At 39.0% G+C, this 60,948-nt stretch overlaps 1 protein-coding gene across 1 annotated transcript; it reads right to left on the bottom strand.

The window, feature by feature from the left end:
• Positions 1-15,415: 15,415 nt before the first annotated feature.
• Positions 15,416-28,847, bottom strand: GUCY1A1 (guanylate cyclase 1 soluble subunit alpha 1; the record flags this gene model as incomplete). The annotated part of the gene is made up of 8 exons (XM_084263644.1): positions 15,416-15,763; positions 18,121-18,275; positions 20,307-20,450; positions 20,953-21,438; positions 22,612-23,321; positions 24,367-24,425; positions 25,658-25,719; positions 28,599-28,847. The coding sequence occupies 8 exons, from the start codon at positions 28,845-28,847 to the stop codon at positions 15,562-15,564; spliced, it is 2,067 nt and encodes a 688-aa protein (XP_084119770.1). The 3' UTR covers positions 15,416-15,561.
• Between the last annotated feature and the right edge of the window lie 32,101 nt (positions 28,848-60,948).

Raw genomic sequence — 60,948 nt, 5'->3', positions numbered from 1 at the left:
ACTCCTTTCTAATGAGCCTTCCTGGGGAATTTATCCCCATACTATTTGCACGCATAAGCGTTAATTAGCTCTCCAACAACCTGGTGAAGCCAATTATAGCATTTCCATTTTAAATGGATCAAAAAGGTTTCATTATATTTGGGTGCCCAGCTTGAAACAGGTGAACCTGGGTTTTTTTTTTTCAGGTTACTTAGCACTTTTTACACACAAAGCACAATTTTCATGGATTTCACATGGCACCAACATCAGATCTACAACTTACTTAAATTCCACCTGTTAAGATCTTCCTGTACAAGTTGTAACAACAGTCTACAACTCTTCTGTGTATTTTTCTAGGTTTCTAAAGGCATTAGTATAGTATGACTTATTATTACATCTAAACATTATGCTAAGCAACTGGCCAAAATCTTGATTTTTACAGGATTTGTCAACTAATGTAAATTATGTTTTGCCAGATTAGTAATAGAAAAGAAACATCTTTGACAAGGGGACATTCTGAACTCAGTATACGGACACAGTAAGTCAAGCTAGTGCCTTTACTCTGCAGCCACAAAAGGTTTTTTTACTACATGCTTTGTTTCAGAAGCATAAAAATGGACAAGTTTCGCTATGCCAGAAACTCCCAGGAAACAATGCAAGTTTTAAAAAAATCCAATTTTGTCCCCTGGAAAATACCTGTAATACGCATTCTTAAAGGCACAGTTGAGTACATTTTCTATGTTAGTAGCTGAATTTGTATTATTTACTGGTTTTGAACATAACTGCTAATAAAATTAATCAGAATACCACATCCAATGAAAGTCAGTGGAGAACATTTAAAAATTAATAAAAAGCCTCTATCCTTCCTGACTTCACTAGCCAGCAAAGGATAGATGTCTCTCGGGGCACAAAATGCCTATTTTGCTACTGTGCAAGTTTCAACACAGATGTTATTTTCCAGAATCAATGGCTTGACCTCTAGGTAGTTACTTTTTGCAAACACAGTTTTCAAGTCTTTTCTAATCTCTCCCTGCTCATCAGGCTACATGTGGTTTTGTAGGGACTTCTACCATAAAAACAGAAGGGAGATGAAGACTGCAGTTGACTGGTTGTGCCTTTTCACTTCCCATGGGAAAGATACCTCTATGTGGGAAAAATACTGAAGTACTCTACAGTCTTGTGATGAAACATTTTAATGCATTTCTTAATATATTTGAGTTTTTATTCATTTCCTTGGAAATATATTTGAAAGTGTTACAGTTTGAGTATCTAACCTGGCCTAAATTCAGATTTAGGAGCCTGTGGGAAAACCCTGTATTCATTCAATCAAACACAGAGGGATACTGTTGGGAAACACAGGATAAATGGCTATGTACATATTCCCTACTGACAACATGTCCCTAGCTCCCACATACTGTCCTGGAGCTGTTTCAAGAAGACATCCCGATTAATGCTTGTTTGTTACACAATTCAGCCTTTAGAACTGCTGAATGTAGAGCTCAGAAATTCACATATACTAGCTGCTCAGCACCTACTGCAGAATAGCTCCTATTTTATCATGGCAGATGCCCTTTTTAAAAATGTGTAACCACACACCTATTTAAATATGTCCACCACAAAAATATACCAGAGAACAAAGAAAATCAGAAGCCTTTCATTTTTATTTGCTTGTTTAATGTGAGTAATCTCTCTGTTTTGTTTTGCACAGGTACATACAGCAATTCCACACAAACTACTTCTCATGTTCACACACTACTGTATCACCCAGCAATACAAACTTGGTGTTCATCTGACATGAGCACACAACATCATGTATGTGAGAGCTGTCCAGGCGTGACAACTTTTAGTTTATGTCAGCTAGGGTTTATGTTGGCTGGAGAACAACTGAAGATATCTAATGCCAAAGGAATCTTGAGAACCATCTCTTCAAGCTGCTGCAATTGTGGTCACACAATCCAAAATAGCCCTCTGGATGTAACACTGACAAAATAAGGGATTTGAGGGAGGTTTTCTCTTAAGCAGTAAAGAGACAAAACAGAAGCGTCTTCTCAGCACAAATACAGTTAACAGTTCTAAGAAACAGTCTCTTTACTAAGAAAGTAACTTCAGAACTAGCAAAGTTCTGCAGATCAAAGCACCATGATTCCATTTATTCCAGGTCCTAACCTCTCCTTCCAAGGACTGAAGGAGTGAACTGCAATGAGAAGTGTAAATGAAGCTTATGACTCTCAGCAAGCAAAAGAATTCATTATACTACATCATCTTCAATTTCCACTACAAAATATTTGCTACTGCAGAATTCAGCAACTGCAGAAGGACTCTCCCAAGTGGCTCTTACTCCCCCTCTCTCATTCAGCTTTGTTAAAACCCTCTAATGCTTCTAGGGCTTCTCCAAGAGAAAAAACCCTGTCCACAAACCGAAATTCTCAATTCTGTGAGTGGTAGCCAGAGAAAAACTACAGAGAAACAATTTTTTGAGACTTTGCAGCTGAAAAAATTAAAAGGCTCGATAAATGAAGGTTCCCTTTCATTGATCATATGCCAGCTTTCATCATGTTATTCTGATTTCATCCTATTTGGGATCAGCAATGTTGGTTCAGAAATAGATGGCTTTCAGTTGTTTTGGGGTTTTTGCATTTTACTTCTAGTTTTTTAGCAAAACCAACCCATATTTCCATAAAGCTGACAAAATTAATATTCAGTAAAATTTCAGACTATATACTGTAATTCTTCCATGAGCTTACTACTTCATTGTAAAGGTTATTGATATGTAAAGAAAACCCCCCAAAAAACCCCTCCATTGCTTGATTATGCTGTTTTAAAGGCAGCTAAAAAAAACAAGTGTAACTTTCCCAGGAATTTCACTCTGAGACATTTAAAAACAAAACTGATACGGATCTTTTTTGGAAAGGTTATGCTGCAGATGGAGCATACCCTTCCAAATCAATATTTAACTTTTCTGAATGTACTTTTTTTTTTTGAAGAATGACCTGTTTTGCTTCCTTCAGGTTTTTTTCAGTTCTATGTTTTCTTTTCACCTCTACCAATATGAAGTACAAATTCACCCACTGGCATTTGAGAATCACTCAGCAATCACAACCAGCCAATCTGCAATGCTGATTCACAGCTTCTGCCTCAGAGAGAGCAAAATAGCAATATGTGATCACCTCAACATGTTAAATAGAAAAGCCTAGATATCAAATTTTGTACTGAACTTCACAGAGGTCTTTCTGCTTCACAGAAATGCTTAAGTGGTTGCAAATTCAACCACAATAACAGCGCAAAGTTCCTCTCATGTTTTTTAAACAGCCAGAGGCTGTTGGCTTCAACAATTACTCCTCCAATCCAATCATCAGTGATTCAACTGATTCAACCCAGCATGCAACAACGCTGCTCTATAACTTCCTGTTTCCACAATCATTAACAGTTCTAAAAAAGCCTTTGCAAGAAGTCTGGATTTGCTTACATAAGGTAAAACATCTGACCTCTTCCACAACACATCTCTAAGTGCACCACAGTAACTTAAAAGTACCAAAACCAACAAACATCTAGTGGCTACCACTTGACTACCAAACCACAAACCAGCAAACCCACTATAATCTGTTCTGATGAGATAGACAGGGGTTTGTTTGCTGGTTTCTAAACTCTAGGATAAACTGCTTTTTAAGATAAACCCTGTTGAATAAATACACTGTGGCAAACACATTTTGTTAAGGAGCTATGGCAGCTGCTGCATATATGTTGGCTCCTTCTTGCAGGTCACGTTCCATCATTCTGTTTGGGTAGTGGTGTGGTACATTTTCCTTCCAGAAAGCTGTCTTTTCTGTGAGTTAATAGGAAGTGTCTAGCTTTTGGGCTGCTACAAGACAAACGTTTCTCAGCTGAAAGACAGAAATAGGATGTTGCAACTTCCTGTATTTTCACAGCTGACCTTTAGTAAAATGCTTCCAATCTTTCTATGAAATTCCTCAAAACCTTTAAATGAGTAATCCTCCTCTCAGGCTGTAGTTATCTTCAGTCCTCTATCAGGTGTGTGAAAAACCTTACAGATAGGATGCATCAGGAATTAGGACTGGGTACTGATCTCTGCAGCATGATCGGGTACTAAAAGATGAAACATCCTATCTTCTCAGGTAAATAAGCCTTAAATACCAATTCTGTTCAGTGGCTAGCCTGAACAGTGGAGCATAATACTCAAAAGCATGTTGGAAAGGGATGGCACACCAGTAAAGAGTGAACATTATTATGTTTAATGCATGTTGTATTAGCATTTTCAGGGAAAATTATTCATTTATCACTTCTTTTTCCACTCTCATATGATACATCTTACATGTGCTATATAAACCCAGTATCAAACCATAAGAATTTAAAATAGAACTGTGTGTTTAGATAAGGTATGTAAGAAAAATAAACTTAGCTCATTTAACTTAGAACCCAAAACTGTTTGGCATTCACTGAAGAGTCATATACACAATCTACGGAATTCATCTGCAACTCTACTTCACAGACTAACTGTCAGGGATCCCCGGAATAGTAAACATCTGCTGAATCAGAACTGCGGACTCTTCATTTTTTGGAAATTTTTAAATGCAAAAGTCATAGCTGAGTCCTGATCTAGTGCCATTAATACTCCTGGTTGAAACTAGCTGACCTCCAAAGGTCCCTTCTAACCAGCATTTCTAGGAGTCTCTGATACCATTGCACTGTGGAAGATTAACACATTCTTAATGAATGTATTTTTGAAAGAAAGTGTCATGGTCACAAAAACCTCATAGTCATGAGCAGTCCTTTGACTCCAAAAATTCTACGAGGTTAATGGCAAGACATCTACATTGACATATAAAAATTGGTCCAAAATAAATGGGAGAAAGGAGTAGATAAGAAGTTGTCCAGCAGGAGGAAGGCTACGTTCTCCAAGTTGGCTCATCTGCTTCTCTCTTAAAACATACAATATCAACAGATGACAAATTTCTTGTAGTTTTACCTATGTATCAATACTACCATAATTATGGCAAATAGAATTTCCTTTGCACCAGTCATTTAAAACTAGCCATTTTTGTGTAATCCCACAATTCATCCCAAGTTTGAAGTGAAGTTGGAAAAATGCTACACTGCCAGACAAGCAAGGGCTGGACACAAGAAACCAGGTTCAAAAGAAGAAAGCAAGAAATCATTCTTCTACGTAAAAGAAGTTACATTTCTATATAGCAGGGGCTTTTTAAATTTCAAGCTGAGTACATTACCAATATCTCATACTAGTTTCAGGTAGAGTTCACTGGCTAAAAGCTGAATTTCAATGCCTGCAGGCATGCCAAGAGATGTAACTGTTGTATAGTTCATCTGGTGGTCTGACTCAAGAAAGGCCTTTGGTGGTTTCTGGGTCATTCTGCCCACTTGTTACTAGTGCCATATACTCTGCATAATCGTGTGGGAACCGCAGGGATCAATGTCATCTCCGCTATGACTCCTGGAGATGAGTGAAGATGGAACAAGGTTGGTCGTTGCAGCATTAAGGGCCCCGAGCAAGACAGGAGGCGGCAGAAGCCGTGCTAGTCTTGTCACGGCCGAAAGCCACCTCCCGGGGACTGCTGCCAGCCGCTGCTAGTCAACAGACGTTTATACAGACTTGCCGGTACCGGGGAGCAGCCCGGCCGCGGCTGCCCTGCCCGGTACCCCAGCAGGCGGCCGCCCGGGCCCAGCTTTCCCCCGCGACGGGGCGGAGGGACACGCACACCCACACCCACACCCACACCACACTTACTTGATGTCCTCCCAGACGGCGGGGCCGTAGTTGCGGATGACGAGCAGCTCCAGGGCGTGATTGACGAAGCCGTACTGCGAGGCAGGGCGAGGCGGCGGCACGGTCAGGCAGGCACCGGGCGGGAGAACCCCCTCCACCGCCCCGCAACATACCACCCCACCCGTCCCCTTTTCCACCCCGGTGCTGGTCACCCCGGCGGGAAGCAGCCGCTCCGGACACACCTCTCCCCCATCTCCCACCCAGAACAAAGGGCTAGGGCCCAGCAATCCTCACGGTTCCCTCTTCCCAAGCGGATTCGGCCTCTTCCCTCCCACCACAGGCCCGGGCAGATCAGAGCAGACGTCCTCCGTCAGCCCCGATCTCCCGGCTAGGGAAGGTAGCCCAACGGAGCTCACCATGGTGCCACCGCCTCCCCGCCGCCGCCGCGGAGCAGAAGGTCGAACACGATCGCCTCACCACCTCCCCCAGCCGCCACAGCCCCGAGTGGCATCCGCCGACAGCCAATGGTGAGCGCAGCTGCCGCTATAGCACCCAATGGCAGGCGCGACCGCCGTGCTTTTCCCCAATCAGTAGCAGGGGCGGGACTTACGGTGACTGGGAGCTGCGGCGGGGACTGGGCGTGTGGAAGTGGGAGCGGCGGGGGAGATGGTGGTGGCTAATGAACGGGCGGAGGCAGTCGCTATCAGTGGAGCGGCCCGAGGTCCCGTGCCTTGCCCCCGAGGGGGGTGGGAGGCTCGAGGCCGTGTCGTGCCGTGCCGTGCCGTGCCGGCTGCCTGGGTAGCTAGGTGCGCTCCCTGTGTGCGCTGCCGGGCCTGCGGCTCCTCCTCCTCCTCTTCAGGTGCTGAGGCAACGGCGGTCGGCGGGATAACGGTGTTTGCTGTCTCGCCAGGCCAGCCTGTGTGGGAGAGGGAAGGAGGGACAGGCTTAGGAAATACATATACATAACTCTCGTGGGGTTTTCGCCCTCAGTGTGGAACCCTTCGAAGCTCTTAAGAGCTTCCCTTGAATCAAAAGGATTTTCCAGATGTTTGTCTTCAGCTGGAGCTGCTTGGACTTGTCTGACACCGAGTCAGAAGGTTAATGGCAGGCCATGGCAGGTTCCTAGTGGTCCAGTACATACGTGTAGGGCAGCATGTGCTGAGGTGTCAGTGCCATATGCACTGGTTGCCTTCAGAAATGCTTCCTCAGTTGTTTCGTGTCCCACTGTAAGCACTTAGCTCTTAGGAACGTAAATGGCCCCTTAAATGCCCCTTTAAAAATGAAGACTATGAAGGGCAAAATTATTTCAGACATTTCTGTGCATTCATATTTCAAAGACTAGTGAAATTAAAAGCATAATAATGAGTGCTTTCAATAGTGGGGTGGTTTTTTGTGTTGAGTCCTTGTCAGCAGCCAATGTGAATAAACACTGCATTGTATCAGTAAACTGCTGCATACTGATTCTTAAAGGGCTCTCCAGCTGAGGTTTGACCCTTACAACAGGAAATTTTGTGCAGCAGATGGACATTGACATGACAAGAGCAGTTTGGAAATAGCATACTGTCATCATATGTTAGCATATAAATGGAACAAAAAGATAGAGCAGCACTTGAAAACCCATTTAGTTTAAAGCCCTTTCTACCGTCTAAAGACTTGGTGCCAGTGAAAGAAATAACAACCCTTGAGGAGACTACTGATTTTTCATGCCTGCTTAAAAAGAATCTAAATATATTAAAAAAATAATGAGATTACCTGTGAGGATTATAGGATGAATACTTAATAGGCTACTATTGTTGTAGCTCTTGGGCAGAGACCTTACCACATGAAGTCAGTAGAGCCATAAAGGGTAATCAATCCAGACAGATTCTACATGTCAGTAAAATTGAAAACTTCAGACCATAGTAAGGGCAAGTTACATTTCACATTTGAGCTGTTCACATACTTAATGAAAAAAAACCAAACCCAAACCACAAAGATGGAGTATGTGTTGGGAATTCCATGTAAGTTCAATAACAAAAGACAGCAGTTAAAATCTTTCGAAATCTCATCTATTGCTTGGTGACATTTTGAATCTGTTGTAAGATCTGTTAATATTGCTATTAAGTGAGGAGACAATTTATGGGTTGATAGCCATTAGAAATTTAACGTTATCTCATTAGACATTCCAAGAATAGTAGATGGAAACCCCGCTCTAAGGTCGCATAGGCATAATAATAAATTCTACTTAGTTTAACACATTCCAAATCTCCTGGGGAAACCAATTGTCAGTTTTTTGAGGGATGACCATGTACAGGTTAAGTTTTCAGTTCAAACCATACAGATAAAATGCTAATTTTGAAAGGAAGAAAGAAACATTTATAGGAAAAAAAAAAAACCAAACTACTGATTGAAGATATCTGTGTAGAAAACCAGACAAAAACTGAAGAGATGCAAATCTAAGCATCTTTTCAGTCTCTAGGATACTGGCAACAGAGATGATGTAATAAATCATGCTATTGTAACCAGATAAAAGGCTGTATTTCCCTATAGCTGAGGAGGGGTCAGCTGATCACTGATGAACTAGGATTTCAGTGTCACCATCTACTTTCCCTGTGTAAGAAGGAAGTTTTGTGAAAATAAGAAAACATATCCTACAATACACACTGTGGTTACATGCCCTTTGTAATGTTTGTGTCCCTACTGGTGGTAGTGAATCTACACTACTGAAAGACCTAAGACAACACCTGGGAGTTTTGCCTTCTGATGTTGTGTAGTTTTCTTCTTCACACACCTTTAAAATAGCTTTGAGGATGCAAAATGTCAAGGAGATCCTGACAGCACATCCCAGGCTGGAAACAAGACTCGGTTGAGAATCAGTGTTAACATCCCTGTTCTTCATAAGCTTCCAGGGAATCTACTTGCTCAGTCTGTACATGGAGTAAACCCTCATGCTCATAAAATGACGCTAGAGAGATTACATAAGAATCTTCTTGGATATGGTTTTCAGAAAGTACATTATCCTGGCAATTTTGTGTATGAGTGACACTTTCAAAAGTGCTGATAGGTGTAAAGGTCTGTCGTGGTTTCACCCCAGCTGAGAGCCGAGATCCATGCAGCTGCCTGCTCTTTAAAGGAAAAGAGGAGGGGGAGAAGTGTGTGGTGGGGTTAGGGAAGGGAAGGGAAAAGGAAGAGGCAAATAACAACCCAAAGCCAAGAAACGAAAAGCCTATGGGTTGGGATAAGGATAGTTTACTAGAATAGCAGAAAGATACAATATAACAATGCTAACAGGACTTTAGAGCAAAAAATCTATGCAACTGTTGATACACAATGCAGTTCCTCACCGAACCCACAACTCAGGCCGTGCCACCCAGAGCCATCCTGGAACCTGACCGTCCCCCAAAAACCGCGTGTCCCGGAGCCTCCCGCTCCTCCTCCCATCAGCCCCCCTTTATACTGAGCATGATGTAACTGGCATGGAATACTCTCCTTGGTCAATTTGGGTCACCTGTCCTGGCTTCGTCCCCTCCTTTCTCATTAATAGGGAAATATGAAGAAGTGAAAAAGTCCTTGACTGCTTGACTCAACTAAAAACATCAGGGTGTTATTAGCACTGCTTCCATTTTATCACCCAAACACAGCATTCCATCCGCTGCTACAAAAGAAGTTAACCCCATCCTGACCGAAACCAGGACAAGGCCAGAATTGCTTTAAGCAATTTTGAAATTGCCACTTTCTGATGTGGTTCAGGCTTGGTAGGTTGCATTTGCTGTTCTTGCAATTAAGCCATTCTAATACAAGTGTAATTCTAGCATCAGGGGTGAGATCTGTAAAATGTGAACTGAAAACTGCACAGGCAGTGTTAAAATGGACAGTGATTAATATAGTTTTCTAAATCAGGGATCCTTTTTAAAAGGTTTGGAAGATGCTGAATTAAAGAATTCAACCAAGGGATTTACTGACAGGGACCATTCTCCACTACAGATGCCCGCTGAATCAAGGTTGTCTGGTAGGTCTTAGGCAAGATTTGGTTTAAGCTGAAGGAAAGCCTCTAAGTCGACAAGATAAAGTACAGTAGTACAAAGTTGTTAATACTAGGATGTGTTTTCAATGCCCAACCCTATCAGTACCAGAACTGTTAGTTCATGAGCATTCTGCACATTATGCTCAGTTCTTTTTGGTACTCGGGAGTGAGAGAGTAGCTGTGGCACTAGCCACAGCTGGGCTGTGCATGGGATGGAATGCTGGCATGGAAGGCACCTTTTAGAAAGCGTTTTCGTAGATGAAGTCATACAAGGTAGTCTTTCTACTTGTAGTACTATATGAATGCTCCTCAGGAGGAGTTTCCTGCACTGGCCATCAGAAAGCTGAAAGAGTTGAGTCAGTGATTACAGGACACAAACAGCTGCTGTACTTGTTAAGTGGTGGCATACTGGGGTTTTTTTTGAGATACCAACTTCATCTGGAAATTCTTACTGAGATCTATGAGAACAAAAAGTAGCATAGGATCTATGAACTTTGGGAAAATCACTAACTGGCCAAGAACATCTATATTGAGTTCAATAATGTTTGTGTTAATACACAACCACTATAAAACAAAGTATTTTAATAAGTTGCATTTTTTTACTTTGGACTTTGCTCTTACAGTTTATATTGTTACTGTAATCTTGAATAAAAATGCAGCCTTATATGGTATTGCTGGATTTCAGTTACTGAAGGTAGAGTTACTTTACTGACATCAAGTTGAATTATGAGTATTTTCTAGTTATGTTTCAAATCCTAATGAGATTTTATTTTTGGGATTATTAGAATAATACTTCTCAGGTGCAGAAATACGCTTTTTTTAAGATCACTTCAGCAAGATTTGTTATTTTTATTGTACCAATATACACTGCTTCACTATGTCATTACATTCATTTTCCACTACTGGTATTAACAAGCTATGACTGAAACAGCCCTCAATATGTCAATGCTGTTCGGTAATGCAATAACCTGTGTAGATTTGAGAAATTCTGTGGGCTCTGTTGCATCCTCATTGTAAGAGAAATGTAATCTCACTAATGCAACTGGCCACGTGTCCAAATATTCCCTAACCTTCTGCAATCAGTGGAAAGACACCTGTCAATTTTCATAGGCTTGTAGTTCAGTGCTCCAGGGAATGTTACTGTCCTCAACAGTTCTTTGGCAGGTTTGGTTTCTGCTGAAAAAAATCAGAAGGGTGGCTGTGTATCTTCCCGTTTTTACATCCCTGGGATGTTACTGCATGTATTCCCCTAGGTTGTTCCCCATTATATGCTGTGTGTGCAGGACACTCGTATGAACATGACATTTGTTGCTGCAGTGGCACAAGAATTTGCAACTGTACTGCTCAGAAGGTGGGAAATGATTTCAGCCAAGATCTTCAGGGGAGGCTGTACAACGGGGCTGCAAAGCAACGTGCTCATTTCCATTTATATTAGGAAAATACTCGCTCAACTTGCATTTACTGTCAGCATCAAAAATCTGCTGAAGTAGGCGAGACACACAACTTTATGAGGCTGTTTACTTTGGTTTAGATTCTTTCACAGTTTATTATTTCTTTGATTGGCTCTCCAGCTTCATGTCCCAGCTTAACTGCATATTTAACATTCAGATCCTACTGTTTCTGCTCAGGGGAGTATGTATCTTTAAACTGTTGCATCTGGATGTAGCAGAGGTTCCAGAAGCATTGGTTATCTTCCATATTTATTTGTGCTTCATTATCAGAGCAATGCTTAGTAATATAAAACAGCAAGTTTTACTCTCTCCCTTTGCTCTGCAGAAAAGGACCGCCAGTGGATTGGATTGGGAAATTGGATTGGGAAATTAAAAAAAAAAAGCTTAGACCTAATTATTGATGTGCACAGCCATACTATCTGTGCATACCATCACAGATAGTTTTAGAGCTCTCCAAAGGGTGCTGTGGCACACATCTTGCAGACTTAGCAGGGAGAAAATACAGTCCGAGCTTTCATTTCATAAACAGCCTCAAAGTTAAATTTGGTTTCTGCAAACTAAACATGCTAAACTGGAGCAGGGCTTTGAAAGCAACACAATCCCCTGTATGCTATATGGCAAATAGCCAAAAATAAAATCACTGCTGTTGCAGGAAACAAAACCTCCCCTTTCACTACTTTTGCAGAACAATGAGAAGGCATAAAAATGGCAGCAGCTAGAGTTGACCTACTAGGCTATAGGATGGGTGGGGTTTGAAAAAGGGTCCCCTTGCCAAGACTAAAGACAAATTACCCTTAATTCTGATTACTTTCAGCTGGAAATACTGATTTTGCCTCCTGTACTATCTGTTCCAGCTATTTCTGCAGAGAATTCAAGGGAAAAGGGATGAAATAAACTTAGTTTGGGAGAGGTCTGAATTCCTCCTTTGTAAGATTTTGCAGGAAAAGGTAGATCTGTCCTAGGGCTCAATTATCCCTGCACTTCATTCTTCTGTCAGTTTTTGCAGTTCTGCTTTGTTTTTGTACAGTAGTTTGGAGAAAAACATCAGCTCCACAGTGATTGCACTTCCTCTGACATCAGCAATGAACATTTTTTCCAGCATCTCCCTGAAAGCTTATCAGATCTTTCCTGAATGACATAAAAATAGCTGATTTCTTTTGCTATAGCTTTTAATTTAGCTATGACAGTGTTCAAAGGATCCAATTCATTTATTTCAAGGGCCATTTACACCTCTTTGGCAAAGAAACTCCAGTGTGATAAAAATGCATCTCCCATGGTATAGTCTAAATGTGAACAGGAATCAGCCCCATAGAACCTTCATGAAATAATAAAATTTACATAATAACAAAACGGTTTATACACAGAATACCAAAATATTTGTGTGTGTGTGTGTGTGTGTGTGTATGTACACATAGTCTCTGAAGACTTCACAATATCATACAACATAATACTATACAAGACATCAGCTTAAAAACAACTCGTTTATTTTCTTGCAAAATGTCCTGGTATTTTATCCATTAAATTGCCTTCCTTTTGTTTATCTCAACAATTTCCTTCTTGGCTTCCTGATTCTTTTTTTTCGTTTCCATTGGGTTTAATTTAAGTGAAAAGGCTAGTTAAAAAGTGAAAGGACTATTTAAGATCTAAGAGAAAAGATTAGTTAAAAATAATTGTCCTTTATTAAATACATATTCATTCAGCAAAAGGAAATAAACAGAACAGCTTCAGTGAGACCTAAATTCCTAAATTATACTTTAAGCTAAATAAACATAGACTACGGGCTATTTTGCAGAATAGGTTTGATCACAAGTACATTTTAAAGCACTTTCTTGAATATTTGTCTTAAATACATGCCTAAATCCTATTTACTTCACTGACATTCAAGCACGTTGCTTTATGTGTACACTTAAGCTTATAAGGATTCTTCTCTGAATTAAGGCTGAAGAAGACATGCGAGTATTTTGAATTTTTCAGAAAAAAAGTTAAATAAAAAGTAATCCTACAGCAGTTATATCCTAGCTGGTAATGTAGCCCAGGGTACAATAAAAAAGTTATGAAAAGTAATGTTGGAAGATTTATTTGACCTGTAGTAAGAACTTTGGTCTAGGTCACATTTTATTTTACACAGATACACTTGGGAAGGTGGCAGAAACTACCATGATAAACATCCTACTGACAGGTTTCTGTGAAAATGGCCTTTGAGAATGGCCACCCTCCGCTCCAGCAACAGCTCTTTCCTAGGCACAAAAGGAAATTCACTCCCAAGAGTCCATCCCATTCAGTAGATATGGAGAAAGAAATCCTTTTTATTCAAAAGCCTGTTTGGTTTTTAACATTCAACAGATGATGTGGAGGGATAGATTCCCACTGACTGCAGTCACTACTGGCTTAGTATCATGAGCCTACTGAAAAGTCGGGAGCCAAATACTCCCACATTTTTAAATCCAGGAGCACCCACATGGGATTGCTACTAGCCTCTGGGTATTTATGTCATCAGGAAATCATTTTCTGACCAAAATAATATTGAAAAGATCAGTTGCCAAGATTTGCATAGTTTTTATTTCCTTGAAATACTGCTTTTAAAAATGTTACAAATATTTATGCTTGTATATGTGTATATGTATATATGGCATGAGAAGTATGTATATATAAGATACAGAGACTCTTGGGTTCCATTTTTGTGTCACAGAATCATTTCTAGGCATCTTGGATGGATATAGGAGACCTCAGCAATAGCAGGATTCAGTGGTTCAAGTTTTGTTCAACTGCTGAGTGCAGCAAAGCTGAATTAATTAAATTCATTCATTCATTCATTAAAATGCTTTTAGTAATAGTCCTTACAAAGATCCTTTTTCTCAAGGTTCTGATGGTCCATGTGCTGTATGAGTTACTGCAAAATAGTAGAATAAAGTGTACTGAGCTTCAGAACGAACTAGTCAAGTTCAGAAAATGAACAGAATGGCACCTTAGTCTATTGTAATTGCTCCCTATACACACTGAGGGAGAAAAATCTGATTCAGTGGCAAGAAGCTTTTATGACTTGATATGCCAAAACCAAGGAGTTTAAGAGGTTAGAATAATAACTAATAATATTTGATATTACTGGAAATACTTGCATGGATGTAAGCAGCACAGTTCTCCAGCCTAGAGTTGACATCAATCTGTGGCACAGAGAACCTTCTGTGCAGATGGATCTGCTAGTTGAAAGAGGCAGAATCCTAAACTCAGGACTCGCAACTAACTGTTATGGCAATGCTAGAGGCAGATCCTTAAGACTTCTCCACTCATGTTCCACCATCCACAATCAAAACACTTTTACTGTAGTAATATTAATACTTTGTGTATGTGTTCATATGTTTTAAAGCATTTCTGTTCACCTGAAGATTTCCCTGGCAACTTCAAAGTGAGTAGAACACAGGCATTTCAGTAACATGTCATACCCATATTGCTGTCCTTGAATAAGAATCATAGCTTTCAACAGGTGTGCTTCTGTTCCATTTTATGCAGTTAGACTGTCATTTCTTTTCTAAGCAAACACTCCAAAGCATGTTTTCTTACACTGCCTTTAAAACATTTCAAATTTAACTGACATCAGAAAGAAAACATTTATTGCTCTAATACATAATAACAAGTGGATATTATTATTTTTGTAAAGTATTTCAAAATCCCAAGAACTAAAATATTGTTTGATAATTACAGAGACTTCAGTGTATGATTATACAATGTTTTAATCTACATTCATTTTATACACAAAGTAAAGTTCATGAAACAGTAAGCAGCAAACTCTGCTATGTATATGTGTATTAGCTACAATTAGCAGCCTTATCTAGAGAAGCTGAGCACACTCAACACATTGACTCCAGTCAGTGTTAGAGGATGGTCAGCAGGTTCTAGGATGGAGCCAAAATGATGCACTGGAAGGAATACATGATAGCAATGACAATATTTTAATGGATATTTTCTTACGGAATCACTAAGAAAATGATTTTTAATAGTCATTGGTAAGCACCAGCTCACAACACTGCATGTGGCTGCATCACTTGCACATTACATTTCCTGACATACTGCATGTACAATACATCTAGAATTCTCTGCACTGAGAGAATGGAGAAAGTTGTTACGTAGCACTTACAGATTACCACAGGGAAATACAGTTTTTAGTAGCATTTTCAACAGTGAAGTTGCAATATATTTTAGTGACTATTTTCCTTCTGCAAAGGAAAAATGAAAAGTAGTCAGTGGCATACTTCCTGAAATTTTAATACTGGCTTTCAGATGTTAACAATCTAAAGTGCTTCCATGTTTCATACATTAAAAAAAAATTCAATTTATACAAAAGAAATTCCAAATATTTATAAATCTATTCTATACACTTGTGAATTTACATCTTAGTCTATTCCTGTTTCCTCACCCAAAAAATTTGCATTACCATCTCCCAAATCTCTCTTTTGAAACCAAGTCTGCGAGTTTGTTCCTTGAATATAAGCATCCAAAAAATAGCAGATTCCAGGGATATCACTGGGAAAATTTGGTGGAAGTTCTTCTCTTGAACGAGGTGTGAACACAAAGCCTGGATATTCCTTTAACAACCTAGAACAGAGATGAATCGTCTTGATTAAAAATGCATCACTCACTAATTATTACTACAAGTACAGACATTCAATAATTCTTCATGTAAGACAAGGAAGAAAGTAGCAAGGCAGAATGTGATATAAATTGTATATGTTACTTAATGAAATAAAATAAAATAGCTTGTATGGTAACCTTTATTTGGTCCATCAGCACAAACAGGATTATTGCCTCTCTTTTTGTCTTGTCAATGCTTTCATTTGCATATAGGTGCTGTTGTAAATATTTTCAAAAATTGTTCAGTACTGAAAGCTACCTCAGATTTGCACATGAAAGCAAAACAAATGTATCATCTAAGGAAATACCGAAAGCTTATTAGATATTCAGATCCTCTTACCAGTTCTAATAATTATTTTTCTGTTTCACACATGGGTTCACTAAACCCACTGGTCTCCTGTATCCAAAACACAGGTTGCTGTTCTGTAGGGATAAATACTGATAACTGGTATCTACAATTCAAAACTATTACTGCAATATACAGAGATGTGAAAGGTCCCATAATGTTATCAATATGTGTTTAGAACTGATGTATGGATCAAAAAAAAAAAAAAAAAGCACTAAAAAAAAAGGGTAACACATCATTCACTCAGGGGGAACACAAATTTACCACAACAATTGTTTAACTATATTGCCTATTGTACAGACACTCAGAAAAAGAACTCATTTCAAATACTCTCTTGAGATGAATATATAGCCATGCAGAAGCCTACTTATAGCACAAGTTTTAGGCAAGTCTTGTGTGGATGAACTATCAAATGGATTTAAGAAAAAAGCTGTAGCCAGTATCACTCCAAGTGATTTTTCGTATGGACGTGGATAAAAATTCCCTGTTGGCCAGCACTATTCTTCTGACATACAGAAGCACTGGTGATGCTAATGCTATCTCTGTATTTGGTTAGAGTGCATGATGGGAAAGGTTACTTACTGTGTGCCATAGTACCTGTGCTACTTTTATGCAAATCACCTATGCAAGATAATCTAAAGCTTGGGACCCTGGAAGTCATGTAACACATGCTGGAGGGGATGTCAGGGTCCTGTGCCACACTGGCCACAGAACCTTGCCACGAGTCATTATCACATACATGCCGTGGGCACAACCTAAATAGCTGACTGTCCAGGCTACAGTGAGGGTAGCAAAGCTTCCTTACAGGGGAAAAACAATTTATTTCCATATTTCTGATTATTTTACCCACTCAGCATTAGAACTTTCTACTAGTAGATTCACTCTCTACAATTCATTCTTACAAAATTTTTGGCCACTCTGGAAGAAACAGTAGTCTGTACCCGTAGCATAAAGTTAGAGCTGGACCTGAGGTTCGGATGTAGACTGTTATATCATAGAATCATACAATCATAGAATGGTCTGGGTTGGAAGGGACCCCAAGGATCATAGAGCTCCAACCCCCCTGCCACAGGCAGGGACACCAACCTCCAGGCCTGGATCTACACAATGCTGCCCAGGGCCCCATCCAACCTGGCCTTGAACACCTCCAGGGACGGGGAATCCACTACCTCTCTGGGCAGCCTGTTCCAGCACCTCACCACTCTTTCTGTAAAAAACTTCCCCCTAATATCTAATCTAAACCTTCCCTCCTTTAGCTTTCTTACCAATTCTTCCTTTTAGCTGTTCTTACCACCAGATTCAAAACAGTTTCCTATTATTTTGCCTGGCACCTATAAACCTCTAAGATAGTATTACTTGGCCATGAACATGTTGCAAAGACATTTTTATGTACAATTAAACAGAAAGCATGAAGAGAGTATTAGGTTCAGAAGACAAAGGAATGATGTCATATTTCCCAGGGGAGCCTGCTAGCTGTCTGCATAATTGCATTTACTAAGCACATTAGTAAAAATGTCTGATCTGAGCTGATAAATAGTGTAGCCTAAGTTCCATACTAAAAGGTTTAAGCTGAGTTGGGATCAAGACCTGCATAAACTAAGCAGCAGCATGTTTGATTCACTGTAACCTATTCATTCATCTTCGCTAATGAAAAGAGAATGAAGATCTGTAGGGTGATGTTTAGTAATTCTTCTGTTAGGTGGCAGTTTTCAAGGGCACAAGAGAGGGAGTCCTATTTATTTTAAATGCCCATTTATTTTAAATTAATAACTGAAAAACATCAGCTGTTCAGTTTCACCCTTCTTGCTGCTGCTTCTGGTTGCATTCTGGCTGAAACTAATCATGCTGTATTCACAAAAAGAGAAAAAAGGAAAATAAACAGCAGTACTTCACAGGAGAAAAAAGCAACAGAGAGATAATTAACTAATACAGTTACTACTTCAGGTGGACACTTCACAGATATGAAGCACTATACCTGTAAGTTGTTGGGCTGACATTTATTTTTCTAGGTATACTGCAAGATTCAAACTTATTGGCAAGTGTTACATTATTTCCAAAAAGGCAGTAACGCGGCATTTTAACCCCAACAACTCCAGCAAAGACAGATCCAGAATGAAGGCCGATGCGCATCTTTAAAGGAAAGACAGAAAACAGCATTAGTAAGTAAAATTAAATGAAGTAAAATGGTTAAACTCTTCCTCTACTACAAAAATCATGAGCTAGTAATATAAATTGAGTTAGTAGTCTCCTTAAAATGTCTGTATTCTGGTCATCACTGCTCGTGCAGAGGAAACGAGCTGAAGTTTGCCTTGCATCGCATTCATACTAAGTAATCCCTCGTCTGATGGCAACTGTGGTAATGCTGGTCTTTGTGGCAGCAAATTCACCTAGAAACATCAGAAGGAAGTCCTGGGAGGAATTAGGTGACACCATGTTGTGTGACAGTTAATGAACAGTGGCTGCTTTGCTGTTAAGGTTGGAAGACGAGTCTTTAGGAATAGCAAAGACAGGATCCGTACACTGTAGTGCCAAATGAACTCTATTGACTGCATCCCAATCACAGAGTACAGAATTTTCACAGTTATACAGCAGTGGAAACATTTTTGTAACTCAGACTTTTGAGCTTTGCTTTGTTGGTGCTGTTTTCTGTGGGGTTTTTTGTTTTTTGTTGGGACATTCATTTTCTTACGGGCATTGCGCATACGTGGATATTTTCCTCATGCTAGTGGCACGATGTCACTAAGCTTGCATTATCTGCTACATGTGCTACTCTTTCCCTATCAAGGCAATGTATCATTATAAAGAAGTCAAAAGTTCTCATTTTGAGTGGAAAAGCAGAAAAGTGTGCAACACAAGTAAAATCCACCCACACAGCAAAGATGGCTGAAATAGGAACATCAATATACAGGTCTGATTGTAATTAAGCAGTCTGCAGTCATGTCTTTTTCTTTGACAATTCATATATAAAATGAGAGTAGAGTGTTTGAGGTATTTGTTGCTTTGCAAAACAGTCAGTGTTTTCACACAGCATTTCATTAAAATAGATGCATTCTTTTGTTAAAAATAGATTCAGTTTCCTTCTAAGAAGCTTCTGGTAGGTACTTATACAATATTTTTTTTCTATTTTAAAATTATTTTTTAAAATGTAATACCATTCCTCATTCAAAATTATAGATGTAGCATTTGCATGGAAATTATAAACATGTTATAATACTGTCAAGATGTTTCCAGGTTTTTTAAGCATAATTTAATTTGATACTGTGAAATACAAAAAGAATGACATTTATTTATAATATAATACTGCTGTTCTCTGTGATAAATGTGGAGCATGTAATCCTCTTAATAACTATTTTCTTTGTCTTGGAATACAAATATTCCTTGCTCTAAAATCAAAGAAGTCTGAAGTTTTCTAAAGGAACAAATGAACAGATAAACGTTAAAACAAGCAAATAAAAGATATAGTGAACTGAGACACTTGTATTAAAAATATGAGAACTCTATCCCAGGACACTTGAACTTAGTAGAAAGACCACATCATTTGTCATGCACCTAGGCCTTTATTTTTCTCAGTGAGGGGTAAACCTACATGAAAAGTTCAGTACATAGGTCTTCATTGAAAGGAAGACATAAATATCCCCACTACTGAATCTAACAGTTGCTCTGACAGCATTAACATCATTATCTTATGGTAACAGTTCAGTATCTGACTGTAAAATAAGAAAGCAGTATAATCCTTTAGAGAGATGTGTGGATTACTGCAATCAGAACATGTCTTTGATGATTCATATTTATACCTGTTGCCTCAAAATACTTAGATATTCTCACTGGATCTAATTTTGCGAGAGGATTTGTCTCCTCACTCACTAGAAAACAGTAAGAGAATATTCCATGCAACTGACAAATGTATTGCTGCTGAAACAAATACTATAGCATGTCAGTCAGCACCTATAGATTTCACTGCAGGTTGATTTTCAGATTTACTTCTCCACAGAACTTTCATTCATAGAACCAAGGAGGTCAGCCTCTCCAGCTGTACACACTTGATTCCCCAGCTTGTCTGTGTTAATGCAATGATGTGAAATTTCCTTGAGACAAAAACCCCAAGAGCAATTAAACAACAATACCCACTTTAACCATATAAAATACAATGAAATATATAACCTTGATAGGCTCTCCATGGGGAGACACCACTTCATCTGACAGTTCCATCATCTTCAGGGCCATCAATGCTATTTGAACAGCATGTGTTTCACTTTCTTTGTGTAAACCTCCAGCGACACAGTAGGCATCACCAATAGTCTCAACCTAAAACAGGCATATTTTTTCCTTAGTGTTACACTGTTTGACATATAAAAGAATAGTCTGTGGCTTCAGTAAGAATTGTACCTACTGAGTCTTATTTGTCCTGCTAAATTATTTAAGTTCTGGGAAAATTCTGCAATAACATTCAAAAGGAAAAATTGCAGAACTTGTATTTGTTGCTGAGCACGATGCTAAAAGACTTTCCCTTGCTCTCTGGTTGTCAGACAATCATAGCTACGTGAAACACCTATTTACTCCAGATTCACATCACTGTCATTGAAATTATTTTCTTTAATTAACTCTGAAGTTTTGCTGGGTTTCTGTCTTGGCTGCATGAATGGCTTATTCTGTTCATTTGTTTGCTTTGTAATTTATCTTAATATGTCTTTCTTATAATGAAGGTTTAGGTCAAAATAATTTTTGGACTTCTGTTATCCTCTGTCCCATTCAGTCTCTGCTTCCTTTCCTACCCCAGAACCCCAAGAAAATGGAGTAGATTGAGTACCTTGTAGACATCTAGCTCTCCACACTGGTAATCAAAGCGAGTATAAAGCTCATTAAGCATGGTGATAACCTGCATAGGTGAGCACTGAGAACAGATGGCAGTGAATCCAACAATGTCAGAGAAAAGCATTGTGACATTATTAAATTTCTTGGCTTGTACAACTTGTCCCTGCCACAGCTGCTGAGCAACCTCTCCAGGAAAAATTGAAAACAGAAGATCTACAGTCTTCTTCTTTTCTTCTTCAAGGGCTTGATGGGCCTGTTCAAGGGTTGCTTTTAGCTTTCCTAACCTCTTCTTCAGTCCATCCTGAGCTCTGGCCTGCTCTCCTATCAGAACAACATCTCTCAATGCATTGTGAATTGGAATATCTGAGAGGTACAATCCACGTCCTGTGAAATCTTCTAGTCTATCCACACAGGGAGATCCCAAGAATAGGATGGCACTGGATTCAAGAATATAGATCATTTGGCCTTTAAGATCCATTACCTGAAACAGTTAAAGAAACAAAAATTCATGCAAAACATGCAAAGCAATGATTTAGAAGCAAGAAGATTTAGAGGAAATGAATCTTGCTGAAATGTAGGAAAATCAGACTGGTCCACAGTCCTTACAATTTTATTTAGTTGCTAAAGAGAAAACATGGGATGCTAAATCATGAAGTATCAAAAAAGTTTATTTTGCTTAAGCCTTCTGATGCAAAAAACTAGACCACAGCTTAAGGATAAACTCCTCATTATGTTGAGGTGTCATTATCAGAAAAAAGGTCATTTTGTGCATTTTCATCTATTGATAAAATGTTACTGATTACAGTAGCCTATGAATTTCTGCTAATAAGTCGTGTTTGTTTAATGTGCTGCTTTCTTTGTAAGATAAACTGTTGCTTAAATGCAGAAATGGATCAGAAATTAAATAGTGAACCAGTGCTACATATTTCCCCATCTCAATAATAACTGGGTGAAACCCATATTAGCCTTCTTCACTGAAGTTCTTGCGTGTTGACCCTGTACCCTGGAGTGCCTCAGGTGTGTACATAAACCAGAATTCATCTGGGCCCAGTGACAAATAAAAACAATCAATGAATATTCAGTGTTTTTTACTATCCCAGGTCATGTCCCAGCTTCAGCAAAGACAGCAAGTAATCCCATCAGCTGAAACTAAGTGTGACCTTTGGCAACTGCATCTGAGGAAGGCATCAGAATATCAAATATACCAAAATACCAAAGACACGAAAGGCTGAATAAGCACAGGAAATTTCTACTTCTTTCCCTAGATCATTACCTGGCTGTTGTTTCCAGATGATTGAGGGGCACTTTGATAAAGCTCTCCCTGGCATTGTCTTTGTGTTGGAGATTCTCAGACATTGGCTTTATCTCAGCTGCCTGAGTCTATCCCAATACTTTAATATTTTTTTTATAAAATCAAGTTAGAAGTCAGATTTTACTCATGTCAAAAAGTAGAGTTGTAAATAAAGTCCTAAAGCAGAGTTCTGACTGAATATTGACTTCAGAACCTGAATTACATTAGATCACCCTTAATACACTATTATTCGGTTGTATTATATGTTGAGACTTAGACAATGCAAATGTTTTGTGGCTATTTTAACTCTATTTGAAGAAAACAAATTCCTCACAGAAGCAATGGTTACAAGAAGTCTCTTACCATTGATGATTTCATATCAGTATTATCCCATCTTCTGACTCGTACAGTAAACTGCATATTTAGCATTGTCATTATTCCACTGAAAGTGCAGCTTACTTTGGGGGTAAGAATTTCAAAATACTCTTCAAAATTGGGCTTAGCTTGAAATTCTCTTCTGGTCAAAAGTCTTCTTATCCCATTTCCGACTTGAAGAACTGACATATCTTTGTCAAACATAAAATGAAATGGGAAAGTCTTACAGAACACAGAGGCAGGAATCACAAGTGAAGACTGTGGTTTACATGGAGATAAGGAAGGTTTTGCACTTTTGACCTGTATAGAGTACAGCAAATAAGGCTGATTAGCAAATTCGGTGCAGTCATTATGGAAACAAGGAGGCATGAGCATCACTTCCACCTCAGTTTCATACAAAACATGAGCTGCTGCTTTAATAATACCAGATAGAACAAGACTTGTGATTTTCTTAGGAAAGAAATAATACACATTTAAGAAGTCCTGATCTTTCTCCAGGCATAATATGGAGGCATCTTCAAGTCTGTCCTTTTTTCCTGCTTCTTGGCTGTGGCCACTCTGCTTCAGCAGAGTAGTGAAACTGTTCAAGAAGTCCTTAAGGGTTCCTCCAATAACCCCTAATATGTGTTCATCCTCTTCGTAGCATATCTTGAATAGCTCTTCACCAAGAGATTCCTGTAGAGTCTCCACGGGAACACCTGCACAGAACCACATTTTAGTCAGACCTGCACAAATCACACTAAATCTCAGGCTAACATCCACTTTTTTCCATCCTAGACCAAATCAAATTATCAATATCCTTCCCTGATCCAGCACTGACATGAGAGCCCTCTTATTTAGGAGTCCTGCTCTAACCAAAGATATATATACTCATATGCCTGGATAACAGGGAGACAATAGCCTGTAGTGTGGAAAGGTCTAAGACTCAGTGTTCTTTGTAGAGATGTAGACAGAATGGTTGCCCATTTTGGCACCAGATTTAACCCAATTACCTAAGCTCAACATAAATAAGAATTAAAAAAATAAGAATACAAAGTAAGAATAAAATAGGATCTGTGCACACATGCAGATGCAAGTACTATGCCTGATTCAATAAATTAAATGAGCCTAGGAATATTCCAGGGCACTGAGGCTAATTGGTGCAGAACAGCTCACATCTTTGCTAGTAAATTTGTTTCAACAGGATAGCTGCATGCAGACTTACTGTTGGGAATGTTCCAACTCCCCAACAGTTACTGGGAATCATTTGGAAAAGTGTTATCTGTCACAGGCCAACTGTGTGCCAGGACCAGCTTAACAGTTTAAGTGTAGAGAAGACCATGTTTCAGTTCCTGGAAATGTTAATGTATTATTAAAGATGTAGGCAGAGAGGTCCATATGGCAAATTACAGCAGTTCTTTTTCAACAGGCTAAAGTCCTTCAGAAATTGAAAAGGGTCAAACAGGTTTTCATGGGTGCAAAACTGTAACTTATTGCTGAACGTATGTTACAACTCTCTCTAGATGTTGGATCTTAGGGGTGGATGATTCTATGACAGCTCAGACTTGAGAAACCTGCCTTTTCCCTTCAAATTCTGACACACTAAATTTTCACAGTTTACCCTCTGTGTTGTCAGCATCATTGCAGCTTTACATAGAAGTTGTTATTTCTTGGTAACAAGATTAATGTATATATACATTGTTTTAAATTTCTGAATTACAATCTATATACTTTTATATAAATTATTAAACAAGCTTACATTACCTGCTGTATTAGCATGATCACTGATTATTTTTTCAAAATCTTCTCTATCCCCAGTTTTTCTGTAAAGATCATAAAAATATAAATAAACCCCCTGAAAATTCAGGATAAACATGGTGAAAAGAGTAACAGAAGTTGCCTACCCCATCTTTAATGTGTACAGACCAAGTTTTGCTGATGAAATAGGCAGTTTTTCATAATTCAAAATGGGGTGTTGGTAGGATCTTAGATTATCCTGTGCCTTTGTGATAAATTAAAGTTTTAGTTGTCTAAACTCAGATTATGGATTGAGGCTAATGACTGTTATTGATTAAAAACTCTTAGGATGCAACCATCCTGGTTTGGGGTTTTTTTTTGCTTGAAGCCGTACTGTGTTTCATATAATACAACTGGAATTTATATTCAAGGATTTATTGGAATTACACTGCATTAAATTCAAAATATGTGAGAAGGTATTTCTGTTTTGAGAGGAAATATGAATAATGACTATTAACTTCAAAATTATTTCTTCATTGGTAGTAATCCAGATTATGTGACAGAAATCTGCAGCTGTGTTCTCTGAGGACAATAAACATCAACCTGAATGTCAAACCCAAAATGATGAGGACATGTAGCTTAGATTAACCTTAATATAAGCAATAAGCTTTTCATACAGTTTCCGAATTTCTTCACTTGAAATATATTAGATATATGTATATTGAAAAGAAATAAAAACATGTGTATCTGTTTTACATTTGCAGATATAGCACATTTTTTTTTTATTTCAAACCAATACTCCAGGAAGCAACATATAACTAAAGATAGGGAAAATATTCTTATCAATAAACCAGTCAGCAATTGCAATGCACGTCTGTCTAGCTATCAGTCAATGCATGTAAAATTCTTTCAAAAATATTGAGTATAGTTTAAAAGAAACATTGCAATTATCTATTCTTATCATGGTGAGCCACAGTTTAATTTCCAGCTTCATTATTTTCTCCACTTTTGAAACGAGATTTAAACTGAGTGGCTTATTTTTTCAGATGCATTCAGTAAATTGGATCCTCAACGTATGAGACACTAAGAAATTCCCACTCCCTACAAAGCTCAAATGATTAACATTGAGTTAGCACTAAGGAGCACTGAAAAGCAAGCTAAGTTCCTCAGAAACAGAAACCAGAAGCCAAGTGAGCCCAGTGAAAATACATGTGTCAGTATCTGTAGTGTATGGTTGTTTATCAGAAGCCTTTTATTTTTATGGACTGTCTGTAAAACATTTTTGCAGCGTAGTTGCAAACTCATTGTACATACATACCTGGTTTCTTTTATTCTGTGTTTTGCAAGTGTTCTTTGAAGTGCAAGATTTAGCCTTTCAAACTAGGGAAGAAAAAAAAAAGCTACGTTGATTAAAAAGTTGTTGCTGAAAATTTAACCATGAGTAACATTTTTATACAGAGAATTATTTGCTGTCCCTGCGTCTAGCATCTTTTTTCCAAGAGGATATAGTTGTTAGAAACATGTCATTACTGGTGTTTGGGGTTTAGTTTATGTTGTCCTCTTCAGCTCCAGTACCACTCACATGAGCCAGTGGTTGCGCATTGTAAATACAGTGATGTGCTTTACCTCCAAGTTGTCAGAGGGCAGCAAAGGCAGTGCTGCTAAGAAGTAAGTGTAACTAACCCAACTTTCAATTAGTACACATGCCCCTACCCAAAACAACCCCAATCCCACCATGGATGCAAAATGTAAAAGAAATATTTTCAGTTTAAAACACATTCTTTTAAAACAAAAAAAAAGTTAAATTGTGCATGGTGCCCAGAGGAAAACATTAAAAAGTGGCTCTTCTACCTAATAACTTTACTTGGAATATTAAGAATTAATTTTTTTTAGCGAAAATTTCTGAAGTGTCAAAATTGAAATTGCAAACTGCAACAATGTTTCAAATGCAGCTAGAAATGACCAATATAGCATTCTTTGCTTCACATTACCTCCTTTCCTGTTTCTGAGACTATAACATTTCAAGACAATGTTAGAATATCTTTGACATGTATCTGCAGAAAAATAAGAATTTGGCTATGGATGCTGCAAACCCAGATACCCTCCAGAGGAAAATCTAATTGCTGTAGATAACGTCTGTAAAAGGATTCCATAATAAAAGGTCCCTTAGAGTATCATAATGATTTACCTTGATTTACCTCAGTCTGACGGGTTCCACATCCCTTTTGTTGTTCCCAATTGGAACAGATACACCACTTCCCAAACATACATATTTAAAAATTTTGGGGCCAGTAAAGCTGTCTCATGTATATAGTTTCCCAAACCTTACATCATAGAATAGTACTATACTGCCATGACAGAATCCTGCTCTCAGGCTTGGTGTGGTCTGGCTTTTCTTTGATTCTCATTCCCTTAAGAAAAGAATGTTTCCTACTGCATATTTTACTTCTTGTACTTCCAAAAGGGGAGTTTTCACATCTGAAGATGTGAAAGAAGGGCAGTATACTCTGGAGGCTTTTCGTCAAGCAGAAACCTAAATTGAATAACCATTCTACCATGTATATAAGCTCAATGTAAATTACATCTGTGTATAATCTGGTACCATGAAACGCCATCCAAATAATTACTTATGCCTGAATAAAGTTCTCTATATTTCTGTAAACACCCAAAGAAGCGCAGGAAACAATCACACACAGTGTTTCTCAAATTTCATCAAAAGTTATTCTGGATGGACTATGTCCTGGACTTCCATGCACAACTCACTGTTTTCATGAGGAGTTAACCAATCAGTGGGGTTATGATGCAGCCCCTTGATTTGGATTTTGGAAAGATGTTATGTTGTTAGTTCCTGATGGTTAAGTAAGGCACAGTGAAGTATCTAAGCAATGAAAAAATGTTTTGAAACAAGCAAAACCCTTCTATAGAGAACCAAGATTGGGAAGCTGCTTAGGTCCTGACCCCAAATCGGCCTGAGAACAGACTACTATACTTGGAATAAATTCCAATGAATATGACTTGAATAACTGTAAATAGCAGTGACAGTAACCTTGAACTTCAGTAACTTCTGGGGTACACGGTCATAATATCTTTGACTTTACCAAGCTTTTGTCTGAGCTGATGCACTAGCCTATCATGATTATGCAACAGGCAGCTGCACACGTTTATACCACTCTAAAGAAAAAAAATAGTTCTTTCATTAAAAATGCCACCTACAGCTGTGTACTAGAAAAGCAATACAGCAACCATGACATGAAAGAAAGGGGTCTCTCTCAGTTAACTTTTGAGTTAAAAGTCCTTTCCTTTCTATGTTTAAAGACCAGTTTAAAGGGATGAATTTCTTCTGTGCAAATGCAGCACAGGTAAAAAGGGGTTCTATCAAAACTATGTAGTTTTAGCAAAAATGTAATAGATGAAGAGTTGCAAAAATCAGATCTACAAAAAGATTTAACAGAATTCCAACACTTTTAGAAAGGTACACGGAATATCCAAGTAATAGAAAGGTAACTGAGTTACGGAGTTGGCCATTTGTCATTTGTCCTCCCAATATATACCAGTCATATATACCAGTCAGTTCCTTCACAACTTTCCACAGAATCTGAGGCAAGCCCAAGCACTTACTGTTATGGGGCTGCATTTTTCACATACTTTTTACTGAGACAAACTGCAATATTCACCTGCAATCAAGTAAACCACTGTCCATGCACTGTACCTGTTTGCACTGGAGTTGTACAGACATAAGAATACTATTGTGATAAACAGACAGTAATGGTTTATAAAATAGCATGACAGGAGGTTAGAATCATAACAGATGACAACAGCTGTTTTCTTTTTTTTTTGTGACAATGACTAATGTATTTAGCAGTGTAGATTCAGTTAGGTGAACCGATGAGGTGTCTACATAATTTACATAATTAGGTAACAAGGCAGTTTCTCTAATTTTGTCTCTACGTAAAAAGTTGCAATAAAAATACACAGAACAATTAAAATGATAAGTAGCAGGTTGAAAATTGAAAGCAAAAATATAGGGAATTACAGTGGAAGCGATGGCATGTACAAAACTGATTGTGGCAAAATTGTATCCAGAAGGAATGTAAGTGGATGAAATGAGGATTTAAACTATGCAGAACTACGGAAGAATACAAACTTTTAAGTCAATACAACTTTCTAAAGGCTTACATCTAACGGCTGCATAAAGTGCTTTTTTAATACTTATAAATAAATATTATTATTGTTGTTGTTACTACGCAGTATCTATTTACCTCAGGGAAGATTAGTTTGCAGATGCTTTCAGTTAACGTGTGCAGGTACACTCTACTTCTGCTTGTTTTCCTTTGAGGAAGGTTTCCTTGAGCATCTTTTTCATGGACTTCCTTGCAGATGGGCAAAGCTGCTCTAGAGCTGTTTTCTGGGCAGTCCTTGTCATGTTCCTCAGTAATGTGACTTTGAGTCAGTAAGGAGAAAGGACATTCCCCTGTGATCTTCAAGTCTTTCAGTTTTGTACAGAACATACTGTACGAAGTCTCTTTCTCTCAAGATTATGAGTACTTGGCTTTGTGTTTAATAGTTCTCTTCTGTTTACTAACAAGAGCAGAAGATGCCAGAATAGTGGAGAAGGCAACCACTACAGAAGATTATTTGTAGCTATAAATCGTCACAGGAACAAATGTATGCCCCTACAAAAAGAGAAGAAAGAAAATAATTAGAACAATTTCTCTTTTCAATTCCCATGATGTGCCAATTTCATTGTATGTGCATTAGAATAATGGCTGTTCTAGGACCTTATTCAGGAAAGCACTTAAGCTCGTGTGCCGTTTAAGCATGTAGTCCCTACTGAATTCAGTGTTTTGGGTAATTAAAGTTGTGTGCATGGTTAAATTCTTGGCTGAATTTGGGCTCTAGAGATTAAGGCAGAGGAGTTCTTTTATCAGATATATCTTTGATCACGTTGACAGATGAGGTTTATGGAAGAGTAGGGAGCCGAATTCTAATGAAAAAGCCTCTTTAATTCTTCATAAGCAGCTATTAAAAACTGCCTGATATAGCATAATGAAACCCATTTGTTATGGATACTTAAATCTCAATTTACTTGATGTCCAAGATGTACTTTTTGTGATAGAGAAACGTATAACTGAAGTTAGTACTTGCATTTCTGGAACAGAAAACCATCCAAGACCTTGTGTAAAAGCCTCTGTCTGGTGACAACTAACATCCTGGAAATTTGACCACATAACTGAAGATGCCTGGAAACAGCAAGGGACTTTTCTGTTTTTCTAGGTAATGTCCTTCAAACAACACATTAAAAAGAAGGGCTGAACTTAATTGTTTCCTGTGTGTTACATTTAATTCAGCTACACTTAATCTGAAAAAGGCACTTCCCTTAACGGCTTCATTTTCTAGTGACTGTACCTCATTGAAAATGATCCTCTCATCCTCATATAATACTCTATCAAGGTGTTCTTTAAGATGTTTTGGTGACTTGGGAAGCAGATGAGGCATTACGTTTGTCTCTCTGTAGATACAGTAGAGTAACCATTTCTTTCATGGGCTCTGTGGCTTTCATCAGCTTGTGTACCACACTGCTTATTTCTGCTCCTGAGACACCAAAAGGGCTTTTAGGATCACAAAGCAACTGTACCAGTGTTAAAAATAACTAATTTCCTGAAAACAGGTTATCAGCTGCTTCTTTTGAAACAGCTGGAATGAATGGCAGAGCAGGGGAGTGCTGCAGAGCCAGTGCAAGTAGCAGGGGTAAGAGGAGAAACAAACAGAAGATGCTTTGGCTGGACCAGCTGCTGAAAAAAAATATTTGGCAGAAAAGGCCCTTCTAAAGAATAATACTGTAATACTGATGGTGTCAGGCCAGCTTCTATGGGACATCTATCAAAATTATTAAAGTATTATTTTGAGAATCAATAAACACAACGCTAAGAACTAGAGGCTGAAAAATGTCTGCATAACATTCTATATTTCTGATTTCTGTTTTTATGTAGAAACTCATTTGTTTCTACTGCATGGATATCAGTAATGCTTTATTTTTTTATTGCTGAGTATTGCTGCATAGGAAATGAGGCAGTGAAAAATTCCAAGCAAGAACCACACTCTCAATACATAAATATACATAACACTTTTCTTTATAATGTAAGCATGGTGACATATATTTTGAAGTATTTTTATTCAGAGTCACTATATAACCTTGTATTAATTTACTAAAAAAGAAAAACAGAAAACAACCCCCTTTCTATAGTTAGACTGATCTGTGTACTGAAATAAGTATGTATATGCATCAGTGCCAAAGGATATAAAAAGCATTATGGCTTTGATGGATCATACATACATACTTACATGTTTTGCTGAATTGTGGCTTAGACTTAAAGATAAATCTTGAATTTGTAAAATTGCACTATTAAAACTTTTTACATAAATTATATGAGTATTTTGGCAGGAAAAAAAAATTGAAGTATACTTTTGTGGGGGAAAAAAGTATAATAAAACATTGAAAACATCTCCCAGTGAATGTACTGCTGTGGTTATGTATGTGGCTATTTTAAGAAAATTGTAAAGAATGTAAGACTTAATGAATGGTTAGATACCAACAAACATTTACTTTTTATAATTATATTTTATATTTTAGAATAGTAATTTACATTTACACGTCACTAAGAACAAAGGAAGTGAATAACCTTCAGCTGTTACCAAAAGTTTTGATGTGTTTTTCCTCTCCTGCTGGTGAAAGTATTTCTTTGTTTCTAGAAGACAACAGCCTGGAATTATCTGGGGGGGTCACTTACATGATAGCATATTGTATTTTAATTAAATTACATTTTATGTGGTAGGAAAAATATCCAGGCAGGTAGAATCATTTCTGTGGAGGAACTGATGCCATTATTTTACACCTGGAAAACCTCCAGTCTCCAGAAGCTGCCAAGTAGGAAGGAGAGGTCCCAGAAGATGGTCATGGGCCAGAACTTTTTAATGGGCAAAATGGGCCGTGATCTGGAGGTCCCTCTGTTGACAAAGCTGCTGAGATGCAGCTACTGTGTCTGCAGCTTCATTGTGGGATGCAGCCTGCCATCCTTTGTGCTGCAGGACACCCATATTCAACCTCTTCCTGCCCTGGTGAGGACTGGAATCGGCGCCCTTGCTCTGAACATGACCTTAGGCTCTTGCCAATTGCTATTTATGACAAAATCATTGTTGATTTGCAGAAGGTGGAGATTCATGATGTTTCTAGTAACAGTACTGTTGTACAAAACCAGTATCATTAATGTAGAGAACTTTACATTCCAAATAATGAAGATACAGTTCCTAGAAAATAGCTCTGCAGGAAGCTTTCTTTAAGTGTCCTGAAGTTCTTGTTTTCCCAGAAACAAAGGGGATGTTCCTTTGGCAACACATTCCAGTTCAAAACCAGTATCAACTTAATAGGCATAATAATTTTCAAGCAGTTACCAATTCACGACTTTTCCTGAGCTGGGAAAAAAACTTACCCTAATTCCATGGCACTTTAGAGGACTCAAATACTGGAAAAAAAATGCAATAATAGGTCTTCCTTCATTACAACATCAAGCTTGCAACTGGTATCCCAGGTGCATCTTGCAACTAAACATCAGGAAAATGTCTACTGTGTAATGGGAAAACCTGTCTCAGTAATTAGGCAGTGGTTTTGAAAGTCTGAGAGGAAAAAGATAATGAATTACCAATGAAGAGTTTACAGAAGGAATTTCAACAGCATAATGGACCTTAAAAAAGGACGAGAAATATGGTGGCAGACATCACAGGTTAAGTCAAACATTTGCAGATGTGTTTCAAGAATGAGGAACACCAGCCCTCCCATTGCTCACAATGTTTAAAGACATTTTCTGACCATAAGAAAAAAATAAAAAACAGGAGGAAACATGGGAAAAGTCTCTGGGTTTAATTTCTTTCCAAACATGCTCTGAGAGAGCTCGTCCCAGGGGAGCTGCAGTGTTTAATGCGAATTCTCCATCTCTCCCATATTAATTGTTGTCATATTTACCTTGGGGAGCAAAATGAAAATTAAAACTAAATAATCTGCTGTGAGATCAAACTACAAGCATCCAATTTATTCAGTGTTTGGCTCAATGCAGTGTGGCACTGTGCTGCTCAGAAAAATGCAGATGACTTTACATAGTATAATCATAGCAGCAGAATAACTTAACAGTGCTCAAAATGCTTTGTGCAAACATTTCATTGTATATTTACATCTCTACTTGTCTTACAGCCAAAATGCTTTCCTGTATGCTTATTTGTACTCATTGTTTCTGAATATTTTCCCCTGATAAAACATTTCCTTGACAGTGCCATGAAATGCAATGAACCAATCACACAGTAAACCAACCTAATATTAACACAGCCATTTATAAGAATTAAGCAATACCACCGGTTAACAGCAGCCAAGGGTTATTTATAATCTCAGCTTATAGGCATGGCACAAAAATCAAAAGCCATATCAACTGCTTTTTTCTTATTACAAGCAGTTCCCTGCACCATGCAGGCCAGAATAAGGTATTATGCTATGATGTCACTTTTTTATACTGAAACATACCTTTCACTTTGTTACATGAACTGATGCATGTGGAGCAAGAGTTAAAAAAAGCAATCAGTCAGAAGGTAGCTCTGACTGGATCTAACTTTCTCCAGCACCAGTGTGATCACAGCACTTGCAGGAGCTGAGTGTGGTCTGGAAGCCACTGCCTCAAGAGAAGCAGCAGTTAACTTCTGTCTTGCTGTAACGTAAACCAGAGGCTTGTAATCCCCACGCAGCTCTGATCTCCGTGGGATTCAGAAATCGCTGCCTTTTGCCCTTGCCAGTCAGCAGGCCTCTGCACACAGCTACTTTTACACACAGGCAAAACACACTCAGCTTCTAGCAAGGCAGGTTAGTACCCATCACCCTATCAGTAACTGCATTTCTTTGTGGATTCAGCTGTTGTGCCTGTCAGCAGACAAACACAAGGAAAATAACTAAATATTATTATTTTATCGTATTAATCTGAAGTGCAATGTCTGTACTTTTATTTTTTTCTACTTCATGTGCTGCGTGTGCCAACAGAATCAAATCCCTGTCTGTATCCAAGGATTTTACGGAGGCTGCTAAAATAGTCTGAGAAAATTGCTTGAGTCTGCATCAATATACGCTAATATTTTAAGAAGTTAAAGTAAGTATTTATTAGTCCTATTAAATGATGTAGAAATAAATAAGCTTCTTCGTTGTTAACTTAAACTTTGGTTCAGAGTGCACACACCTTCAAAGCATTAATTTGTTTGGGTATGGCTGCTCTGGAGAGCACAAGGTGTGAGTAAGTGGAGGAGATAGGCATATCTGTTTACAAATTTCAGGGTGGTAGTGAGTCATACCTAATAGAAAACTGCCAACTGTTGACTTAGGTAGAGGACATCTTGGAAGAGGTGTCCTTGTAAAGAGATGTTTTCCTGCATCTCCCCACTCAGAGACTCACCCATCAACTGAAATTTGAGGATGCCTCATTTGCGCCTTCCCAGTAATTTGGTCCTGTCATTAACAAAATAAATATATTTGCTGACCTACCTGGGGATAACTGTGTCATTACACAGGAATAATTTAACAAATGTAACGGCTGTAACTTGCATGTTAGGTAAAGTGCACAGTAGGGACAGGATTTACAAAGCTGCAGCGGCAACACAAACAAATTAAAATATTAATCAGACCAAATTGTGTAAATAATATAACTCTATCTCAAGAAAAGTGCAGAGCCAAGGAGTTGAGCTTGGAGTTAAGCTATATATCCCATATATAGGTGACTATTTGATCCTAAATCATTACCACTCTTGTGTAGATACAGGTATTGCTTACACTACAAGGCAGCACCCTTTTTCCCAACAAGATTCTAGACTCTCACAGCACAAACTTTTACAGCTTGAGCACAGGCAGTAACTGATGAAAAGGTTGTTATCATCTCTGTAAATCAGGATGAGACAGGATATTGGACAGCGGACTTGACAGTAATTTACTGGTACCCAAGAAATTACCAGATTCAGCAATCTCAAATTCCACTCTCTCAAGAAAAATATGTTTTGTCAGGCATTAACTTCTCTGCTTGTTCTCCTAAGCTTCCACCCTTCTGTCTGACATATCCCTCACTATGATCTGTGGGTATCCCAGAGCGCTTTAGAGTCGTCTCAACAATTTTTTCTCCAAAGCACGAATTGCCATTGTGTGCTGTGCAAGCCCAGTTCCCGCACTCTCACTGCCACGCGTAGCTCTGGTTGGGGCTGTTTCTAAGAGAAGATTACTCAGAATTTTTCTGTAAGCAAAAGCATACTTTTCATAGTAAGGCAATACCACAGCACTTAATGAACTAGCAGAACCGCAGTGATTACCAAGCTAAGTACAAGGTAGTAAAGCAGCTGTAATAAAATCCTAAAACTTATAGCAATCAGTTACTATTTTAGCAATCCAAACTTTTTAGCAAATCCAAATTCAGTGTTGTAACTCATCTCAGTGACTGCAAAGTGCAAGCTACAAATCTAGACCTTGCTCATGAGAAAGACTTTCTCCCCACATAATGTGGAATTTCCTCACTTTTCTACCTTTTTTCTTTATGAACTGTTTTAAGAAACAGGGAAACACAATAAAGTGTTGGCTTTGTGCTCAATTTCAAACAGATTGTGATCTGCAACATTAGACAGCTACCGAGCCAGAAGATGGAGAAAATAATTACCTTTGTTTTCTGAGAAGAAAATACGTTACCTCCTTTTCCATTGTGTCCCTACTGGAATCAGCAAGGAGTAAGTTTCACAGAATACATAAGTAAACTCAAAGCTGCTAATATGTCTCATTTTAATGTCATAATAAGACAAACATTTCTGTTGCTTTAAAATATCAGCATTTGTGTAATAACACAAAGCTCTGTATCTTGTTATAGAAACCAGTGTTCCTGAAGACAGGGAAAACCCCAGGTTTTAAAGTATCATTGCATTTCTGAAACGCATTTTGTGACTCATTTCCCCCTAATGGTCTGGACCAAATCCCTGGATCCAAATTTAGCCCTGGGAGAAGCCCAGAGTCCAGATGTGTGAGTTTTGTTGCAGCCACATCTCTGGTTTCAATTAAAGGCACAGGGGGAACCCTAATTACCTCACCCATGCTTTGGCATGTAGCTAAAGGAAGGACTGATTCCCAAATGTTACTTATAAAATACATAACTGTCATTTTAAGTATCACATGTACTTTCATAGGGTAAATATTTTTCCTATGCTAGGACCAAACAACGGGGAGGCATGCTGAGAAGGTGGTGTGGGAAAAATATTCTCTTCCTGTGAGTCAAAGCCTATCTGTGAAAACACTCCAGAGTGAGCCCAGCGGGCAGCCCAGCAGCACCCGACTCCGCTTCCCCTCCCACGCGTTCAGGCAGAAATGGCAACCCACGGTTGTGGCAGATCCTTGCACCCTCACCCCTGGCCCAAAGCACGACTTGTACCACCAGCTGAGCAAGGATGATGGGGATACTACCCCTGAAAATCCCAGCTTCCTTACATGGTGGGGGCTCTTGAGGTTGGCTGCTGATGGGCATTTTTCCTGAAGCAGAGATAAAGGTACCTCACAATCACCAGAAGCAACCTGCTGTAGGGAACCACAACGCATCGTTTAAGTTGATATTTTAATTATTTTGTTCCGGAATTGACAGAACTGATGATACCTCAAGTGATCCGGATACCCTGATGAGGAAACAATTGAAAAAGGGGAGGTGTTGCTTTGAGGACAAGCAAAACCAAAACCAACTCAAAGTGTCTGGAAACTATTTTCATGCTTTAGAGGAATATATTTTAAATATAGCATTAAATCTCCATTTGCAGTCCATGAAGTACAATACTTTAATGAAAACTGGAGAAGGAAAGCTAAGAAATAAATTATGTCTTCAGAACTCTTTTGAGGATTTACAATTTGTTCTGAGGACATGCAGTGTTCATGACAGTTATGTAAAGACTAAAGTCTTGCTGGAAGCCAATGGAATGTAAATTAGAATCTAGGAGAGGAGAGGGGTGGTGGTTCTAAGTGGTCAATGGTTGTGCTTACTGACTCTTTGAAAATACCTTCTTAGGAGTCTAATCTCTTAAACTTGCCAGTACAGGTAACTGTACCCATTTAAGTAGACCTCTGCTTTTGAATGTCTGGAAAATCTGACTTTAATGTAGTTCCTAAGTCAAAAAAAATCTTAGGAGCAAAGAAAGTAAAGAATAATTGTAGGTATTCTGCGATAGGAGTGAAATCTAGGAACTTTTTCTCTCATAGCATTTTTCACTGAAATCTTTAGCTATTATTCATGACTTAGCCAGGATTTCTGCTTTGCCTATAAATACTAAGCAATAAATAATAAAGTAACAAACTGTTTAAAAATTCCAAATCTCTGACCCATGAACTAACTCCTCTTTTGAGAACGACAGTCAGGATTAGCTGTGAAGCATCTACAGACATGATAAAAGAATTCTACTTCACAGATGCTTACCTTGCTGACACTTGTAGATGCACATATTCATCTTACTGAAGTCAAATATGGGTAACTGTTTACGCAACAGGTTTGCATAAACACCATTATTGTTTTTGTTTTCTCAAAGATACTGGAACACTGTAGAGCAATATAAAACACTGATTGTAGTGTCTTATGACAGTGCATATGGTTAAATATTCCCTTTGTGTTCACAGCTTTAAATTATAATGAACAGCAAGTTTTATAAATAATGGAGAACTAAAAGTTTCTCTAAACTCCACAGATCTCAGAGAAGAGTTTGAAAACTAGGGCTGTAGAAAGCAAAGTGTTTCATTAGTAGATTTCAGTTGCAGAGTTTTCTGACTATTTTCCAGCTGCCGCTTCTGTTTACAAGGACTAAAAAATCATTTTCCCACTGAAAATCACTGACAACTACCTTTCATACTTATTCATAGTTAAGCAGTCATGCCAGCTCACACTGAAGTCAATAACAGGTTTCTGGATAAGGCAGGAATAGGATTAAACCTAACAGTTCTTTGACTGTTGTCACAGAAATACGGAATTGAGTATTTTCTTGTTTTTGGAAAAAATACAGCCTTGGGTTTTTTTCATCTGGGGTTTTTGCAGGCAGGTGTGCAGATATGATGGTAAACACAGGACTGAGGTCATTTGGAGATTCTGGAAAAGTTAAACACTATGCATGGGAAGCTAATTAGGAACTTCTAATTAGTGAAAATCTTTTATCCTGCAGCAACAAGGTCATGTCCTTGTAATTTTTCTGATAGGGAAAAAATATGTATTGATTAGAGAGGTGTATTCAACCAGAATAGATGTTTTAAGAGGTGTTTTCACAGCCATCATGCAGCTACTGATTCTGCTTTATCTAGAGTCTATGGCAAAGAAAAGAGCTCTGAAGAATTGGAGAAATCAGCTTTCCCAATTGTTCTCTTTCATGGTATCTGCAGGGCAGGACCAGCAAGGCACCTTCCTTTTTGATTAAATGCTTACAGATGGTTTCTGCTACAAAACATGTTTAAAATAATTTAAATTGCTGATTTGGCCATGTGCACTGTAAATTAGTACCTTCATTTTTTATTTCACTGATTGGCCTATTCACAGCCCATCCCTTTCAAAATTTGCTATTTAAAAAAAAAGATCTGAGTACACAAAAGCAGTGGATCTTACCACTGCAAAGCACAGTTCCAAAGGCTATCAGCACATCTTGTGAGACTGAATGCTCCAGGAATACATTACAATACGAATTTCCCCACTGAGTATATCACTTAGTTGCTTTCTGATACTCTTCCATAAAATATGGCTGATAGGCATTTAAAGCAGAGCAAGCTAGGTAAATACGGTGAACGAGTGAATTTATATCGTCTTGAAAAACACAGGCTGCTGCTTTCCCCACCCCCAGCCCTAAAATGATGAAGCAAAGTAAAGGTGAGATGTTTTGGGAAATACTGAGCTTGCACGTACAGTATTAAGAGAAATTGATGTTGTTAATTAATCACAGTAAATATGCACTTAATGACTAATACTAGCCTGCTGTTAGTGTATACCACCTCTGTAACAAAACTAAAAATTAAGTAAATCAAGAGGCAGATTTTGGCTCCCTGTAGAATGTTCAATCTGTGATGCTTGTTACTGTCTCCAGAGCAATTGCTGGAGTTAACGCAGCTCCTATCTTTCAAATCCTTCCGTTCCATTTATTCTACTTTTCTTTTGAGCAAATGAAAAAAATCAAATTGTGGGGTGTTTCTCAGATGGCTTTTGTACAGGAAAAGTCAGCACATGCAAATGAAAAGAGCAGGGAGAAGGCAGCATGCAAAACTAACTCGGAGATAAATCCTGTATTCAGCCCATATTCTGTACACAGAACTTCCCCTTGGCCTTGGCAGCAATTTGATGTGGTGAGTGAGGTAAAAACGTGGCCCTGCAGGAAAACAAACTGAAAATATGCATAGGTGGCTATTCAGCTTTGACACTTCTGTTCATAAACAGAATTAATGTGTGGGACAGGCTACAGCAGAAATCTAGGTTGTTCAAATCTAGAAATGTGAGATCCTTTACAAAGAAATTTCTCAAGTCATTATTAAAATGTAGCTTCTTGTTTTAACAATATTTTCAGTGATAATCTGAGGATCACTGAGCCACTGATCACGAGGCAAAGGAAATTACGTGACATCTAAGTTATTTTTCCAAACCTTCAGCAGTGCTGAACAACAGGGAAAAGATCCACCCTTATAGCTAAAAAATATTATGGAGTAGTAGCAGCCTCGGTCAGTGCTGCTCTCCCAGTTGTAACAGATGCGTTTAGACAGATTTAGCATGTTCCAAACCCTGCATTATACTGATTCAAGTGCATTAGCTGGTGAATTGCAGCTTCTTGTAGCAACATTAAACTTGATTATTAAATCCCACAAAACTAAAAATATTGTCATCCAGCATTTTTGAACCTCTAGTGTCTGCTTCAGTTCTGGATATTTAGTGCCGGAGTGCCAGGCACAGACTGGCACTGAAACACACACTTGGCTCAAAATGCTTGTGAATTCGACTGACATGCACCGATTTCTGTGGCAAGCATTTCTGGTTAACCAAGAGTAAACAGACTGAGAGATGTGGAGGAATGGAAGTCCAAGAAAGGGTTAACAAAGAATACAGTAAAGAATTTCGGAAGTACCAACCACCAGCCTCTACGTAGAGGCTTAAATATGGACGTAAATTAAATGCACTTTAACCATAAGCATTCTCCTACTTTCCCACAGACTTTTTTGATTCTCTGGGCAAGGCTTTTAGGTCTTTCTCTCATTGGAAAATGCAGATAATTTTTCCATAAAACAAGGGAGATTATTTCACTAGAGGATTTTCCGAGAGACTAAAATTAAATTAAAAACTCTTACCAAAAAATATGTTTGTCATCCAAACTAGTAAGTTTCTATGATACAGAAGCTGAACCTTTTGCATTTTATGAACCACAGGGTAATAATCTTCCTGGAGCTATTCTAGGTAGAGAACCTAGAACTGTCCACAGTTCTTCACCTGACAACCTGTATAACTGCATTGACTGTGATGATGTTAACATCACAGGATCTGTACCAAAGCCTGAAAGATCAAAGCTGTGTTCCATTTCTCAACATAGTTTTTCTCATTTGTCGTAGTATTATTTTGGAATATCTGTTGGTTTTTATTATGTGAGAGAGAAAAAGGGGGAAAGGGAGATACAGGCAGAGTAAGGAAGCAAGGAGGAAAAAACAGAAGAAAGTAGAGAAGGAAAAGTGGATTAGAAAATCTCTAAGAAAGAAGGGAAACATGGGCAATAGCTCAAAACAATTTGCAATGGCACAGACGGTTCTCTTACTGTTACCTTGCTTTTTCTCTCCTACAAACCCACTGAAGTATGGTGGGCACTTATGCAAATAACTTTCCTGTAATCTGTCAGTATAGCCCACAGAAAACATTTGAATTATAATTTCAAGGAGTTTTTCAGCAATGTTTTAAATTTTAGGGAAAATGTTTTGGTGGCAGTTTCAGTACCTCTTTCAACCAACTCTGCTGGTTATATATTACTCTTTGTTGCACAATTAAGGAAGGATATGTGTTTATCACCCTGATTTGGCTGCCAGGATCCAATTTCAAGATTCAGTGTTTTGCCTCACCAGCGTCAGACACACCTCGTTTTGCTGCACTGTCTAATGAGGCTAATCTGTGTTAATAAAGAAGGAAAAGCTTTCTACACTTAGACATTCTGGATGCTATTTTCTAGTATCTGGTTTTAAATGGCACTGATTTGTAAGGTAACAGACAGATACACTCTGTTAGTCATTTAAGAGTTCATAGCTTTACCTTCTATCTTTAGAAGATATTTTGCTTCTTTTTTACAACATGTCTATGCAGAACTTCTTTTCTCTCTCCATCAGGCCTCCTGAAATAGCAGGGAGTGCTGCACATGCATCTGAGGTCTCAGGATGGGAGTGTTACTTACCTGGCTTCCCTGAAAGCCCTGACCTACATTCCAGTGAGGCAGCATCAAAGTGCTCTAGTGTACAGCCATCACCAATAACCACAAGCCAGACCTTCCTCCCTATCAGCCACCACAGAAGGTAAGAAATTGTAAGGGCACTCAGTTCTCAGCTCAAGGTGTGGCAATTTATGCTTCAGCTCTGGGAGTCTCTGGGTGCCAGTCCTCGCGCAAAGCGAGTGCAGAGCACAGCATGAGTGTCTGGCGCTACAGGCAAGGGCTCCAAACACAAGCGTCAGCTACAGAGAAGTACCAGCAGAGAGGCATGGGGAAATGACACATTACCAATGGACATTAAGCAGCAGTCATCCCTGAAGGCTGAATCCTGGATTCTGAAGCATTAGGTAATGGCTGTAGAGGATCTTTCCTGTATTGCCTTTGCTGAGGTAACGGGGTCATCTCAGATCTACTTCATTGGGAACCAAAACCAATATCCAGTACAACTGATCAACATCTTTGTCTCAACATTTCAGCTTGTGAAATGGTAGATGAACTAACCAGCTGTTTTAAGACTCACCTTTAGTGTAGGAGCTGTCCCACACCAAAGGCTCTTCACTTACTATTTCCCATCATCACATTAAAGAACAACCACTCTGTGTGCTGTTTGCTAAATCTGTAAAATGGGCATCCACCACTGAGAACCAATTTGTTTCGTTATATTAAGAAACCATGTTAATTTTAAAAATGGATCCATTTAATGAGGATGTCTTTAGCTTGCTGTGTTGCATACGGGTGCTGTGAACTGTAGCTCCAAGCCAGCACAGAAAAGAGTCCAGCTGTTTCAGAGGTGTCAGGCAGAGGGACCAGGCAGAGAAAACTTAAAAATGAACCAGAATCAAATTCTTGCCCTAGCGAGTCCACATGTACTCAGAGAAGTACTTCAAACAGGTTTTGAATTTCATCTGAATATTATCCTGAAAAGAAAAGCTCATTTGACTGGAAACAAATTTACTGTTAACTGCATTCTTGATAAAAGATATCCCATAACAAATAATAGGTTCCACCACTGTGTTTGTGTATGTGCAACTTGCTGCATAGCAAGTTCCCCCTTTTTTCTAGAAATGTATTAAATTCCACGATGAAAAGGCTGAGAAACCATGTGTACAGTTAGGGCAAAAGGAGGTAATGAGAGACATGAGTTCCTAGAGGATATAACCACAGACCTAAGTTTAAGGATAAAGAAAGAGAGCATGTCTTCCATTAAGAATTTCCTGCCAAGATGAAGCTTCCTGATATTCCAGAGCACCCAGAAGCACTGTCAAACTTGTGGAGCATGCACTCTCAGCATGTGAAAATAAAAGAAGGGAGGAAAAAAAGTCTGCTGCAGAGTATAGCCTTCCTTTACATGGGGTCAGAAATTCTGATAGTTCTGCTTACAGTTTAGGTGATGCTGAAAAGTCAAAATATTTCTTATAAATATTTGTACCTCGCAAGTTCCAATGAGACAAACCCACTAACTCTGCAGGTATTCTGTGATAATGAAGAACTCTCACAGCATCACGAGTATCTATTCGTGTTTTAAACCCGTGCTGTAGGTTTTCAACTGTGTTTACAAAAGGCATCTAAATGCCATACTGCTCGTAATGTATTAAACTGACAACAGGATTGCAATCCTAAGTAATGCAGCTTCTTTGCTGAAAGACAGAGCAGCAAACCCAAGTTCAGATTTACAGATCTGAATGCACTCATTAATATCTTACTAAAGATTATGAGTGTTTTCCATGGTTGTGGAGTAAAGGCAGGAGAGAAAACAGTCAGGATATGTTATATAAATACTTGCACAAACTGCCTTTTTCTGCACATTTATTCCAGCATTAGGGAGATCAGCCATTTAAAAATATAGTACATTACAAAAACTGCAATAAAATCTAACTGTATTCTTTAAATACAACAACCCTGTTAGATGCTTTTCTGCCACTACTACACTCATTTCAGTTTCTTATTTTTTGCCAATTCCAATTTACTGCTAACAAAAATCTGTCCACCACATGGGCAGGGATTGATGTTCATTTTTAGCTTTTACTACATGTAAATCATAGTCCTGTATTCCACCAGTACTCCTTGCTCTTCGCCGCCCCAAAGCCCATTTGAAAAGATATCTTTACCTTTTATTTCTCCTCTATCTATCCTTTAAACCTATTTTTGCTTAGAATTTAGTAGTGTCTTAGAACCAAAAATTATTTTTGAAGAGAAACTGGAAGGAGGGTATCATGAAAGCACATTTCATATTTTATATTAATCAACAGCCTAAGCCATTTTTTACTGGTATTTGCTTGTGCCAGCCTCTCATATTCTAAGATAATAGTTATTCTGTCATGATGCTCACCACAATCTCATGCATGGTACAGTTGCACACTTTATTAAGCTGTGAATCTGTTTGTTCTAAAATTTACCAATGTTATAGTCAGTGACTTTTTCCACAAAAAGTGACCATGCTTTGATCACATCCAGAGTATGAGGCATGCAAAGTGCAAGAGCTGATCTAAGTTCATACTAATTTTCAGATCAGCTGTATATTTTCAGTGTCATACCATAAATAGAGTCCCTTTCTCATGAGCTTTTCACAATGTTTTGCAAGCCTACCTCGTGACTGATTAGAGACCGGTCTCCTCTATGCTACTGCCACCACACTGCCACCACAGCACCAAATGTTTTTGTCTGTGAAGGAAATTATTTCACTACCTTGATCATTCATATAGGCCACCATTTGGTCAGTGAGACTGACACTCGGACAGCATGTGAAAATCCTTATGAAGCCTTTCCTTAAACTGAACTACTGGTATTTAACCCTCTCTCTGGTGAGTTCATCTTTGGGCAGGTTGCTTATTAGAGAAATTGTGCCAACATTGTCTCACATTCTGCTTTTCTTTATCACTGTTGCTAGGTGCATTATTTGTTTATTTTAACCTCCCAAGAGACCCAAATTAAGAGCGGGGCTCTGCACAGATATACAGTAACAGACCCCTGAAGGGTTTGAATAGCTACGACAGAAGAATGGGTAAGGAAGGAAGCATTGCAATGCATCTTTTAGAAGTGGGGATATAAGGCATGCTGAAGACTAAAAAAGACTACAGCAGGTCTAAGAATCCAGATCTCTTGAACAGAGTTGCACAAGGCTTTTTTGGCCAAGAGTTTAGTAGATGTGATTGATTTACAAAAATCAGGTCAAACCTTAGAGAAACATGCAGCCATATTAAAAAAATTAATATGGGATCAAAATACTTGCACATTTTTACAAATCAAAGTCAAATAGATTTAGCAGGTAGAATTCATAAAAGGGTGGAGGTGCTATATAAAAAAGGAAGATGTTCTTACCCTATAGTTTCATGCCTAACATGCACCAGGTTTTACTTCGTTCTCGCATTTCTGAGAGAATCTGTAATTGCTTATAGGAAGGCATTTCCACCTGGCTGGTTTTATTAATATCATGCAACCTGTTTGGGAACCGTTAAATGCATCAAAATAAGCACTTAATTGAATCTAAAATGAATTGTAGATACTCCTGTAATGTTTTCCTTAAGCTTGTGAGGGAAAAAACCCAGAAGAAATTATTGACCAAAAACCTCGCCAATTTTCTTGAGTCACAAGGCTATCCTTCCCTTCATACCACTCTTCCCATGTGGAAATTCTAAAATCCTACCTCTAAATATGCTTTGTGAGTTCTGTGGATTAATGGCTGTATTTTCACCAAAATTTAAACAGTTTATCAATCAACCAAATATTTTGCTCAATGTGAGGAATGTGGTTTTGCAGTCTCAGCTTGCCAGTGCAGAGAGAAAACTATGAAGACAATTTCAGTAAAAAGAAAAAAAAAATAAAATTTAAAGTTAGATTGATGCATGCTTTCTCCAAAGACATGGAAATTTTGCCATTTTTAGCAGTGCTATTTAAAACAGGAACTGCAATGAGTATTTTAGGCTCCAGGGTGCCTGCAGTCAGGACTAGGGAGCCACACAGCTATTAATATAAGCAGACACCCCTCCCTGTTAACCAGAAGACAGCAACTGGGTATACTGCATTGTGTTTTCAAATCCTAGAAATAATTATGAGCAAATGCAATATCCCCATTTTTCCAAGCAACAAACTGGAAATCATGCTGAGGTGTCCTGCACTGTAGTCAGCCATTTACGAATGCTCTTTCTTGTGTGAAGAGTTTCTGTATTTGCCGAGGATGAAAATCAGCTTTCCCTGAACAACTTTTGTCAGTCTCCATCTGTATCAAGTGCCAAGTGAAACGCAAGGTTAAAATTAAATTAAACACACATTTACCTTGGTCTGCATTAGAAAGGCAGTCATCACACTCCCATCTAATATACCATAGAGAAACCCGTTTCTGGGATCTCAAAAATTATTCTATTATTCTAAACCAGAAGAGTTAAGCAGAAATTACTCTGTGTGGCATTATAGAAACACCAAGTTTTATTGCACCCTCTGGAATCAATGACATTCTAGCATTACACCAGGAAGATTCCCACAAAATACATCTTCTCCAAAAGAGTGATATATTTTTGTTCAAAGTACCTTAGAGTGGACCTGAGGAAGAGAATCATTTCATAAATGTGTGTTTCTTTCTGTTTCCACTTGTGGAGGAAAAATAATCAAAGGATTTTAGCACATTGCCCTATCATAAGAAATTTTTACTAACACTGAAACAGTTGGATGATTTGCACAGGATATTCCCTGCAAGCCTCTAATATGAATAGCTGTCTTATGGGCTAGATTCCACAACGCTTGATAAAAATCTTTGGAACTGGTTCCAGCCTCCTCCATGATGATGCACACACCCTGCTTTCTAGATTACAACCCATACAATTAAAGCTCTCTTCCTGAGCCAGTGCATGGCTGACCTATTTTCTATATGGGCTTAGCTGAAACAATCAATGGGCATAGCCATGCGTAAAGTGCAAGGCATTGCCAAACGGTCCCAAGAGAGGCTTTCAGACAGCTCTGTGCCCCGTAGCCCCATGCTGGAAGGCAAGTCTTCAGGCATTTTTCCTCTTGCCCTAGAGAAAAACGTGTCATTGGCACTCAAGCAGGGACAGCACAGTGTTCCACTCACATTCAGGCACATACATATCCAGAGGAGCTATGGACAGAGGGACCCATGACAGAAGTACCCTCTCAGAAATAATAGGTAAGGTTGTAACTTGGTTATCATCTAGGCTTGGTGTGCGGCTTGTAAGGAGTTAGCCTACTGGTGCTGACTTGTTGAGGTGGCTTGTCTACTAGCAAGGCACTACTAGCTCAGAAGAGCTGCTTCTATAGCAATATGCAAGATGAAAACCAAAAGTTGGCTTTAGTTAACTTAGGGAGTCAGAGTTGGAAAATCAAGAGTAATGGCAGTCGCGATACTGCTGAATTGAAGGAGTGGACAGAGTGCCTAAAAGCAGCAGCAAGGGTCTGAACTATGGAAGGTGGCACTTCAATCAAAGAAGAATAGTTAAAAAAACTGACAGCTAAATGCACAAGCAGTAGTACATTTAGCAAGGGCATTGATTCCACTTAACTAAACTACCATATAATAGGAAATACGAATGAAAAATAAGTGGAGGCAAGTATCACAAAAGACTGTTCTCTTACAGGGTGAGATTCTCCCAAAGGTTCAAGGCCTATGGACGCTCTAAAGCTCAAATTTACTTGGGGTATGAAGCAAGGCACGGGATTTGGTAAGGTCTGTCTATGAGGAAGCAAAATTAATCTCTAGAGAATGTATTTGCTCTGACTTTGGCCATGAAGCAGCAGAACAACTGACAGCCGTGAAACCTGCACTCCTACAAAAAGGGAGTAGGCGTCAGCTTGCTCCAGGCTCCGCAGCTACAACAATACGTAAGCATCCTGTATGAGCTACAGGCCATGAGAAGCCACAATGACACGGAAATATCAGCACTGACCTAAGAGTGGCATCGCCCACGTAGGACAACCAAAAATCTTGAAGAACAGCATTTTATCACATGAGTAGCGATCAGTACCCATGTTGCAAGTAAAAGGCTTCATTACACATATCAACAATTGTTTCACAGCAGGTGGATCTACAAACAAAAACTTTATAAAAAACCCTGGTGTCTCTAGGACTTTTACTGCCTTTATTTAAAAAAATATAAATCATTATTTACATCTTGGCCAGAAGCTCTAGCCCTTTTATGCATATGCTTACATCCTATTCGAATTTAAAATTAAATAGATACTAATATTCTCTCCTGCACAATGTTGCTTTCTGGAGCGAAGATTTACACCCTGAACACTGACTTAAAAATGTAATTTCTGTTGAATGATAAATTGTATCTCTACTCCTGGTACAAGCAGTCATTCAAGACTTGCTGAATATTTCTCATACATATCTGAACCATATCTTAGATGGTCAGAACATGCGGAAAAGAATATTCAAATCAATGTCAAATTTGAGATTTAGTGCTTAATATCTTAACTGCAATGCCAAAGATCTAAATAAATGCAGTAAATTTTAATAAACATATAGACAATAAAGATCTTTAGAAAGGAAATAGTACAAAATGTGCAAGGAATTCCAGCAAAGAAACTAATGGCAGCTCCCACAGCTCAATTTTAATTTCCTAAGAAAATGTTTAAGCTGAAATGTAATGGTTTCTAAATATCATTGCAACAAAATTCCCCAAAACATCTCCTGCAGTTTCCACGACTTTAAATCAGTTCTTTTTACCTATACTGAACTTCTCCTAAATAAATAAATCTGTACAAAAAAAGGAAACTTCCTGGTTTGTATCTACAGAGTAGATACAGAATACGGCCAGTACCTTGAAGTACATCCTTCCTTCTTGGCAATTTAGAATGTTGTGTCTGTTTTCTTAAGAGTACTGAGGTGCTCCATTTTCAGTTTCAATTAAGTAAGATATAATTTTGGTTTAACAATTCATTTCAGTTAAAAGGAAAATAGCTGCATTTGCTACATACTCTACCTTGGCTTCTTGGATTATTTTGAGTCCTGGTATTTTTTTAGAATTTCAAATAGATGGCATTTATTTTCATAATGGCTGTGATATTTTACCCTTTATTACGTGACATAACCAAGTTTTGACTGCTACTGATGTTCTAAGTATTATATTTATTCTAAACTCTTACTTCTGTTTTGATTTCACTGGGGGATCTACTTAGAAACACACTGTCATAGAATGGTTAGAGACAGGTTTTTAAAAGAAAGCGTTAACCAGAGTAAGATAAATACTTTAGAGACTTTAGTACTTACTTTTATGGACACAACATTAAAGACTAACTTTGATTTCTCATTTTTAATGGTTCATCAAAAACTTAGTTGAATAATTTAAGTGAATACTCAGGAAGTGAACCGGTGGGAGAGAGGATGGTGAGCCATTTGATTGATAATGTCAAAGAAGGGTAAATACCTGCTGTAGAACTAAATTCCTGACTTTCTCCTCCAAAGTTTGCCTCATGATCCTGCACCATCATGAATCAATATCACTGCAAGCTACATAATTCCATGGAAAAAAATGCAGTCTAGAGATCTCAAGATGTGATTTCCTTCCTTCTCCTTTCTTACTTTGCCTGCTCGCTTTAGATCAGCATGATTTCAGCAATTGCTTTTCTCTTCTGAGAATGTGGAGCATAAAGCCTTTTATATCAGCATTACAGTTTTCCTCCTGTTTCCTTACAATCTCCTAGTTCATTTAAGGTCCTTGCTATTGGCAAGGCAAAGCGAATACTCATCAGAGCTGCAGAATGTATGGCCATATGTAGCGCCCCAGAGCAACACAACCCAAGCAAGAAACTTCTCCACAATAAAGAGAACTTCCCATGCTTCCATTTGTAACACATTTGCACACATTCTCTGATTGCTTAAATTGCTTAACTTCTCTGATTAATTATGTAAAATAGCCTGTTACTGGAATCTCCTTCCAGCATGGGCTGTCACCACCTTTTGTTCCTAACTCTATAAAAGCAGTAAGACCAATTTATGTGATTTAAAGTTTATGCTTCCTTGTGCCTGCTTTCCGTAGTTTGGAAACAGAACAGAAAAAGGAGCGGGTCCATTGGGAGTTTTGTCTTAGGAAAAACTGTAAGATTAGCCCATTTCCAAATAAGTAAAGCCCTTTGTTCTATTCACAGACAATTAAACTCTTACACTTGTTTTGAAAAATTGCTCTGTTACATTTTTCTGTAGCTCTGAGACTTCACAATGGAAAATCTGAGCGAATATAAATTTCTTTTTTCTTACCAGCATTTCAGCTATCAGAAGTCTTACCATTTCTCTTGAGACCAGCCCAGACGCAGCACAGTGTAACCGGTAGTCCAGTGAAAGTGCACAGCCCAAGCGCAGCATCACAAACAGCTCATCTCACCAGAATACTCATTTTTAGTAATGCTGCACCCTTGCTTAGGACTTTTTTTCCCCCTTAATTCATCCCTTCAACTTAGAAAACCATCTCAATATAATACACAGAATAAGCAAGCGGGTCTGATAATAGAGCCATTTTAGGAGCAGCGTCAGATCAAGCGTGGGAGAGTACATAACATGTATAAAAGTACTCCTTCACGTATAAGAGAGAAACTTTTCAAGTGTCTTGTGTTACAAACATAGAAATTATTTTATAAAGGGACTGCTAGGCCTAGGCTAGTAACGGTCGCTGAACTTTAGCCAGAGGAACAATTCTATCCACTCAGATCAGAAAAGGAATTACACGCCTGAAGCCTCGAAAAAAATAAATAGTGGAGCCAAGAAATGAAAACGTGAACTGCCGGTCATAAAAAATGCATCACAATTTGGGGTTCATTTATTCTTCCTAGAGAAAAACAAAATTAATCTGGATAACAAACGCAGAATTGGAGTTACTGTCAGAGCATCGGGTATGCGACCACATACCCAGTTTGTGTCCAATTCACTAAGTGCAATGGTATGAATTACTCTGGAAACAGGGTGAGCAGCCCTTACCGAAGTGTAATGCAGTACAACTCGTCTGAATGGGTTTAATTAGCTTGGCGGGCACAGGCAGTTAGCAGATTCTTAGAAAGCCTCACAATGCACAAAGGCCGCCCAAGTATACCCCTCGTGGCTGAGGACCTCAGCGACCTCCCAGGTCGCTCCCAGCCCCGAATCGCGACGTATTTCGCTCCAGACCATATTTGGCTCGGGGCACGGTGCAAACGGGGCACGGGGTGCCGAGGGGAGGGGGCTTCCCGCGCATCGCACGAAGCCGGGGCTCAGCCCCACGCCGCACGCCGGACACAGCCCCGGCGAGAGCCCCGGCCCTGCCCCGAGCGCCCCGCTTCCCGCGGGCACGGCCGAGCGCCCCGTCCCAGCGCTGTCCAGGGTCCCCGCCGCGCCGCGCCCCGCTCCGCGCCCCGGGCGCCGCTCACTCACCATGGCGCGGGGGCTGCCCGCGGCCGCGCAGCCCTGCCGAGAGGCTCTGGGCTGGGCGCCGCTGCCGATCCCCGGCTCCGCAAAGGTGTATTTGGGGAGCGGGCGCGGCGCGGCGGCGGAGCCGCCCGGACGGCGGGCGGGGGCCGGGCGGGAGGGGCCTTCCCGCGGGCCCAATCAGGGCCGGGGCGGGCGGCCCCGGGCCGCGGCGGGGGCGGCGGCGGCGGCCCGGGGGAGGCGCGCTGACCCCCGCCCCTCGGCCTCCCGCGCCGCTCTACCGCGGCCGGTTGCGCGGCCGGGCCGTCTGCAGCCGCGCCCCGCCGAGCCCCGGTGTCACACGGGGCCCTTTGCGCGGCGTTTGCTGGTGGCGCGGAGCTTCAGCTGGGCTGCGGAAAGGGCACGTATCGCCCCGCTGCCACACGCTCCCTGATCGGCGTGAGCCTTTGCCCGTCTCCGTGCGGCACCGCAGGAATTCCGATCTCGAGAAACGCAGGTTTGCGCAGCGTCGGGAGCTTCACTTGGAGCCGGCATCGCCAGGGGTGGCAAGGCGTTGTGCTTGCAGATGTCTTCTCCACACAAGCACCCTTCAGCCTGAAAATCGCACGCTACCATACTTGTTTCATTTGCACTTCTTCTGCCCTGGATTTCCTTGCTCCTAGTGAGCCTCTGTCTGATACACACATTTTTCCTGCAGCTTTGGAGTGACGTTTTTAAAAATCCCAACTAAGCAAGGACAGAAGGGAAACAATACCTTTCCAAATAAGCACAGAAAACAAGAATCTTTCAAGCAGTTTTGGAATACCAGGGGAGCTAAGGTCAATTTAGAGCACAAATTGAGCACTTGCAGTTTCCCATGTCTGAAACCATACTCTTAATCCTTGCATGTCACCATCAAAACACAATGACAGCTCCACAATTCTTAAATCTTCACAAATAGCATAGTGTATTAATAGTAATAATATTTCAATGTGAAAGCATTGGATGGGAAGCCTGGGATCAGTCACTTTGTTGGACATTAACACAGACTGACCTCACAGTAGGATTAGTTGCCTTACTAAATCACATAAGATTTCACCAAGAAAAAGTGTTGTAAGCTGCAGGATGAGTTTGGAGGAGCACCATACCTGTACAGGAATTGAAGCGGGGGTCTCATTTCTTGTAGCTGACTGTTGTACCTAACAAGCTAGAGGGGAAGAAAGAGTTGTAATCATCCCAAAGAAAGGCAGCACATCTCCAAGTGGTTTTGAACAGATCAGCTTTACACAAGAGAGTGTATCAAAGCTCAAGGTGTGAATGTTTTGTTGCCTTCTGGACTGTCAGAACTGAAAAATGGTTAATAAATATATCTGCTTCACACCATGCATCCCTCCCTGCAGTGTTAAAACAAGAGAAACCTGTCAGCTAGAGTAAAGAACCAATGAATTCCTGCAAACACCGGTTAGTCAGCTGAAAATAATCTGCCAAAGACCATTTTGTTACCATTTCTGAAGTTATTGACAGGCAATGTGAAGCTTAATTGAGTGCTAAATAGTCTAGGACATTGTGTACATCATAAAATTACTGTATTAATGTATTGATGCAGTCTCTAGCCTTCAAAAACAAAGCTTAGTCTCAAAGCAAGGTGCAATCTTGCTCATGTTTGCCCTCACCTGCAAGCTACCCTCTACTCTTGCTGTTCCGTGTCACTTTGCTTGACTCAGGGAGCCAGCTTTTTCTGTAAAAAAGTAGAACCAGCCTCTGAGCAACTGATATAAATGAATCCCATTATCAATTTTCTGTGCCAAAAAGCAGCAGTAAGAGCTTCTATTGCACAGGGAATGCCTATTCCAGGATACGCTGTGCAATTTAGATACCATGATCACTGCAGTGTAAACCTGCTGTGCCCAGTGCAACAAATTAATGCTCAGCAAGAAAGGTGGGTTTAGACATTTGGCAAATAACTGGATCATCAGCACTCAAAACTCTCTCAAACGAGTTGAAAAGTCACTGTTCCACCCTATCACATCGGTTGCTATGTGTGTACTAGTAATGACTTGCAAACTTGCACCAAACAAAAAAGAAAGAGCTTCTGAGTAAGATCTTTCCAGTAAGAATTTAGAAAAGAAAATATTTCAGATTGCATTAATTGAAATCTTAATATAAGGCAGTATTCATTTTACTTTAGCCATTGAAAAGTTAGTTCCCTAAACAAAACTAAATTAGATAAATTTCTTCCGTAAGAGCCTACAAATACCTTAAGATACCATGTTTCCATCAAGAAACAGTTATGTCACACTTAAAAATGGCTATATTTTCTTCAGTTTCTTCTTTCAATTAAAGAACTCCTTTCGATCAATAAAATATATTGTATGTAATGATGCCAAGGCATATGCATAACTGAATATAAGGTCATCATAATTCAGCGCATAATTAGCACTCCTAAACTGCCATTTACTGGCATCTGCTGTATTTAAATCAACTTCTCAAATGTCTTAAGAGAAGCACCTCTCAAATTTATCATCTCCCCCGTGGCAACTGAAATACAGAAAGCTGCAGCCCAGAGCTGGGGTGCTGAGCAGCTGATGGCTCAGCTGTGATGGCTTCAGGCACCAGCACTATGGGACTGGAGATACTACCATGTCACAGAAATGCAGTAATACCAAGGTTGGACGGCACCTCTGGATTTCAGTGAGTCCAGCCCTGCTGCTCAAAGCAAGGTCAACTAGACCGTGTTGTTCAGGGCAGTGTCTAGTCAAGTTTTCAGTGTCTCCAAGGATGAGGACTCCATAACCTCTGTAGGCAACATGCTCCAGTGTTTGACAATGGAAAAAAACATTTTTTCCTTTTGTTTAAATGGCATTTCCTGCATTTCAGTTCATGCCCACAGCTTCCTGCCTTTTCACAGGACACCACTGAGAAGAGTCCAGCTCTCTATTCTTTTCTCTCCCATCAGATATTTATACATGTGGATAAGATCTCTCTGAGCCTCCTCTTCTTGAGGCTGAACAGTCACAGCTGCCTCAACTTCTTATCAGGTGCTGCTGTCCATTAAGCATTTTAGAAGCCCTTTGCTGGACTTGCTGCAGTAAGTATTCCTTTTCTGTCCCCTTTTGTATTGGGGAGACCAGACCTACACCCAACACTCCAGAGGTATTTCATCAGTGCCGAGTAGAAGGAAAGCGTTTGCTCCCTCCACCTTCTGGCTGTGCTCTTCCTAATGCAGCCCAAATGATATTACCTGTATTTGTCACTGACAATAGGCATGGTGTTGTTGCTGCTGTGCAGTGCCCCACTTCAGTTAGTAGTCTGTTTGACTGTAGCTCATTGAAGTTTTCAGCTTTTGAATTCAAGCTCAACTGTCTGAACAATCTGAACTGTCTCAGTTCACCTCTGGTTGGTGGGTTATTGAACCCAAGAGGGATGTGTCTATGATATGCATCTCTTTCCAAGGCATGGGTAAACATAACTCTTGCCTTAACTACAACGCTTGGCTTTGTAGCTTTGATTTTTAAAAATTTTTATATATTTTTTGCATCATGTTTCTTGTTTGTAATTGCAATTTCTACTCCCCTTCATAATGATACATTTTCAGTATTGCCATTCAGTGCCATTTACTGGAGACTTGCATGAGGAACACATTACCTTTTCATTCCAGTGCAGAGGAGGTGCACGTGACACAGAAAGGCGACAGTCACCTAATCCATGGCACCAGCAATCAAATGAGGTTCTGCAGAGCAAGAAATGACAATTATTCCTGAAGGCGGATGAGAATGTGAAACCTGAACCAAATTATATCATACCTTGTATGTTTATAAGAGCCTTCTAAGAACAATCTAAGTGCCAAAAAGTGTGCTGGCAACTCAAGAGTTAATTTAATTTTGCACATCTAAAATATGTGTGAACTGAGACGAACTGTGGGCAACAGATACCTCTGCCACCTGGTCAGTATTCCTTTACTGCTTCACTTGTTCTGGCTATTGGCAGTTGAGAACACGGTGGAAAACATCACAGAATCACAGAATCACAGGATCGTAGGGGTTGGAAGGGACCTCAAGAGATCATCGGGTCCAACCCCCCTGCCAAAGCAGCTCCCTAACTCATATTACATAGATAGGCATCCAGAAGAGACTTGAATATCTCCAGAGAAGGAGACTTCACCACCTCCCTGGGCAGCCTGTCCCAGTGCTCTGTCACCCTCACTGTGAAAAAGTTCTTCTGCACTGATGTGCCTGAAGGTGTCCACTGGACTTCTTATTAAAGTTATACTGAACTTCTTACTAAAACTATATAAAATTCAGAGGTTTCAGTGATTTATTTACATCTATCTTAATTTGTCCCTTTATGGACAATGTTAAATCATCTTTCTTAGAAATTACTTATCCTTAAGGCTCATAAATAGCTTCCTCAGGAGCATGGATCATGCCATTTGGAAATACACTGCATTTCAAAAGGGTACTGACACTAAAATGTTTTCCCTTCTTCCTTTTCCACTGAAAGATGCCTTTTCAAATAGGACATGTCATATTCCTGCTGTTGCTCAGCTTTGGTCAGTTAGAGCTATCAGGAGTAATGTCTAGATTTTCACCAAAGAAAGTTTAGAGCAGAGTTTCAAGTCTGTCTTGAGGAAGGGTTTTGTTACAATGAATGAATAAAAGCACAGGTTCCATGTTCTTTCATAAACTTCATACACATGCAGGCTAACTGTCCTGGATCACAAGATTTCTGAGGATCAAAAGGATTTTCACTTCAAATTTTCTTGGTAAAATGCTGTTTCCCAAATTACAGGGTGTATCTTCTGACAAAATGTCTGTGTCTTCTGATCATTTACCATGGAGAGTCACAGAACTATTAGAAAGGGACTAACAACAGTGATAGATAAATAGGATTCTCAGCCTTACAGATAGTCAGACTTCCTGTGGAAACATCTTCCTGCCAGTTGGATTTGCTTTCTTGCCCAGCATTCTTATTTTCATTTGGAAGATGGGTGTAATGCTTGTTTGTACTGACCAAGTATTAATATTTCTTTTTTGACAAGGAAGCAGTGATACTTGGCCAGAGGATAGATTTATTTCTTTTCTGAAATCCTATTTAGGAAGCTCTCAACTTTAAATACAAGTTCCAGCTTGGGTCATTCCAAACTCTGTGCATCCTCCTCTAATTTAAATTGTTACGGCATCCTTCCTGTCCCAAGTGAGTTGTTATGAAATCTTTGTCAAGCGTTCTACTAAACATTGGCTGTGCCTATGCTGTGTGATCCGGAATCGTTTTTTCAGCTCCCTGCTCCAGGTGCGTGCCCTGAAGACACCCTGACTTCTTCTTGGACGAGCTCTGCACGTGCATTCTTTTTCCATTGTGCCTTGATTTCCATAGAGAGGAAGCCTAGGCAGGAGACAGGAGGCAGGAAAGCAGCTGCAGAGTGATCCCAAAGGGAGCGCAGAGCTCAGGGATTTAGGAGTGCAGGGAGCAAACACCATAAACTGCAGTTATGCTGCAACATTTTAGCCTTTTCAAGTTTTATCCTCAGATTAGTGAATTGATTCATGTAGGTAAGGCAATACCAGTCTACCAAAATTTCTCAATATATAAGAAACTTGTTATATAAAGATTAGATTAATCATCTAGTCAATGTATTTCTTAACACCTAGGAAAGACACTGATGGATTAGTGGTGGAAACCTTGAGCTGAGACAATGTCACCATCCCAAACTGATTGCCCTGATAGTTTAACAGCTTTTTACCGATGCTGTAAGTCAGTTATTATACTGTTGCAATGCCACCTTTTCTCCACCATTGCTGAATATCAGCTCAATTCAGCTACTAAAATGATGTGAGGAAAAAAACCCTATGCACAAATTGGCAATCACATCTGAGGCCTTCATTTTATCTGCTGTTTTAGCAGTATTGGAAAGAAGATAAAGTATTATTCTTGTGCATAAGAGTAGTTCTCATTCAATATTTCAATCTCTGATCTTCTAAATTAGATAAAGTTGCATAATTACATCATTATAAAAATTACTCATTTGCTTTTTGTTAAGGACATTTTGTTAGCATTGTGTCAAGTACAATGGGTTCCTGTCGTTTGTTAGGTGTTTGGATGCCGTGAGAGTGCAAATTTATGCTATGATCTGTTTTCCTATACACATAATCTTCCAATTTTCTGTAGATTAAATCGCTCATGAAAACATTGAGTGAATTCATGAAGCTTCTCTTTTGGATACTGTTTTGCAAACATCTGGATCCACTCTTAATTCTGTGGGAAACTATTAGTTTAGTACTTAAGGGGACTTTACTCCAGAAATATTTTTTGTGTCAAAAGAAAATGGAACACAGGACTGAACCATCATTACCGAGAAAGAAGGATCATTGTTTGCAAATAAAATTAGGTGGACCTCAGTTTTGCAAAGGCTGGTTTGTATAGATAAAGGTTTCTCTTTTCTTCAAAGCAAACACTGACTGACTGTACTGTAAATGAGGTAAGGTTTCTTGTTTTCAGTGTTTGTTCCTGGATTGTTTTAGTTTGAAACTTCTTAGCTTGGTTCACATGGAGTTAAAATGAACAGGTACTTACAGGGAAGTATTACTGTGAACAGAGTCTAACTCTCAGCAGTTGTTACTGAATTCTGAAAGTTTTGCATAGGCTCAACATACTACAAAGAACTGATTGGAATTGGCTTTCTAATTCATCAGAAAAAGCCTCAACCCCCATCCCTGCCCGGTTAAACTGTGTTGTTTAACTGTAGTAAATGCAAATAGATGCCGAGCTACGGTGACCTCATTAACTTCAATTCATCTAGCCAGAGAAATCATGGCTAGATAATGAAAACCTAGCTCAAATTTCATATGGAGAAAAAATATTTCAGTCTCTTTTCAGGGCATCCTTTTTCAGAAAAACAGAAAAATGCCAAAGAAGCAAGCTCTTTCTTGCAGGGCTTTTCTCATGGGTTATGGGGGCACACAGTCCTATTTTCTTCCCTGGGAGGGCTCAACCAAATAGGAACTGCGGTCTCCAGGAGTTTTCTGTAGTTTTCCTCCTCTTGCCTGTCATCTTTACTTTTTACCCTTTTACTTCTCTGCTCCCTGCCCTTCTCCAATCCATCCGTCCCCCCTTTTTTCCCTCTTTTACTTCCCAGTAACAATGGGAAACTTTCATCGTGTTTCAATGCTTTTTCATTTTCATTTTCTGGTAAGGAAGAAGACATTTATTGCAGGGAGATAGAAATGGAGTGGCTTACAGAGATCTGACAAAGGAACTGCATCCTGCCCCTCTCTGCTGCAGTAGCAGGGCATTTCCTATGAGATAACACCAAGAAAAAGTTATTCTGACAATCTTTGTTAAGACTAATGTATTGTGTCAGCTGAGGACTAATGTAAGAACAACCCCATGTTAAATAGTTCAAGAATGGCTGCAGATGAAAGGGTACTATCACCTGAATTTGATACATTAAGCATGCTAAACTTTCACTTTCTACAAAATAAAATGTTGATTTCTTCCTGTCCTGCTCCCCCCCCACAATAAATTTCTGTCTTGCCCTCATTGTAAAACCTACTAAATTAATTTTTAATATGTCCCACATCTCAACAGAAACCTTCTGGTTTATGTTAGGCACAAACATTTGTCATTTTCCCTTCACTTCACACTTGTATTCATCACAATTAGTTCTGTGCAGCACACATTGTCCTATAATGAGCCTGACACTCCTTTTGTTCTGTAGACCTTTCCATGGAGTAAGTCTATGAGTAGGTTCTTTGTATAAAATCAGTACAAAGTAACACTTACGCTCTCAGTTTTGAATAATTAAATATGATAATAAGACAACAAAAGAAGGAAATCTGAAATTGACTTAATATCATGACTACAATCAGAATAAAGAAAAGAGAAAAGAAGCCAAGTTCTGAAAAGCCAGAAGAGCTACCTGGCAAAAGATAAAAATGCAGGTAAGAAGAATAAAAAAATGTCAATATTAATGAAAGCAGCAGAACTTGAGTGATTTTATTTTTTTGTCTCTGAGTCAAATTCCATGCACATTAGCTGTTCTGTGAAAATTGCCACTGCTAGGTTATGCCAAGAGCCACTGCACTTGCTGCAAGATTGTCAATAGTAAAACTATCTCCCTGCTCTGCCTGGGCTTGTACGGTCCAAACTGCTGCTCACAAAGTTAGTGGGGAGAAATTAAAAAGCTTCAAAAGTGTCTTTTGGTATTTCTTATAATTACTCTGATGTGAAAAAGATCCTGAAAATGAGAGGTCTTTGTTAGTCTTGCACAGCTGGATCATGCCTCCTTCAAACTGAAGAAAAAAAACATTCATCCAGCAGACTAAAAGACATTCTTCTTCAAATAATAAAGATCATATTCATCTATTGTTAGCTTCATTGCTTATTGTACCACCTAGTACCTAATGTGATTTTTCTGGAGGTAGCGTAGAATATACTGGGATGGAAGGGACCCATAGCTCCTTAGGTGAAAAACATTAAGAAAGTGAGTTGAAAAGTATATTTTATTATGCTTGTAATATTTTCAAATTAAGTACTCTACACTAGCATCCAGGAAAATGTAAAGCACAAACATGGTCTTATGGATACATGCACTGGGTAGGTAAATGAGGCCGGAAAGGTGGCTGATCTTCCCCCTAAGGAAATGAGCCCACTGTACAGCTGTCATAGGCAGCATCACCATAGACTAAGTTTAGAAAGTTGCAGACTTTTCAGTTAGCAAGGCACTATATAAATATCATTGTAGCTTAAGTAGTGTTATTTGTAGGTGGTGTGTGAAAGGCCATCTCTTTATAAATGCTTTCACAACCTCAGAAGTGTGTATAGTTGTCTTGTCTGATTAGGAAACACACAAAACACACACCACAAAAAACCCCAATCAAAAGTCAATGCAAAAGGCAAAAAAAAAAAGACATTGATGAAGTTAAAGCTGGTTTTATGATCCTGCTCTGTCCTGGTCTCCTTTGGTTTCATCGTTCAGATGAAAGACATGACTACACTGTTCCAGCATTTATCCAAATACAGAAAAAAGTTTCAGGACCAAGGAGAAAAAGGTTCAGAAAGATTGTTTACCTGCCATTCTTTCTAAGAAAAATCTTCAATTTTCCAAACTTTAGAATAATGAATTACTTATTCATTCTGGAGGTGGTGGTACATCTATTTGAATATCTGCAGATAGAAACAGCAACATGACCTTGGCAGTGAATTAACTTTTACTTTTTCAGTTTTTAATATGTAATGTAACTTCACATGTAATTAAAGCATAAAAATTTCACTTTACTCCAATGCACAAATGCCTGGGTCTTGAATGCCATTTGCCTGCAAAAGAAAATAATTCTGCACTTAAAACTCTGGTAAAGGTACAAAACTCTGCTGTGCTTCTCATTGTACCTCTTGTACCTGGGACATATTAGTCAGAGAAGGAGGACACCAAGTAGCAGGTTTATATGAGGGAATCCCCTGCTACCTTCTTGATACTTGTTACGATAAATTCAGAAAGAACTAAATAAAAGATTTTAAGTTAAAACAACAAAACCACTAAATATCCTGGTCCAAAGAACATTTTTTTTTCTCTTGTCTTCCTGTTCCTATTGGAAAATAGCAGGATGGTCTCTGAACAAAGGGAAATAAAAGAGAGTATTTATACATTTCTGAAATGTTTTAAAATAACTAACCTGTAGTAGAGGGGAGACTTCACAAACAAAAGACAAATGAGGAAAACAACCAATTCTCAGAAGTAAAAAGTGAAAAAATTGTTCATCCCTGCCTGGGCAGAGCTATTCCATAGCTACAGGTTTTTTATGTTACCCTGTGTTATATTAAAAATTAAATAAGATTGATGTCACTATTTTTGCAATGATTGCTACAAGATGTATCAAAACTGGTCTTCAAAGTCAGACTTGATGATCTTAAGGGTCTTTTCAAACCTAAATGGTTCTGTGGGTCTATGATTCTGTAAATGTGATATTTGTATCTATGCTCTATTGGTTTTGTATGTAAAATGTACATTTTTGATCAACTAGTCTGTTTTATCCATGCCCTGAATCAAGACCAGCAAAAACTTAAAAGAATACTATTTTGAGTCTTAATATCTTGATAGGATCAAGGTAAGTGTAGAATTTAAACCAGGTCACTATAGCCAGTGGAAGAGCTAAAATTAATGCCAATAAACCTATCAAAACAATATAATTGAATATATGAGATGTGACATACATTAATATATAAATAGTGTATTTTCAACAGGTTTCCCAGCAGAAAGGGGACAATGTGCAATGAGATTTTTCAGGAGCTATAGCATCCTCAGGAATGTTATCCAATTCTATAGATACCTGGGAAAATACACAAAAATGTACTTCAGGCCAGCAGGCAGATAAAGGTCAGCATCCACAGACCCTGAAGGCTTACTCTGTTCACCTGCAGCTTCCATGCCTCTTGTCCAAAAGTCTTTCACCTGAGTCTTGGAACGGTGAATTAGTTTGTTAACTTTGGGTTTGGTTTAGTGAATATATTTTCTATGGTCTATGCTTGAGATTGGATTATTTTTCCTAGTTAAAAGAAAATAAATGCAGCAGAAAAGTGCATTTTAAAATATAATTATCCTCTTCTATGGGAAATATATTACTTTGTGAGACAGACAATTTAATACACTAATTGAATTGAAGCATTGATGGGGCCTATTTGAAAGCTTATTATGCAATTTCAAAAGGACTCTATTGAAAGAGAGATAAAGGCTTTTAGTCATGAGCAAAAAAATTATTTTTTTCTTTAGCATCTAGGATGGCAGT

Source organism: Gallinula chloropus, assembly GCF_964237585.1.
Source record: "Gallinula chloropus genome assembly, chromosome: 4".
In the NCBI taxonomy this organism is placed as follows: Eukaryota; Metazoa; Chordata; class Aves; order Gruiformes; family Rallidae; genus Gallinula; species Gallinula chloropus.
Note: the sequence above shows the minus strand (reverse complement) of the source record. Positions and strands in the feature narration are given on the sequence as shown.